Here is a 72,089-nt window from a genome sequence, read left to right on the forward strand (position 1 = left end):
GTAGTAGTTTGCCATTTCGTTCTCTAGTTCACTTTATAAGTGGAGAAACTGAGGCAAACAGGGTAAAATAATTTACCCTGAACCACACAACTAGCAAAGGTCTGAGGCTGGATTTGAACTCAGGAAGAAGACTCTTTCTGACTCCAAACCCAGAACTCTATTTACTGTATCACCGAGTTGCCTCCAGTTGACTTGCACCTGATTATTAAATGTCTGTTGATGAATTTGCATCTCAAAGTGATCATAAAAAAGGGAAGGGAACTCACATGTGCAAAAATGTTTGTGGCAATCCTTTTTGTAGTGGCAAGGAAATGGAAAGTGAGTGGATGCCCATCAGTTAAAGAATGGCTGAATAAGTTATGAAATATTATTGTTCTATAAGAAATGATCTGCAGGAGGATTTCAGAGAGGTCTGGAGAGACTTACATGAACTGATGCTGAGTGAAATGAACAGGACCAGGAGACCCTTATATACTTCAACAACATGATTATGTGATGATGCACTGTTATAAAGCCCGCTCTTTTCAACAATGGGGGGATTCAGGCCAATTCTAATAGACTTATGATGAAAAGAGCCACCTGCATCCAGAGAGAGAACTATGGAGGCTGAATATGGATCACAGCATAGTATTTTCATCTTTTTTGTTGTCTGTTTTTTTTTTCATTTTTTTTACCTTTTTGATCTGAATATGATAAATGTGGAAATGTGTTTAGAAGAATTGAACATGTTTAATTTATATTGGATTACTTGCTATCTAAGGAAGGGGGAAGGAAAAAGAGAGAGAATTTTGGAGCACAAGGTTTTGCAAGGATGAATGTTGAAAACTATCTCTGCAAGTATTTTGAAAATAAAAACAGGAAGAAAATAAAAAGAAATATTTTGGAAATAGAAAAAATGTTGAATTATTTCTCCTGAATAGAGCCTACTAATTTTGAACTCAGTTCAAATCCTATGTTTTATGGAAAACTTTTCCCAGCTTCCCCAGCCCCCATGCTAGGACCTTCACTCTGAGATTACCTTTCCCTTCCAAAGGGGAAGTGCTATAGTGATATATAGATATATATAAAGTGCTATATATATAACATAGAAGCTTAATAAATTATAATTGAGTAATCAGCTGACTATATAGTTTTGCACACGTTGTTTCCTTGAGGTCAAGGACTGTGTATCCCCAGTTTAGCACAGTGCTTGACAAATAGTAAACTCAAAATAAATGCTTGAATGACTAGGAAGCTGCAGGAAGAGACTTCAGGAAGCAAACGTGAAATTGGTTAATTTAAACCACAGATGTCAGCCTCCAAGCAATGAAAGTCACCAAATATCTCCTTGATATAAGACCATGGTCTGAATTTTGGTCCATGGGATGATTACAAAGTCTGTCCAGAGCTACAAAAACAAAGAGAATTGAATGATCAAAAGGAAGTAGCTCAGTGTTTATATCCTTTAGAACTTTCCTTTCATTAGTCCAGCTCCCAGAAGTCTGCTGGACTCATTACTACAGATTAAGGAGACTGGCCCTTTTTACTTTTGTTAATCCTAAATGAAGCAGCTCTGAAAGCCTAGGGCTTCCCCTCCCCTTTTTCCCCCTTCCCCCCCCCCCCAAGGCCTCCAGCACCAAGAAAAAGAAAACAGCTCCTGAGCTTAAGGCAATTCAATACACAAAGGAGAAATGCTGCTGCGGGGAGAGGGTGGAAGAGCACATGGACAATAGACATTCCAAAAATGGGTAGCAATGGTTGTAAAAATAAATAAATAAAGATCTATTTGGAAATACAGACACGAAGCCCATCACCAAAGCTACCTTGTGCAAAATCAATGAATGTCATTTATGAGAATAAAGAAAAAAACGAGTAAAATACACTCACATGGTATGAAGGAATTAATACAATCTACAAACAGGAGTTTACGGTCTAAGAGAATATTGTTCCTGGAGTTGGATTCTATCCTACTAAACACAATTGTCGAGATCATTTAATCCAATTTCCTTATGATAGAGATGAGAAAATTAAAACTTAGAAAGATCACAAGAATACACACATGTGCGCACACACCACAGAAACAAAGCTATATGTAATAGTCATGGGTTCGTATACAATTATTTTTTCATTTTATGTGTATATTATTTTTTAATCATTTAGCATAGTGCCTGGAACAAAGTTGGTACTTGATAAATGCTCATTCACTTAACATTCTGTGGCTAGGTATAGAATTTTTTTTTTAATTTAGGAAAAAAAGTTTTCATGTGTATTGACCTCATCTCTCTCACTAGAATATAAGTTCCCAGAGGGCAGACTACATCTTTCACATTTCTTTTTATCCTTCACAGTAGCTAGCAAAAGAGTTCAATAAAGAGTAATTGAATGAATGAATCTTCAAATTTGGTTACTTAAGACTTTCCAACATATCCTTGGATACTTTTTCCCACACATGAAGATAATAAACTCATCCTTTTAAGATTGAGATAGTTACTATAATTCTGGCAAGATGTCAGCTCATCTGTAATAAGAAATTTACTTTATGGAATATCATATGATATCAAATTTCTTGCTGAGTCAAAATGTGAGTCCACTGACAACTTTTCAAAGAATAGTTTTGTTCACAGCAGCCAACCAAAAAAAGGGAGCGGGGGATGCTCTTTTCCTAGAATAGAAATGTAGGAGAAGTTTTAAAACACAATTTTAAGGGAATAGGGAACAGGAATGCAGAATAAAGGCAGTTTCCCTATTCCCAAGAGCGTGCTGGAGCCAGTTCAAATGGGACTTTTGAGCCGAATGTTAAATTTTCATTGTAAGCATTTCTACCTTTGAAATTGGCAAAGTGAGAATTAGGATTTGGCTTTTTGTTATTGTTGATGATTAACTAGACTTAATTTAAGATTAAATTTAAAAGTGTTTCCTTAGTATGTTACCTTCCCTTCCTCTCCCCTCCCCGCCCTTCCCCCGCCCCCGAGATTTTCTTGTTAAACTTTTACTTATACACCACTGATTATGTCCCATTTGCTCAATGGTCCTTATGTTATAAGACTTATCAAAGCTTTAAAATAGCCCTGGCATTAATTGTTAAGAGCATGGCAGGGTAGAAAAAAAATTTACTTTTGCATCTACCTAAAGATCAGGATGACTAGATTTTCTATTGGAGATGGGAGAGAATTGACCAAAAAAATTAAAATCTTGATTTAAGGGATCCTTTTATTGACTTATATGTACAAAAAATATTCATACCAACTTTTTTTCTCAGAGCAAAAAAAAAAAAAAAAACCCTGGAAATTGAGGGGATGATCATCAGTTGGGGAATGGCTCAATAAACTGTGGTGTGTGTGTTTATGATGGAATATTATTGTTCTATGGGAAATAGGGAGGAGAATGCTTTCAGGAAGAAAAAAATCTGGAAAGTCCTCCATATGCTCAAGCAAAACGAAATGTACTGTATACAAAGTAATAGCAATGTTCCTGAATGATTGGTTGTAAATGACTTTGCTATTCTCAGTAGTACAATCATCCTACTCTGATAGGCGTTATGAAAAATCCTATCCTACCTAGAGAAGGAACGGATTGTCCCTGAATACAGATTAAAGCACTCTTTTTCTCTCCTAATTTACCTGGCAAAGTTAGCTAGATGGTGCAATGGATAGAGTACTGGGCCCACAATCAGAAAAACCCAAGTTCAAATCTGGTCTCATATGCTTAGTAGCTATATTGTCCTGGGCAAGTCACTTAACCTACTTTGCCTTGATCCATTGGAGAAGGAAATGACAAAGCATTCTAGTCTCTAACCAAGAAAACCCCTTAGAAAGCATTAGGTCACCAAAAATCAGTCACAATTTCCCTGGCTATTGGGGCAGGATCAGAAATGAAACTTACAGTACCTTTTTAATCATAGTTTGTGGTAAAAATCAAATGACAATTCTAAGTACTTTGCAAATTTTTAAGTGTTTTATAAATACAAGCATTTTAACAGTTTCCAATGATGGAGTGTTTCACAATTAACAAAGTCCTTTTCTTATAAAAACCCATTTAGATATGATTATACCCATTTTACAGATGAGGTAACTGAAGGACATTAAAGTTAAAAAGACTTCCCTGTAATCACACAACTAACAAATATGGGAGAAGGAATTTAAACCTTGTTCTATCACCAAGGAAAGAGTTTGTTCCATGGCAACATCCTATCTTTTATGAATAATATTATGTATAACCAAAGTGAACCAGTAAAATTATGTAGGGCTATTTGAGGTATCTTTGCTCCCACATATTTTTTCTTCAGTTTTTGGATGACACCTGAATTTTCACCTTTAAAGATTAATTTCTTTAGGTTAGAATATTGCCCCTGTTAAAAAAGGCAAATATTGCCATCCCTGCTTTTCAGATAAAAATATAGAGACTGATAAAAAGTGAAGTGAATGGCATATAGGAAAAAGCTAGTCATACCAGGGGGAACCAGAATTCAAATTCAGGTCACAGACTCCAAGTTCAAAACCTTTTTAACTATACTACGTGACTTCTAAACTATTTGGAAAAATTTGCATTTCTGTAATAATTTTTTGTTTTATTGATTGTATTTTTAATTTTTAGAATAAAATAAGCATTTCTATGATTTAACATAATTTTTCCCACATATGTATTTTATTTTTTACATATATATTAACTTTTTAAACACACATTTCTTTATGAACTATGTTGGGAGAGAAAAATCAGAAGAAAAGGAAAAAATCATAACAGAATTTTTAAAAACAGAAAAAAAAAGAACAATAGCATGTGTTAATTATATGCAATCTCCATAGTTCTCTTTCTGATGCAGATGGTATTTTCTAGCTGAAGTTTATTGGCATTGCCTTGGATCACTGAACCACTGAGAAAAACCAGATCTTTCATAGTTGATCATCACACAATCTTGCTGTTACTTTGTACAATGTATTCCTGGTTTTGCTTGGTTTCATTCAGCAACAGTTCATGTAAATCTTTCCAGGTCTTTCTAAAATCAGCTTGTTCATGATATTTTATAGAACAATAATATTCCACAACTTTTATATACCATACTTATTCAGCCATTCCCTAGTTTATGAGCATCCATTCATTTTCCAATTCTTTGCCACCACAAAGAAAAAAGCTTTTACAAACATTTTTGCACATGTGAGTCCTTTTTCCTCCTTTATATAACAAAATTTTTAAAAAGATGATTACACATGAGTCTACTATGTAATATTTGCTATTCTTTTAAAATATATAATTAAGTTATATAGATTTGTTTTTTTCCTTCTTTTCTCATAGTATTTTGACCTTAACAAATCATTTTCCTTGCAATAATCCTATAAGTATTTTTATTCCCTAAAAGGTGAAGTAATTGGCCCAAAGGCAGCAAGAAATTTGATATCCTATGATATTCTATAAACTAAGTTCCCTGTTCCAGATAAGCTGACAAACCAGAATTATTATGCAATTAGCAAGCATCAGAGTTAGGATTGAAACACAGCTCTCCAATGCTAGTCTTCTTTCCCCTATATTGAGATGGTAGGGCTAAAATGAAGTTGTCATAAAGGTATGGGAAGGCTCTGGGTTTTATGATGGCATGAGGTACCTTATAGAGAGGATGAAAGATCAAGGAGAAGAAATGTCAAGGAGTACTGAGGGAGGGAGGGGACTGCAAAGAGTGATAGGAGAGCTTCCAAGACACTCTTTCACAAGTTTGGCCAGAACCAGCACTGGCCAGAACTGTCTGTACAAATCACTGAACTCTCTCTAAAGAGTTAAAGGGAACAAATCTTAACAGGTATCTGTATCTTGCTTCTACTGCACATTCTTTACAAAGACTTCCAGCAGAGATACTGTTCTTTCAGCTGACACACATTGTCATTAAAACTCTGTAGATACTGAAGTAATTAAAAACTGGAGTATAAGAACAAACCTAATGTTAATAGACCACAAGGCAATTTTAGTGATGCCCAGATATCTGAGAAGCCCCATGGAGATTTCAAATAATACCTTAACTTTGTTCTGCTGAGAGAGTGTGCACTGATGCCTAAGATAATCACAGAAATGAGAACTCAAATGGCTTACTCTTGTGATTTGATCTAGAAGTCGTGTTATATATATAAACAACACAAAGGTTTGGAGGAGAAAAAAGACCCTTTAAAAAGAAAGCTGTGTCAGGTAATGGTGATAAAACAAATGAGGACTAGCCAGCCAGTGGCTCCTAGTTCTTAGCCTTGAAATCGATTTCCACGCATTTTAGATAGAAATCTGTGAATAGTTGTTTTTTTTTTAATTATTATTAGAATCATTATTATCTCCAAACAGGTTTGTTTTTCTCTAGGAAGGTTTATAATTTTTCATTTGCATCCAAGTATCTTTCTCTATGACTCTGCAATTTTATTGTGCAAGTAGGGTATGCTTAAATAAGTTGTAAAATATGTATGTCATAAAATATTAATGCATTGCATGGAATGATAACAAGACCCCTTAAGTGGTGCAAAGCAAAGTAAGAAAGATCAAAATAACATTTGACAAAAACTGCTGGGAAAACTGGAAAGGAATATGGCAGAAACTGGACATAAACCAACATTCACACTCTATACCAAGAAAAGGTTTAAGTAGACACATGTTTTAGACATAAAGTATAATACCATAAGCAAATTATGGAGAGCAAGAATAGTTTATATTCATATTTTTGAAGAAGGGAAGAATTTATGACCAAAAAAGACCTAGAGAACATTATTAAATGCAAAATGGATAATTTTGATTACATTAAATAAAAGAAATTTGCACAAACAAAACCAATGCAATCAATATTAGAAGGAAAGCAGAAAGATTGGAAACAATTTTTACAGCTGGTATTCCTGATAAAGGCCTCATTTTTCAAATATATAGAGAACTGAGTCAAATTTATGAGAATAAAAGTCATTCCCTAATTGATAAATGGTCAAAGGATATGAACAGGCAAATTTCAGATGAAGAAATTAAAGTTATCTATAGTCATATGAAAAATGCTCTAAATCACTAATAATTAAAGAAATATAAAGTAAAACAAATCTGAGGTACCACCTTGTACCCATCAAATAAACCAATATGGCAGAAAAAGAAAATGATAAGTGTTAGAAGGTGTATGAGAAAATTAAGATACTAATGCATTATTAGTGGAGTTGTGAACTGATCCAACCATTCTGGAGAGCAATTTGGAACTATGCCCAAAAGGCTAAAAAACTGTGCATACCCTTTGATCTAGCAATATCATCATTAGGTCTATATCCCAAAGAAATCATAAAAATGGAGAAAGGACTCACATGTACAAAAATATTTGTAGCAGCTTTTTTTTGTAATAAATAATTGGAAATTAGGGGAATGCCCACCAATTGGGGAATGATTGAACAAGTTGTAGTATAAGATTATACTAGAATTCTATTGTTTTATATGAAATGATGAGCAGACAGATTTCCAAAAAACCTGGAAGGACTTACATGAATTGATGCAAAGTTAAATGAGCAGAACCAGGAGAACATTGTACATAGTATTAGCAACATTATGCAATGATCAGTTGTGACAGACTTAGCTCCTTCATTAGTACAAGGATCCAAGACAATTCCAAAAGATTTCTGATGTACATGAATTTGGAAATATGCTTAACATTGTACATGTGCAGTCTATGTTGGATTGCTTGCTGCCTTAAGGAATAGCAAAGGCAAAGAGAGAGGAAAAAATTGGAACTCAAAATCTTACAAAAATGAATGATGAAAACTATTTTCACATATAAGTGGGAGGGGGAATAAAATACTATTAAGTACAAAAAAAACGAGTAAGATGATATACATGGAGTACAATGTAAATTTTAAAATAACTCTAAAAATGAAGCTATTCTTTTTAAAAATCCTTATGAAAAAATGGCTTTCTGAAAGAGGGAAACCACTTAGTGGTTCTTTTAAAAATTAATTTTAAAAGATTTTTTAAAATCTTTTTTTTTAACATGGGGCAAACACAATTTTGGGAAGAAAGGAAACTTCAGGGCTGTAGAGATCATTCTAACGTTTGGAGAAAGTTTCATCAAGAGAACAGATAATCCAATCCTCTCTCCCTCAGAAAAGGGAAACTCTGAAAAAGTAGCAAAAAGGTCTGATCCTCCATCACTTCCAAGAAAATTGAAAGATCCTGAGAAAAGCTCCTCTACAGTTTGAACTGGTGAAAGATAACTAGAGGAGTGAGTTGGAAAAACTGTGGTTGAAGTAGGGTGAAGCTGTTGGGTTTTGTCCCTTGTAGAAGAGGACCAATAATATCATGAGGGTGATGTTTTTATTTTCCCATGAATTATATTTAAGTGAATCAGAGTTACACAAAATTGTCAGCCTCACTCTTTTGGAGGAAGCACTTCAACCTTAGGAGAAAGAGACAGATACTCTAGTTTTGGCCCCCATTACTAAAGTCCCCCTTTTGTGCTAACTAAAGATGTCCAAACAGTGGAAATTAGTCCCTCACCTATTGAACATTTTCTCTCTTCTTTCTGTACTCATATTTAGGATAACAATGATGGTGATGATGATGATGGTAACTGACATTTTCTCTGGCCCAAATTATAAAGCTTTATACATGATCTCATTGCAAAGGTAGTCCTCTAATTCTGCTTTGGATTTTTGTAAAATCAAAACTGATTTTTTCTGTAAATCAAAGCTGAATTTCTTTGAAGTATTGTTTATTTCCATGACTGGTCCTGGATGATCTGGTTAGACATTAGGATTAGAGTGACTGTGCCTATTGAAGGAATAGAAATAAGAATTTTTTCTCTTCATTTTTTAAAATAATGGCTAAAGAATGATAAATGTGGAAACATGTTTAGAATTGCACATGTTTAATCTATATTGAATTATTTGCTGTCTAGGAGAGGGAGTGGCGAGAGAGTGAAAAATTTAGAATATAAGGTTTTGCAAGGGTGAATGTTGAAAACTATCTTTGCATGTATTTTGAAAAATATATAACACTATAACAAAAATAAAAGTGTACATCACTAAAAATAGTTCATATGAAAAAATAAAAGATAAAGCAAAAGGGATTTTATGAATATACTTTTGTTGAAAATGACAGGATTTTTGAGTATGGGGTGAGATATCCTAGGGTTTGTATGAATGAGCTTTTTTGGATATATGTATATCATATAATAAACTGGTTTTATTTTAACCTAGTTTTGAAAAGTTCTACCCAGAATGTATATGGAATCACAACCAACTGACATCCTATGTAAATCTAGAAGCCAACTATGTGCTCTCCCACTGTGGGCTCCCACAGAGATACATGGATTTGGGCTCTGGTTGATTATGAAAAGGGTCACCGGGTATGAGATGAAGGTACAGTTTACATGTTAATTTTAATGGGAAGATATGTCTCCTTTTACCAAGATAGAGCAGTCAGTTCAATTAGACTGTTAGAGAGCCTCCTTGCTGTGCATAACAAGGGACAATGAGGCCTGAAGCAGGCAGTCTCTCCTCCAAAGTGGAATAGTTGAAAAGGTAAGCACCTCTAAGATAGATGCCATTATCATTTCTATTTTACAGATAAGGAAACTGAGATTCAAAAAGGCTAAGTTATTCAATCAGTGGTATTTGAAGGAGGTGTTTTGTTTTTTTCCCTCCCAGTTCAATTCAATAAATATTTATTAAGCATTGTCTATATGCCAGGTCCTGTGCTAGTTACTAAAAATATAAACACAAAAGTAAAAAGTTCCTGTGCTTCAGAAGCTTAAATTCTTTTTTTTTTCCCTATTTCTTTTTTTTTTTTTTTGGAAGCAATGGGGTTAAGTGAGTTGTACAGATAAACACAGATAATAAAAGTAGGAAGCCAGATTTAAATTCAGTTCTTCTTGACTCCAGGGCTCGTACTCTTTATCTACTGCAGCACCTAGACTTATATTCTATTTGGAGTATACTACATATATTCAAGATATTAAATATAAAATAATTTCAAAAAGGAAAATGTACTAATAATTGAAGCTACAAAATATCTATAGGAGTAGGAACCACAGGAATCTCACATTAGCCTTCCCATTCCCCTGTTTTCCTTTCCTAAATTGGTGAATAATTTTTCACCAGTGACTTAGTACTTTGCTCTTGAGGGAAGGCAGCATGGAGTAATGAATAGGGCATGGGAAAACCCTGAGTTGAAATTCTTTCTTAAATACTTTAATAGTTTTGTGTGATCCTGGGCAAGTCACTTAAGTTCTATATGCTTCTGTATCTTCAACTGTAAAATGAGGAGGTGAGGTTGGACTAGATGACCTTTAGCTCTAAAATAAATGATCCTCTGGCTCCAAGTTTAGCACTCTACCATTTTTACAGCAATTTAATTTGTTGTTGCTTAGTCATTTCAATCATGTCTGATTCTGTTAACCCATTTGGGGGTTTCTTGGCAAAGATTATGGAGTGGTTTGTCTAGCTCTTCTCTAGCTCTTTTTACAGATGAGAAAACTAAGGCAGTCAAGTGACTTGCCCAGGCTCCCACAGTTACAAAGTATCTGAGACCAGATTTGAATTCAATTCTTCCTGACTCAAGGCTTGACACTCTATTCATTATGCCATCTAGCTGCTCCTAAGCTAGCACTCTATTTTTAAAATCATTTTAATAGTATTTTATTTTTCCAAATGTTTGCAAAGAGAGTTTTCAACATTCACCGTTGCAAAATCTTAGATACCAAATTTTTCTCCCTCTCTCCCTCTTCCCCAAGATAGCAAACAATCTGATATAAGTTATACATGTTAAGCTAGCACTCTTAAACTTTAATAGCCAATAGAAGAATAACTAGCATTATTATAGCACTTTAATAACCATATATAATTATAATATAATTATATTATATAATTATGTAATAATTACATTATATAAATATATAATATATTTATATATTATGTAAAATGTAAATATATAAATAATATATTAATGTAAATAAAATGTAAATATGTAATATAATTATAAATATATATTGATAACCAATAATATAATAACTAGCATCTTTATGGTACTTCATTTTTTAAAAAGAATGACCACCCAATTATTAATCTTAGATTAAACAAATCTCCAACTGAGGTTTATATGGCACTTTACAAAACTCTGAGAGATAGATGCTATTATCATCATCCCTGTTCTCAGACAGAAAAGTGACTTGCCCGAGATCACAAAACTAGTAAGGTTTAAGACCAGTTTGAACATCAAGTCTTCCTGATTCCAGGCCGAGTGCTCTGGACAGTGTAACAGTCCAGCTGCCCTTATGCCAAACTGCCTCTCACATAGGCTGTCGTGTGGTTAATATCCACAGAAACCTCCCTTTCTACTGTAGTCAAGGACCCAAGAGGTTAGGACTGTGTCACAGCTTTACTCAGGTTGCCTGCTGGGTTTCCTGATTAGAGACAAGTCATCAGAAGGACCGTTCTCGCTCCCACTCCTCCTTGAACATTTGTTGGTGAGTTCTGCCTGCTCTGCAGGGGCTTGTTCAGTGTCTCACCTTACCTCCCTGAAGCAAAAGGACAAAACTTAACAAAGTGATCTGGCATCTCTAACACTGTGCAACCAAAGCCAGGCATCCACATTTTGCTTTCTGGAGAAGCGGTGCTCACAGCTGCTGCTTTGACTCTTTCTCCAGCTCTTTCTGACATGTTCTTTGAAGTTGAACTTCATTTTGAGAATACAGAAAACTGGTAAATCAATGGGATACAGGCTCATCCAAGGTTTTCCTATCCAATTAACTTCATCAGAAAGTCACTAGATATACACCCTCAACTCTTAAGTCAAGAGGACAAAATTAGGAGTTCAGACTGCCTGAATTCAAATGCTAACTGTTAGAGAATTTTGTTCTGATTTTCTCTTTGAAAATTTGTTCAGCCATTTTTTCACTAGCATGCAACTCATTATGACCCCATTTGATATTTTCTTGGCAAAAATCCTGGCATGGTTTGCCATTTCCTTCTGCAACTCATTTTCTACTTGAGGAAACTGAGGCAAACAGGGTAAAGTGACCTGCCCAGGGTCACACAGATAGGAAATGTCTGAGACCAGACAAACTCAGGTATTCCTGCCTCCAAAGCCAGAGCTTCATCCACTGAACCACCTAGATACCATAACTTTAGACTGAGGATGCTCTAATACTTTGGGCATTTGTAAATCTTTTTAGTCATTTGCAAATTCAGGATGCTATCTGGGAAAGATAAAAGAGAAACATTTTGTATCTTAATACCCAGAACATTCAGAACTTAGTCTGGGCTGGGTGTTTTAGTGTTTCTTTTCCATCTCTCTATTTGGCTTGGGAAGGAGGTCTCCTGTTGGAAACAGGATAGGCTAAACCTTCAGGATGGGCTAAAGGATGAACAAATAACTAGTCAAGTTCTAGCTTCTATCCATCGATTTCTTCTGGCCCCCAGCCTACCTAAACCAGCTGCTTTAAACTGAGGTGGGGGTGCAAAGTCACCCAAAGAATAGAGATTGGCTCTTCTCCAAGCCTTTTTCCTTACTCAGAGCAGCATCAGGGAGAACAGGGAAGCATCTTTGGCAGCAGGCTGTCTTTTCTGTGTGCTCAATGGCAGAAAAGAAAGAGCAGAATCCATCCCATCATGCTTTGTCATTCTGGGCCTTGAGCTGCACTACAGCTGTTCCCTGGCTGGCTCAAGCTCAGGATGGAAAACACTTAAACAAGAGAAGTCTGGACAGCATCGCGATACAGGAGAGGAAATCACAGGAGAGGAAGAACATTCTAAGCCTTTGTTCTGGAAGGAGAGACAAGAAGTTACAAAGCAATCTTCTCATTTCTAGTCATAAGGAATTAAAAGGATAAGTTTCTTTTGTTTTCCCCAAATCAGAGTACATTAATGAGTTTTTGATTTTACATAAATATTTTATTATTATTTTATATGGGATAAATAATATGAATATAAAATTAACAATTTAATCTAATATTGAATATCATAAAATAATAAATAAGTAAAAAATGATCTCATTATAAATCTGATCTGGAACTTGGTTCATTGACATTCTATCTGTCCATGAGTTTTTTTAATTTAATTTAAATATTTTATTATATATGTGTGAAATATAATATAAAATGAACTTAATAATTTAATCTAATACTGAATAACATAAAATAATTTTTAAATTTATGTAAATCTAAATTTAGCTTTAAATTTAAATCTAAAAAAATTTACTACTAAATAAATAACAAAATGGTCTCAGTGTAGATCTGGATCTGGAACTTGATTCATTGACATTCTATCTTCAGATATGAGACCTGAATTATGATTGTTGCCCAGAATATGATACTAAAGAAAGTCCAGTAGAACAGCATTAGGTCTTTGTTCTAACTCCTCCTATGCCATTAGCTCAGTATATATTAGCCAAGCCCTTTCCATTCTCTGCATATGTTTTCTCATTTGTCAAATAGGGATACAACAAGCATTTTTTAAGTTCCTACAATGTGCCAGTCATTCTGCTAAGCACCCAGGATACAAGGATACTGCTGCTACTGATGATGATCATGATGATGATATTGATAGCAGCTAACATTTATATAATATCTTCTTTTTAACAGATGAGGAAACTGAGGCAGACAGTGGCCAAGTGACTTTCCCAGAGCTAGTGAGTGTCTGAGACCAGACTTGAATTCAGATCCTCCTAACTCCAGGCCCAGCATTCTACCCACTGCCCCTATAAAAATGAAACATCCATCCTATTTATTCATAGGGTTATTATAAAGTCTATACAGGACAATGAAGGTGAATATGTACTTTGAAAAAAATATAAATCTCTATGTAAATGTAAGGTATTAGGATGATGGAGCTAGAGACAAATTGATAGAGAATTATCAGGCAGATTTATCACAATGACATTTTCTATCTTTTTAAAGATTTGAATATGCAAAGCAATTCCAGTTTCAAAGGCTATTTATTTCATTCTTGGCACTTTGTCTGCCATTAGGGTCTTCTGTCACCAAATGAGTAGTGATATTAAACCTAATCATTTGAGTACGTGGGCTTTCCATTGACATGAGTAGGAATATGGTGCTTTATTCAAATATGCTGTATCTGAAAATAAGACTTAAAATGCATAAATACAAGTACTCATTGTATCTCAAATACTACTTAAAGGGATGACATACGCTTTAGAGTAAGATTTACAGAAATAAGAAGAATCTAGATATATTAAAGTACCTTTTCCCATTAGTTATTAATTACCAATCATTTATTCATTTAAATCTAATTCTGTCCTTAAATTTGAGTAAAATGAATTCTTCTAAATTTTCTAACTTAGAGTTGGATCCAAATAAGATTTATACAGGATTTAAGTAGCACTTATTTGGTTGACATAAAAACTTTCTCAGGTGTTTTTTTTTTTTTAATCTAACAATAGTTCTTTCCATGATGAAAAACAATTCGTTCATTCTACTTAAGCTGGGACATACATAGATGGCCTTTGTATTTCTAATCTACTAAAATGTTCCTGCCAGGTTCCTGCCAGCAGTTTGGGTATTACAGTTATTTTAGGCTAGAAATAGCTTGGGAACCCATTCCCAATTATTATTCCCCAAATTCTGTGAACTAACTTCTTAGCCTCTCAAAGACTGATGTTGTATTATTGTTAATTGTACAACAATAATAAAATATCAAATAAATTATGGTTCCCTTAGTAATGACTATAGCATTTTCCTAGCTCACTAATCAACCTGCTTCAGGGTTAATTTGTTTTTAGTTACATTTCCAGCTTCCTAGGTGTTATGGTCTATATTCAAATATATTCAAATGCATCTGGTGATAAAAATATTTAAGCAGGCCTGTCAAAATGATTTCATCTCCAGTCACCATTGTCAATCTATACAATTTTATCAAGACATGTTTGTTTAAATATGTTCTGCAATTAACAGCAATGGAATACTACTCGTCCAATCTTGCTATCTTATAACCAAATGCATTCAACTGTGAACTTGAGAGTGAATTAAACAGCCAATAAGGCATGTAGTATTATTAAATAGTGACAAAATTCTGGGTCATACTAGTGCTAACAAACTCTTTGAGAATAGTTTGCATGGAACCCAGGCCTTTAGTACTTGCAGAAGAAGAATAACATTCTGAGGTGTTACTAGACATGATAGGAATCAATAAGTCTTTCAGTCATAATGGTCAATTCTATTCAAAGCTCTGTAACTTAAACTAAGATTACCCTTTGTTAATTTCCCAACTCTGACCCTAGGCAAGTCACTGAAATTTTCTGAACCTTAGTTTCCTCCACAAAATGGGGGAAATAATATTCATACTATCTACTTCACATTGTAGTTATGAGGAAAGAGCTTAATCAACATTAACATGCTATAATAATTATTTTCTCTCTTTAGTCCTTTCAATTTAATTATATATTTATTTTGTTCTAATATTTTTTCCCAATTTAAAAATAATTTTAACCTTTTTTTTTTACAATTTTGAATTCCAAATTCTTTCCCACCCTCTCTTTTCTCAGCCCTCATTGAGAAGGCAATTTGATAGTTTATACATGTATAAGATGGATTTCCATATTAACCATGTTGTAGAAAAAACAGACCAAAAAAAAAAAAAAAAAGAAAAAAATTTTAAAAAGTTAAAAAAGAAACCATTATGCATTGATCTGCATTCACATTCCATGATGGAATGTGAATGCAGATGAATGCATATTGGTTCTTTCTCTGGAAGTGGAAACATGCTATATTCATGTTAATCACTAATTGTTGTCATCATTGCTTCACATTCCCCAGTATATACTTATAAATATCTAGAGACTATTAAAGGCTTTATGTTTTTATAAGTTTTCAGATATTATTTTACAGTCAAAATTATTAAATAGTGTCTAAAAGCTTTGAAGGAGTCAGAGTTCCTAAGACTTGTAGACAATAGGCAGAAAGTTATGATATGGTGGATGTCACACATATTCTCAACCTCATGGTCTACCCTTTGTCATATCTGATCTCAAGATTGTTGAAGAAATCGGGCAATCAATGGCCTACTTGCCTTGAGAACATCTCCCTCCTGAGATTCCTCAAGTCAGTGACTGAGCAAAGAAAAGAGATTCTCTCTTGCATGTGCAAAGACTCTGACCAAAAGAGAGTTTCTAGGTCACCAGAAGCTAACTGGCAGGTATGAGAATTAATTATATTTAGAAATGTCACTTTGTAAGTTAGCAATTAAAGGCTAATGTGTTATTCTAAAGAGTAAGATTTAAAGTGGAACTCATTTAAGGAGGAAATGGCTTTCTTCCATCTACACAGATTGTTGTAAATATATAGGCAAACTCATCATTGCTACTAACAAGCCCCTAAATCCAAAATTTGCTAAAAGTCACCCTAAATTCTTATACTAGCTCTACTGCTAGCCATGTGTATGATTTTGAGCAGTTAATTTTACCTCTTGTGCCTCAGTTTTCACATCTGTGAAACGAAGATTTGAACTGGATGTTTTCTTTTCTTTTTCAGATTGCTTGTTTTCTAAGGTTCCTTCCATCTGTAACATTATAAAATTCACTCACAAAACCTTGGAGGTTGTCACTGGGTAACCCTCTCTGAGATGGCACTTAGGAAATTTTCTGCTTCCCCCAATCTAAAAAAAAATCATAAACTAGAAGGTTGGGGGCCCGTGAAACACAATCTTGTGTCTTTTCAAATTAGCATTTTATGGATTTGGATCTGTCAGGGCTTCAGGTTTATGTATTTTAATTAATCTTATTATTTGCTATTGCACCCTGAGGTGATAAGACAGTGCAACTTCATAAATCTGACATGGAGTCCAATATTGGAGCCTTCTAGCTACCTATTATTTCATCAAAATTGGCTCCCCAAAATTAACAGAAATCCTTTAATGCTTTCTTTATAATCAAGTAATTCCATATAGACCCTGGGGCATCCCACTAACCTTTATAAGATTAAGATAGGTCTATTCATAATACCTTATATGAATATATTGCACCACAAGTTAAAAAGCACTTTCTAAGTTGATGTAAATCTAAATTGGCCTTCCCAACAATTCTTTGACATGGGTGAGACAAACAGTATTAGCTTCATTTACAAATGAGATGCCCAGGCCAGAGATAGAAATAGAACCTTCTGCTCCAGTTCTGACCACCCCAAATGGCTTCTTCATATCTCTTAGCCTTACAGAGAAAATATTTCAATATAAAAAACAAAAAAATTCTTGTTTCCAAAACAGTGATTTTAATGCTTTTAGCAGCAGCAACCTACCAAAAAAATTCTAGATGCAGTGACAACTGGGGGGGTATGATGAGGGATGGGGCAAGGAAATGTCCCAGGTCCAATAATTATGCCATATTCCAAACAGTGTAATTCAAACCAATTATTTCCCAGCCACCCAGATGTCCCATTGTTCTTCAATAAAACATTTTGCTCATCTGAATCCAATTAATTCAAAATCCATTTCTCCAAGCCCCTGGCCTTTTTGAACAAAGGCAGTTTTGTTTCACTGTGAGTGTGTCTATAGACAAAACCATGAAGCACACCCCAAAGATTTGATACCCTCTCAGGAAGAATTACTTGCTGTAAATTTATGGGTCCTGTGACAAATTATATTGAGGCAGAGAGAAAATGAAGGAATGCAAATTTAGCATTAATCAAACTGAAACCTGTGGTAAATGAGAACAAGTGGCATGGAGACTAAGAATTCTATTCCTCTGTCCCCAGAAATCTGTAGTTGCCCTAACCACTGTCTCTGATCTCCCCCAAAATTCAACATTTATCCTTTCGTTCTCCTGCAGATCAGAACACAACAAATTCTTTGATAATGATGAACTTTGGCGCCATCTCCTGGCTATCCCCCAAATCACCCAGTAATCAATTAATAGGTTTCAACCAATCCTCTCCTGACATGAGTTTCAGACTTTTGCTATTACTTCCCTACTGATACAAAAATCCATACTGAGACTAAAAGGCTCAATTTGTTTTCAAGTGCTCAGTGATTATACCACTACTAGGTCTGTATGCCAGAGATTTAAAAAAACAGATAGGAAATGTACAAAAATATTTATATTAGCTTTTAGTGATGGCAAAGAATTGTACATTGAGAGGATGTCCATTAATCGGAGAATGGTTGAACAAGTATTTTTGCATGTGATTGTTATGGAATACTATTATATTGTAAGAAATGATGAATAGATTGCTCTCAGAAAAATCTGGAAAGACATAAACTGATACAAAGTGAAATAATACTACAATAACAGCAATATTTCACTAAGAGCAACTACAAAAAATTTAGCTATTCTCAGCAATTTCAGAATTCAGATAATTCCAAAGAACTTAGGATAAAAGGAGCTATCCATTTCCAGAGATAGAGTGCAGATTGAAGTATATTTTTCTTTATTTTTGGGGGGATTTTTGTCCCCCATTTATTTCACATTATGACTTACACAGAAATGTATTTTGTATGATTACACATGTATAACCTATTTCAAATTGTTTATCTTCTCAGTGAGGTAGGGAGAGGGGAGAATTTGGAATTGAAAATTGAAAAAAAAGTTTAAATTATTTCTACATGTAATTGGAGAAAAGTAAATATTAAATAAAAAAGTACTGTCATCAAGTGCTCAGGGACTGAGGCTTTGTGGAGTCCCTCAAGTCTTCCACAATTTAGGAGATGGATACAATCCTAATAGTCCTCATCCTATCTTGAAAGACAAAATATTGTAATGGATGGAGTGAAGGATCTGAAGTCAGGAAAATCTAGGTTCAAAGCCATCCTTTGATACTTATTGGCTGTGTGACACTGAACAAGTCCCTTAACCTGTCCAAAGTTCAGTTTCCTAATCAATAAAATGGGGAGAATATCTGTACTGTGAGTTGTGAGATTCTAATGAGACAATGTACATAAAATATTTTGCAAACTTCAAGTTGTTCTAGAAATATAAGTTTTGATTGTTTTTAGATTGTTGATCTGAAATATTCACAGCCTCCCCCTTTCAAAAGACAATCTCTTCTCAGGTGGTCAATTCAAGTCAATTAAGCACTTGCTATGAGCCAGGTATTGTGATAAGTGTTGAGGTTATAAAGAAAGGCCAGGGATGGTATCGGTTATTTGGTACCTGATGTGTGCAGAACAATGTGCTAAGTGTTGGGGAGAGAGGGATTTTCCATCACATACTCATATTGTTTTGCTAGAGAGCAAAAGTCAAGGGCTATTTTAATGGTCTGACTATATCGGAGGGAAGGATATCCACCTCTTAATAGCATGACCCCTTTTCATGGACTTTGATGGGAGTTAGTGTCTACTTTAGCTGTATATCAGCAGTCAGATGATTAGTACAGTTTTCCCCCATCTAGCCAGGAAAAGCTTCCTGGAGAAGAAAGTGAAATCTTTTAGTCCTTTCCTGGGCACTTGCTGCTAAATAGAAACAAATTAGGATTAGCATAAGAAATTTGGAAGGAATGTCCTAGAGTTTCAAATGACAAATATACTCCTTTGGAGTACTATCCAGAGTAAGTCAAGACTTTAGGATTTTAGGGCTTGCCCAAAGCACCCCTATAAGTATGGGGCATGCAGTTCTTTACAGAAGTTTTTTCCCTCTAATACTTTTTGTGTCATGAACTCTTTCAGTAGATTGATAAAGTTCTTTTCAAAATAATGTTTTTAAATGCATAAAATAATATAGGATTATAAAGGGAGGACAATTCCTTCATAATTCTATTTTATAGAATCAGGGAAAAATAATAAAATCCACACATAGGAACAAGAGATCAAGAACTTCAAGGGAAATGAAAAGTAGGAAGAAAAGAGTACCTAACAGTACCAGATCTCAAATTATTTTACAAATCAGTAATCAGTACAATTTGATACTGGTTAGTTTTTCGAATAGTAATATATGGCTTTAAGAGTTGAATGATGCAGAATTGTGGTGCTGGAAAAGACTTTTGAAAGTCCCTTGGAAGTCAGTCAATACTTAAAAGAAATTAATCCAGATTATTTATTGTAAGGACAATACTGAAACTAAAACTTAAATACTTTGATTACATGAGAAGACAGAATTCAATGGAAAAGACCCTCATGTTGAGAAAGATTGAAGGCATATGAAGAAGGGGATGGCAGAGGATGAAATAAATGAAAAGTGTTATAGGAACAAAAACAGGAGCTTAGACAAACTTTAGGAGACAGTGGGGGAGAGAAGGTCCATGGCGTCAGAAAGAGTTGAACACAACTGAACAAAAGAGCAATAAAAACAGAAAAGTTCAATGGAGAAAACAAAAAAGTACTCAAGATTCATAAATAATCATTGTAGCATAATGCTCAATAAACTTGACTCTAGCTACTAGACTAAGGACTCCTGTTCAACAAAAAATACTGGAAAAGCCTGAAAGAAAACTAGCAAAAATTAGAAAAAGAACAAAATCTTATACCATATGCCACAATTAATTCTAAATGGATTTGTTGTTACTTGTTCAATTGTTTCAGTCATATATGCCTCTTTGTGACCCCATTTGGGGTTTTATTGGCAAAGATACTGAAATTTTACCATTTCCGTCTCCACCTCATTTTGCAGATAAGGAAACTGAGGTAAGCATGATTACTTAATATGACTTGCCCAGGGCAAAAGCTAATGTATGAGACCAAATTTGAACTCAGGTTTTCTTGACTCTAGGCCCAGCACTCTACCCACTGAAATACCTAGCTAACCCTTCTAAATTAATACATGACCTAAAATATAAAATGTCCTTATAGCCACACTAGTAGGGTTGGTGAGACATTTTTCCCAACTATGGATAAAGGAGGCATTCTTGACTAAATAAGGCACTGAAAGAATTGCAAAAGATAAAATGAACAATTTTGATTACATAAATTTAAGAGTTTTTGTGTAACCAAAATCAATACAATTGGAATTGGAGAAAAAAGAAAGTTGCATGGAGAAAAAAAATTTCCAAAAAATTTCTCTAATAAAGGGTTCTCATCTAAGATAAGAAATAGATATAATTTTTCTAAAAATAAGAGAAACAAGCAATCAACAACTAAATTAGAAAAATGGTTTAAAACGCTAATAAAAAGCAAAATGCACATTAAATATACTCTGATGTTCTATTACAGTTCCATCAGTTGGACAAAGATGACCAAAAAAAAAAAAAGAAAAATGATAATTATTAGAGAAACTAAGAGAAAAAAGATACACTAATATACTACTGATGGGATTGGAAGTGGTACAACCATTCTGAAAAGCAATTTAGAACTATATCCCCAAAACTTCCTAACCTGAGTTACATATCCTTTGACTCAGAAATACAAGCAAGGGGCTTATGCTCCTATGAAATCAAAAGAGGGAAAGGATTCATATATAAATTAATATTTATAGCAACATATTTTTAGAGGCACATACAGGAAACAAAACTGTCAGAGAACGGGTGGACACATTATGTAATGTAAATATAATAGGATATTTCCCTATAAGAAATTATGAAAGGGATAGATTCAGAGAAATCTAAGAAGACTTGTATGAACTGATGCAGAGTGAAGTAGGCGGAACTAAGAGAACAACTTATACAATAACTTTATATATATGTGTGTGTGTGTGTGTGTGTGTGTGTGTGTGTGTGTGTGTGTGTGTGTGTATATACTTTATATATATATACATATATATGTGTATATATATATGTGTGTGTGTGTGTGTGTGTGTATACATATATATATATATATAGGCTGAGAAAATTGGAGTTAAGTGACTTGCCCAGAGTCACACAAGTAGGAAGTGTTAAGTGTCTGAGGCCAGATTTTAACTCAGGTCCTCCTGACTTTAGGGCTAGTGCTCTATCCATTGTGCCACCTAGCTGCCTTCCTAACTACGATATTTTAAAGTAAAATTATTGCAAAAGACTTAAGAACTACAATCAATGGCAATGATAAAACATGACTCTAGAAGACTGATAATGAATAATGCTTCCTACCTCCTAGCAGAGAGATAATAGACTAAAGGTACAAAATGAGCCATACATTTTTCAAACACAATGCAGATTTTTTTGTGTTACTACATTCATATTTTTACAAGGGAAGCTTTTTTGAAGAAGGAGGAAGAGGAGAAGAGAAATGGAAGAAGGAGGCGGCGGAAGGAGGAGAAGAAAGGAGAAGGGAAAGGAGGAGAAGGAAAAAGAAGAAGAAAAGTTGTGGGTAGTGATGATACTAAAGAAATAAGAGAGTATCAACAAATCAGTTTAAAAAACAAAATCAAGCACAAGAAAATTCAGAAGGGGATGCAGGCAAGGCTGTATAGAACTGCTATATTTCAAATTTAATTTTAATTTGATTTAATTTTTATTTAAATTTAATTCAGATTTGAAATACTCCCAAACCACAAGCTTTATATAATGGACATTCATGGTTTCAAATGTGGTTTTCTTCTTCTGTACTTTGTGTAAACAGATGGGTCAGATAGGGGGGTGCCAGGCCTCCTGTGAGAAAGACTATCATATCTGGCCTCAGACAATTACTAGCTAAATGGCCCTGGGAAGGTCACTTAATTTCTGTTTACCTCAGTTTCTTGATGTATAAAATGGAGATAATAATAGCACCTACCCCCCAGATTTGTTATAAGGATAAAATGAGATATTTGTGAAGTACTTAGCACAGTGCCTGGCATGTAATAGGCACGATATAAATATTCAGTTTTGGTTCAGTCCTGACTGATTTTTCATGATCCCATTTGAGACTTTCTTGGAAAAAATACTAGAGTAGTTTAGCCATTTCCTTTTCCAGCTCATTTACAGATAAGGAAACTGAAGCAAAAAGGGTTGAGTAATTTGACCCTATTGGGGGCAACTAGGTGGCTCAGTGTATAGAGCACCATCCCTGAAATCAGGAGGACCTGAGTTCAAATCTGACCTCAGACACTTAACACTGCCTAGCTGTGTGACCTTGGACAAGTCACTTAACTCCAATTGTCTCAGCAAAAAAAAAAAAAAAAAAAAAAATTGACCCTATTGTAACATAACTAGTAAGTGTCAGAGGTCAGATTTGAACTCAAGAACATAGGTCTTTCTGATTCCAGGCCCAGCATTCTATCCACTGTACCATCCAGCTGCTCCTAAATGTTAGCTATTATTAACTATTTATATTTGTAATTTTTTAAAGCTCATAAAAAAAGAAAAACATTAAAGAGTTTTGATAAGCTTTTAGAATAATGAGTCTACAGACCTTAAGACATTTCCATTTTCCCAATATTACATTTTCTCTTAAAACTAATGGGATGGGGAGTAGAGGTTACAAAGAATATTTGTATTTAGAGATGGTGGCAAGAAACACTGGATGCAGAGGCAGAGGACCTTGGTCATTTCTTGCCTCTACCACTCAGGAGTTGGGTGACTCTGGGCACATCACTATAACTACCTGAAAAAATATTTATTAAACATTTGCAATGTGCAATGCAATGTGGAAGGTGCTGGGAAAAACAAAGATAAAACATAGTCTTTGTTCTCACAAGAAAGACTTAAATTCCATTTACTCACATATAAAAATATAATGCAATTATAGTGTCATTATATAGTATATATTATTGTTACACTAAATAAGTTGGCATAATAACAATTGTACCCAAAATGTATTGTGAGAATAGTACTTCGATGTGCTATAAAAATTATGAGCTGTTTTTATTATTTTGAGACCACAGAATGTTAGCGATTAAAAGAACTTTAGGGATCATCTTATGTAACCCTCTCATTTATGGGAAGATAAAAATTGCAATTACCTCTTATTTCTACTCTACTGATTTTATAATGTAATTGATTTTATGCTGTATTGATTTTTGTATCTGCCTGAACTCACCTCGCTCAAAAAAAGTAGTCATTCCTAGTCTGAATTGGGTTAAAGACTGGGTTAAAAGGGAATTTTGTTATCACTCATGCAACTAGCTCAGGAGACGTTTGTTTGTTGCATATAAACTCAACCAGCTAAACTTGGTGCTATATCCTCAAAAGACAAGTCCTTGCCTGTTCTTGTACTATTAGGGATAATTTGATCTCCCTGCTATGGGTTGACTAACTGTGTAGTTCTGATTTTCTGAGATTACAAGAGGCAGATGAGTACGATCAAACAATTAACATTCCTTAATTGTCAGAGGTCTTCTTAACAGACACACCTAAATACCAGCTCACTTTCCCCAGTGTAACAAATTAAAATGTGCCCCTGCAGACTACCTCTTTTCCTGTGTGTCAATAGAAAGGGTCCTTCCTTCTCATGGGGGTCTCTGGTCTTACTGAGATGGTCAATCTGATCTGCTTTGTTAAAATTATATGTGTGACACTCAGAGAATCACCTCAGTTTATTTTTATCATATTTTACTCCCTACATATTTTATAGTTGAAAAAGATAAAGACCCAAAGTGGATAAATAGTTTACCCAAAATCATTTCATAATGGTTTTTTGATTCCAAATCTGGCTTTCACCTTACCACACTGCTTCTCAGTGAAGGAATTTTGGCAATACTACAAACCTGACCTTCAAATGACTTCACCACTCTGGAACTTCTGCACAGAAATAAAAAGGTAGGATGAGAGGGGTCTCTAAAGCCTCTGTTAACTCTATGCTACTTATGAGGTGGAACATGAGCCAGACATCAAGTGAATGAGTAGGATTTGAAATGGCAGAAAATGGCAGGCAAGCAGGCAGGCAGGAAGGAAGGAAGGAAGGAAGGAAGGAAGGAAGGAAGGAAGGAAGGAAGGAAGGAAGGAAAGGAGGGAGAGAGGGAGGGAGAAGGGAAGGAAAGAAAAGAGGGAGGGAGGGAGGAGGGAAGGGAAAGAGGAAGGGAAGAAAAGAGAGAGGAAAGGGAGGGAGAAAGGGAGAGAAGAAGGAAGGAAGGGAAGGAGTAAGAGAGGGAGGGAGGAAGGGAGGGAAGGAAGGATGAAGGGATGGAAGGAAAGAAAAGAGGGAGGGAGAGAAGGAGGGAAGGAGAGGAGAAAGGGAAGGAGGGAAGAAAAGAGGGAGGGAAGAAGGGATGAAAGAAGGAAGGAATGGAGGGAGGGAAAAGGAAAAGGACAAGAGAAAGGAGAAAGGAAAGAAGAATGGATTTTAAAAGGAAGGACAAGGGAAAGGAGAAAGGAAAGGAAGAACGGGTTTTAAGAGAGTGACTAGGGAAGGAAGAGTCCTAAGTTGTTCATAGGCCATATACAGTGATAGGAAAAAAAATGGCAGCTAGAGAAGTACAGTGGCTTTGATTTTCAGGAGAATAAATGGCAAAGGGAACAAGTACTCAAATGGTAACCAAAGAATCTGAGAAAGGAGGTTCAAGATCCCAGTGGTCATGAACACATCACTCTTGCCTTTGTATTCTCTCCTACCAACCAAGAAATAAATTTTCAATCCACTCTACCTTATTTCCTTCCCAAGGATTTCCTTACCCTCCTTCCTTTCTAGATAGATCGATTTCTTTCCTACAATTCCTCCACAAACCATGATCCTTCTCACTCCCTACTCCAGCAAGGTAAATCATGATCCAGATGCCACCTTCTTTCCTTCCCTGTGCAGAAGGGCACATTGAAGAAACCTACTTAATGGAGTAGGCAGAATATGAGTCCTCAATTTCAGCCAACCTCTGAAGTTTTTGAGATTCTAAGATTCTTTCCCTGGAGCTACTAAGGGAACAAAACCCCCCTGTTGCTCAACTAAATTTGTCTTAATTACTTCTAACATTATTTTCACATCATAAATTGCAAGGTTGATTTGAGGGTACATTTTATGCTGCTTGCCCCACTTGGTGCTATTTGCCACCTGGCAGTAGTTGCCTTAGGTTTTAAAATTAGTTATGTTTCTGACGGGTACTAATAACTAATGACAAAATAAGCCAAGCTAATGTTTTAACTCTCAGACAACACAATGATTTAACTCAAATCAAAGTGCACGTATCTAAAAAGTGATTAACATAAGAAATTCCAAATGTTACCTCCAAAAATAGGAGGTGACAAGACAAGATTTTAAATCAAACATGAATATTTTATCAAAGAAAAACTCTTAAGTGCAAATAACTAGGATAAGGGTAACACTCAAGTTGCCAAATTGATCACCACATTTAGAAGACAATCTTTCAGCAATACATAAACTACATTTGTTTTAACAAGAATACTCAGGTAAAATAGGAGGCTATTAGATGACAGACTGAAGTGAGCTCTTCCCACCTCTTTGGTCCCAGATCCCACTATTCCCCAACTAAATGCTGGTTTTGTACTGGAACAGAGACAGTTTTGGCTCTAATATTACATAAGATTCTTCAGACTTTGCTCAGTAGAAATGTAATGGGTGGGTCTGATTAGTATAGTTCCCTATTAGTTTAGATTTGATGTTAAAATTAAATGAAATACTTTAAGTTTCCTTTTTTAAAGCAAATTTTTGATGTCTTTCTTAATATCTCCATAGTCTCACTAAGTACCCTACCTTTTATTCCTTCCAGGGAGCCATCCCAAACAACAAACAGTATTTTTAAGATCAAAAGACAGAGACAGATAGAAACATAGAGACACACAGAGTTAGAGAAAGAAGCAGAGAGAGAGAGAGAGAGAGAGAGAGAAAGGGAAAAGTCAGTATAACTGATTCCTACATCAAAAAGTCTGAAAATGTGTGCAACATACATTTATGGACCCCCTTCCTTTGCAAAGGAATTTGGTTTGTCACTCACTGTTTCCTTCAACAGTTAATAGGAGGCTTGCTTAGCCATAGCACAGAAAGGACATTCAACAAGTCTATTGCAGTATCATGAGTAGATCCATTCTATCTGGCTCCCTTTCTCTTCCTTTACTCCAAATGGAAATGATTATGATCAGGAGAGCAGGGTGTAGTGACTAATTGTGTCACTTCAGGACGTCCACCAGACCAGGGTCTGATTCCATATGGATGTACCTTTTCATTCCTTTAGTTGAACAGGAAGCTATTTTAATGTGGCTAATGGCAAAGGAAGTGCAATTGATTCTTGGCCCCTGAGCCAATCAAGTCCTGGGGACAAAAAGTCTGTCATTTTAACTATAATTCAAGTTGCTAGTTGAGGTTGGAATGATTTTTACCTTTTATTCATCTTATTCAGAGATGTCACCCAGGTGCCATCCCCACCAAATTATTAAATTTTTTGCTGTTTTTCAGTCTTTTCAATTGTGTCTGACTCTTCATGATCCCATTTGGGGTTTTCTTGACTAACATACTGAAGTAGTTTGCCATTTTCTTCTCCAGCTCATTTTGTGGAAAAAGAAACTGAGGCAAACAGTGTAAGGTGACTTGCCCAAGCTCACTTAGCTAATAAATGTCTAAGGCTGCATTTAACTCAGGTCTTCCTGAGTCTTGTCCCAGCATCTTATCTACTGTATTACCTAGTTTTCCACTTATATTCCTTTATTATTATTCCTTTATTTCTATTCCCTTAATAATTCTGAGATCCTTGAGTATAAAATGCCTACAAAGAATTTTTACATTCCCCAAATATCACCAAAAGAAAATGTGGATTTAAGACATGCTCAGAAAGATAGCATTGGTGATCTTAGTAACCTAGAGTACTGTGGAAAAAATCCAGACAATGCTTGTGAAGTCTTAGAGTTTTCAGGAGTGACTATGAATATTGAAACCAAAATATGAGAGAAATAGTCCTCTTTTTCCTTTCCCAAGTGGATATTTAATAACACTGTTCCTCTGGATGGCTTGCTTTTAAACAAAGTGTTGGTTCCTTCTACAGTGGATTCAAGAAAAAATAATTATCTGTCAAGATGCAATTATCTACACAGAAAGCAGACTCCTCATTTGTAAAAACAAAACAAAAACCTGACATCTACTTGAGAAGGGATAATACTCCTTTCCCCAATCCTTCCTTCATCTCTAAATGCTAGATATGGCAGGATTCTGAGGATTTTATACTAAAGGAAGCCTCCTTCCAACTAATGTTAGAAATAATTATAGGTATTTAATGCACTACTAAAAGAAGTGCATCTGGCCTTTGGCAGAGCCTCGGCATTACAATAGGGCAATGCTGCCATTCAGTGGAAGCTGCTAAAATGGCAGCCAGAAAAGTTCTGTATGTGACTTTGATTTAAAAGAAAAGGAAATTTAAACTATTTGAGATCATCAGACTCTAATGGTTAAAAAAACTCATTGTTCAAAAGAAGAGTTCCCCTAGCACAGACACACACACAAACACACACACACACACACACACACACACACACACACACTAAGATAATTGAAGTCATCATAGATGAATTACTAATATTTTTCATACTTCTGGGAATCATCATCTGCTTCCTGCTTCTCCTTTCCTTTCCTTTCCTCAGCTGTATAAGCTTGCTGTTGACCCTCCAAATGCCTCAGTAACTTTGGGAATTTGTTCTTCCCTCTCTCACGTATCTTTGATCTCTCTCTTCTTATTTGCTACAAAGATGTTCAGATTTCTTCAGCCTCCAAAAACTTTTCATTGGATCTTCTATCTTTTGCAGCAATAATCTCAAATTTTTCACTTCCTCACTATTAAATTTCTAGGGAAGAAAACTCTGTGATTCCCCTTCTAGGCTTATACAACTCATACTGCTACCAATTAGTTAGATCATACTGCCACCAACTAATTAGATTCCCCATAAAAGAAACTCTTTATTTCTGGAGTTCTATAGACCCTTTGGACCAATCGTCCTTAAATGCTAGCTGGGGAGCCCCCCCCCCAGTGGCCCCTTAAAAAATCAGCCAGTAGACTCAATTTTTTAGTTAATGTATTTACAAAAATGGCATAGCAAGAACAGCAGCTCAAAGCATTGCCCCTACAGATGGTGAAATGCCAGGAAGAAACACAAATGAATTCTATTCCTCTCCCCAGCTTTTTCACATAGATCTAGAACAAATGCCACACAGAGTCTTGATTAAGAAATCCAGAGGAAAAAACGCCATTATTTTTCATCCCAGGTTAGCAAAGGAAGACAAAAAGGGAGGTCTTCAGACACTTAGAATGGGATCTACCCAGGCACTGTTATGTGGAACCTGTTAGTGCAGAGAAAGTCTGTGTACCAGGACAAGATGAGGCCCTAGATCTGTTATAGAAGGAAGAGCCCAATCTTGTGCGGGATAAGGAACAGATGCCAACTAGCAGCTCCATCACTCATTATCCAGTCTCAGATCACATATCCAGTGCAAGATTGAGGAGTGGTCAGAGACTAGGAAGAAATAAAAAGTTGAACTAACACCCATGACCCAAAAAAGTACCTAGATACCATATTTCAAGAAATCATAAAAGATAACTCCCAACAAGTAGTCAAAAATAAAAATACTTTATCACTTACCTAAAGAAACCCTAAAATTAAAGCTCCAAAGGAATGTTATAAATTAAGTCCAGAGCTTCCATGTCTAAGAAAATATATTGCAAGCAGCCAGAAAAGCAAGATTCTCACCCACAGTCAGAATCACACAAATTTGACAATCACCAATATGAAGGAATGGAGGGTTTGGAATATAATATTGCAACAGGCAAAATATATAAGCTTACAATGAAAAATAACTTATTCAGAATAAGTATAATTTTATAGGAGAAAAATAAAATTTTAGTGAAATAGAGGACTTCTAAACATTTTTTATTTAAAAAAAAGATCAAAGTTGCACAGAAATATTGAAACAAACAGGATTTATAAGAAACATGAAAATGTATAAATGAATGAGCACTCATAGGAGACTTTTTAAAAGGGTAAACTATTTACTTTCTAATATAGGGAAATGATGCATGGATCACTTAAGAATCCTATTATTGGAACATCGGTTTAGATTCCTGTAACACACTTCCACAAACCAACTACAGCAAGGAACCTCCAGAAAAAGCTGAAGACAACACTCACATAGACTGCAGGTGGCAAGAAATCAAGAGACATGGATGTGGAGAATATGTGTTCAACTTCTGCTCTGCAGGCTCTCTCGAAGCTGCTCAGCTTTCCTGGAGAAGAGGATGACAACTTAGAGCAAGTGTCATATCCATCATCTGTTGTTGGAGCCCTAAGCCCTGGGAATATTGGACCAGAAAAGAAAGAAAAATCCAAAGTCAACCCTCCAAATAAGCCTGAAAATAGAAATGACATCTGGGATCTGGAGGAGGTGCCAGAAGGAGCAGAGTTTGATGACATGTGGGACCCCCGGGAACAGCCAGAATATGACATTATATTCAAACAACAGGTGGGAGCTGAGGATATGTTCCTAGGCATGACCAGAAAGGACCCTTCTACAGCCTGCTGTGAGGATCTCATGGTTAAAATTAAATTGCCAGGTATCAAGGCTTCTGACATCACTCTGGATATCCATGAAAAAGTTCTCGATCTTCGTACCCCCAGTCATAAGCTGCTCCTGCATCTTCCCCATCCTGTGGACAGTAAGATTGGCAAAGCAAGTTTTATCACAGAAAAAGAGATGCTTGAAGTCATCTTGACCATGAAAAGAGAATTTGATTTCATTAATTTTTTCTGAAAGCATAATGGGGCTAAGATAAGACATTGTCCAGAAAGAGTAGAAGCAATATCAGAAGCCAAGGACAACTCCCTGGATATTGAATGGTTCTATTGATGACAAGATCATCCATTTACAGAGTGATCCCTAAGGAATTGATTAGACATCTACATGATCAATTCAGTATTTAAAGCAATGAAAATATTTAGACTAAGGAATTGTTAGTCCTTTTGTGTCAGCTGTCTTAAGGACTCAAACAAATAAAAGATGCAATGACTTATGTCATTGCTCAACAACTGGCCATTAGGATGCCCCCCCCCAAAAGTTAAAAGGCCTTATTTTATTTCTCTATTATTTGATTAATTTATATAGACTTGGCTTATAATAAAGTAGTTGAAATGTTCCCATAGTTGGTATGAAGGTTGTCCCAAAAGTTTTAGTGCAGATTTAGCTTTAAAAATTTAAAATGTACTAGAACTTTGGGGATACTTTATTTATAGGCATTAATATTTTCATCATATATATTTGAATAGAAAAGGAAATGAATGGAAACTATAATCTTTGAGCAATTTGGACCTGTTTGAAATATTTGTTATTAGTCACATTTTAAAACATTTTGAAAACTCTTTTTTCCTATGCAGCCTTATAATTATTACCAGTGCCTTTGGGGGGCATTCTGAATTATATCTTGATATTATGAAAGGCATTTTAAAGAAACAAATGGTATTCTTACCAATTAGCTATATCTCCCTCATTTCCAATCTTTCTTCATAATTGGTGATATTAACTGTCCCTATTCTTGTTAACTGTTCAAGTATAGTCTACCCATAAATAAAAATGTATCCTCATCAGTCATCTCCTTCATTTATAAGTTAATAATAAAAGAAAACTTATCTTCCAAAAAAAGAATCCTATCATCAATGGGAGTCATTGAAGAATGTAATAAGGCAGATGGTAGAGAAATGGTTTTTTTATGCTTTAATGGTTTTAAGAGAAAAGTGGAAAATTAGGAGTAAGGGATTAAATTAGAAAGAAAAGAGGAGATGAATGGTGGAAAAAATAATTTCACATAATTTAGATGTGCAAATAAAAGACTATACAATCAAGGAGGAATAGGTGAAGGAAGTGTGTGACACTTCAACCTCACTCTCATCTGAACTGGTCAAAAAGGAGAGGAAAAGAGTGAAAGAGAAAGAAATATGTTCAGAAATTTCTTTCACCCAATGAGGAAATAGAAAAAGAGGGAAAGAAAGAAAGGAAGATAAGAGGAAGGATAGTTAAGGCATAGATTATTCTTAAGCAAAACAAACTCTAAACATGTACAAAAATATTTAGCAGTTATTTTTGTGGAAATTGAAGGGGTGTCCATCCATTGGGAAAGGGCTGAAGAAATTAAAGAATACAAATGTGGGGACAGGTAGGTGGCCCAGTGGATAGAGCACCAGCCCTGGAGTCGAGGATCTGAGTTCAAATTTGGTCTCAGACCACTTAACACTTTCTAGCTGTGTGACCCTGGGCAAGTCACTTAACCCCAATTGCCTCAGGAAACAAAAGTTCCATATAAGGATACAAATGTGGTAAGATAGTATCTTAGCTATAAGCTAGTAAGATAGCTATAAGATGATGAAGTGGGTGGTTTCAAAGAAATATAGGAAGATATATATGAAATAATATGCAATGATTAAAATAATCACATAAAGACAACTTTGAGAGACTTGGGAACTGTAATAAACAGAATGGCCAAACATGATTCTAGCAAATACACAATGAAATGATCCCTGCCTCCTCAATACAGATTGAGACACATATTGTTTGGACATGGCCAAATATAGAACTAAGCAGATTATTCAGACAGTGAAAATATAGAAAGATCCAATGGAGCCTCCAAGATTCTAAATGAATAAGAAATATATATTTTTTTAATGTTTGCTTGACTTGTATATATTTATAGGAGGGATTTTGTTTTTTTGGTTTTTTTCTCAATATGGATTGGGGGAAGATGAAAGAGAAGGCAGATTTTCATTCATTGAAAAAAAATTTTATAAAATATTTCCCTCAATATCAAGGGACTTATTCTCCTACGAATATACCTAAAACTCAGGAAGAAGGAGCGAGTGGACTTGAACTTGAAATACAATGGTAGTGAGGCTTACATGTAGGGAACACACATTACCAAGACAATTCACAATTTCAGAACTGTAGGTCTTCAATGTCTTTTCTCAAGAGTTCCTCATAGTTATTCATTGGGAATTGCTCCATCCTATAGACGGGTTGGATTGTTGAAGGGCACAGTATAGCAGCTGGACTTGCTCCTCCTAGGTACGGCATCTTATTGGAACAGGGCAATCTGCTGTTGCTCTGGGGTGATCAGATCATGGTGGCTGTGCTGACTCCTGTCCATGTTCTGCTACTGCCATACCAGAGCAGCAAGCAGTTCTTCCAGTAGGCAGTTTCTTCCAGGCGAGGCCAGCCAGATTACCCTGTGCTGGACTCTTCTCAGAGTGTGGAGTTTCTACTGAATAGATCAAATCACTGGTCTCCTAGACTTGCCCTTATGGGCATTTGCAATATTTTTCCTTCTTCTGCCACAAATTTGGCAGAGTGGTTACTGAAGCATTACTTTCTATGAACTGGATTGGTCTATGGCATAGGAGCCATCTCCTATGGTCAGGTCTCTGGTATCTGCAATTTTCTTAGTCTTTCTGGGTATAAACAATGGTGGGAAACAAGTTGACCCACGTTTCTCTCCCTCTCGATGGAGAGGACATCATTCCTGTCAAACTCCATGCTACTGTCTCACCTTCTGCATTCTTTTTCTCAGCGTACTCTGCAACCCAATCCCAGACATCTATACTCACAACCTCCTCAGAAATTCTTTCCAAAATATCTGGTGTTATGTATTTTGTAATTGATGAAATCCACACTCACATGTAGAACTTTGTGGGGAAAGTGCTTTATAAGTCCCAACATGTCAGCATAGATATATTTTAATTCTAATATTCAAATAGTTAAAATCTCATGAAATGGGTAATCCCTTGAGTAATGTAACCCTCAGTTCATCTACTAATGCCTGCAGTATTTAACCCTTGTCCATATCCTCCCATAAATCCTTCATAGGAAGTTCCTTTAATTATGTTGAGGGCTTTCTCTAGAACCTTTCAAAGGGGGGATATCAGTTGGCCATTAAGAACCCTTGCTTTTAACATACAAATTGATTTTTTTTTCTGTTTGCACATTTCTCTAATGACATCCTCTATTCTGTTTCTCCTCTTATTCCTTTATTTAATTCCTTATTTATAATATGTGGCAGTATATCCATGCCCACCAGGTCCTACTCCCTTACCCTCAGCTTCAGTTCTTCAGCTTTTGTAAGATCGTATGACTTCCATCAGCAACATTATTGCTGCATTAAAATCATTATCAATTTATATTTTCAGTCTTCACATTTTTTAATTATTCAAAGGCTTAAGATATAAATGTCCTTGATCTTTAAACACACACACACACATACAAACTAATCACACATCCAATCACCCTTCTAAAATTCACAACTTCTGTTAGGTTCTTGCTTCATAAGCCTGAGAACATATTTTTAATCAAGGAATAAATCAAAACTTCTTGTTTTGAGTTCATTCCAACATTAAGTTGTTTGGTTGAGCTCAGTAGTGAACAATTAAACAATTTTCTGTGTGGTTCTTGTAACGTGACCGATTCTTTCCTTTAGCAACTTATTTAGCAATCTTTTTTTTTCAATCCTTCCTCATTACAAGCTGGCTATTGTGTTTCCCCACAGAATCACAGATAGGAGCTTTAGTCCCAATCCTATCAAAAATATTTCATGTAATTTACTAAGCTACTCTGGAAATGGATTTACTCATCAGAATGAGGGACCTAGACCAGATGATTTCTAAGGTCTATTGATGCTCTAAGTTACAGTCTAGTTAGGTAGCTTACATACGTCAGCCAATTTTTTCATAACTCAACCACCAGATATGACTTTAGTACAAAATACCAGATTTTTTAAAATAACTTTTTATTGATAGAACTCATGCCAGGGTAATTTTTTACAACATTATCCCTTGCATTCACTTCTGTTCCGATTTTCCCCCTCCCTCCTTCCACCCCCTCCCCCAGATGGCAAGCAATCCTTTACATGTTGAATAGGTTATAGTATATCCTGGATACAATATACGTGTGCAGAACCGAACAGTTTTCTTGTTGCACAGGGAGAATTGAATTCAGAAGGTATAAATAATCCGGGAAGAAAAACAAAAATTCAAGCAGTTTATATTCATCTCCCAGTATTCTTTCTTTGGGTGTAGCTGCTTCTGCCCATCTTTGAGCAACTGAAACTGAATTAGCTCTCTTTATCGAAGAGATCCACTTCCATCAGAATACATCCTCAAACAGTATCATTGTTGAGGTATATAATGATCTCCTGGTTCTGCTCATTTCACTTAGCATCACTTCATGTAAGTCTCACCAGTCCTCTCTGTATTCATCCTGCTGGTCATTCCTTACAGAACAATAATATTCCATAATGTTCATATACCACAATTTACTCAACCATTCTCCAACTGATGGGCATCCATTCATTTTCCAGTTTCTAGCCACTACAAACAGGGCCGCCACAGACATTTTGGCACATACAGGTCCCTTTCCCTTCTTTATATCTCTTTGGGGTATAAGCCCAGTAGAAACACTGCTGGATCAAAGGGTATACACAGACAAAATACCAGATTGCAAAATTTTTTGTAATTGGTGGATGAAGACCTCATATTTCCCTTGACCTAAATTCTCCTGCAGGTATCTAGTAAGATTCTCCTCTAGAGAATATAGAGGAATGTCAGTGATTACACTCTTTTGGGGACCATAGTGAACAAAAAGGAAATGCTAAAAGAAAGAAAAACCAACATATACTATATATTGTGCAATAAGTCAAATTCATCTACCTCAAGTCCCCCAGGGATCTCACTGTATTTCACAGGGTCAATAAGAATTCTTACATGATGAAACTCTTCATAGAGGGGCCTTCTGTGAGCAATGTCCTAGAAATTTGCAGCCCCCATCCTCTAGGAGTAGGGCTTACTATATATCAGTGTCAGTATCACTGTACTGCCTTCATAGAGTTTTTTGGGTGGCTAGAATCCCCATAATTAGGCACACTATCCTCCACAGGTATCTTTAGTGTCCTCTTAGGCATCAAAATGCTCCACAGGCCATCCTCCTCATGTATTTAAACCTGTTAAGAGTTATAGAACAAGAGCTGGAAGAGACCTTGGAGCCCATGGAAGCCAACCCTTAGTTTATGAGATAATTATTTACTTCTCAGTTGTATCTTCTATGCCATTCAAGTTACTTTATGCCTATCTTATTTATTATTTTATCTGATAAAATATAAGCTTTTTGAAGTCAAGTACAGTTATTTTTGGCTTTAGATTCCACAGAGACTATCACAGTGTTTACTGCATAGTAGACACTAATAAATGCTTTTAAGTTAATTGAGAATTTTCAAAAGGGATATCCTTTATCAGATCTTGTGTCAAATTCCAGTTAGAAAATATTGATCCTTTTCCTCATCCAGCCAAACATTATAATTAGTTTTGCTACAGGTTTTGCAGCTGTAGGAAAGAGATTTCAGATCAGAACCATTTTTGAAATTTAGTCTTTTATTGTCTTTCAGCCTCATGGGAATGAGATGCCAGTCCCCTCTCTTTGAATGATCATTTTTTCCTTAGTCTTCAAGAGAAACAGCAGCATTGATTTTGTTTACAAATGTATGGACACTAAAATCTCCTTTCTCCTTCCCCAGTCCTGGTGTCCTTCCTATTTCTTAACAATTAGAAGATTGGACATTAATTTCGTGAACTCAAGTTCTTAAATTAGAGTTCATGAACCCCAAAGCTTCTGTAGATAGAAGTCAGAGAGTCTGAGGACTTGAGATGGGAAAAAATTACATTTTTATTTTAATATAATTAATTTTGATATTCTAATCTTTAAATATTAACATAATTTCCTTTTGTAATTTTATTTTGTGTATTTAAAAACATTATTCTGAGAAAGGATGCATCAACTTCATCAGACTAACAAATGGGGACCCATGACATAAAGTAGGTAAAGAAACATTGATTTAGAGGGATTCTCTACTAGTCCTGGGTGATTAGTAAAGAAATCTATTTGTTCTTGTTTGCTTTCTTTAGGTTCTTGGATGGGCTTAATCCTCCAGCTATAGGACAACAGGCTATTATATACAGCTTTTTGCATGTATAGCTTGGGGGACATGCCTACAGTTCTCTTTTATCCATGTAGGGATCCCATAAACCTTATACTAATATCATTAGCTGACCTTTGAATGGGATCTTATTTTTAAAATCCAAATGTTAAAAAGTTGAAGCTCTAAGCCTGAAATGCAAGATGATGTTATTCTTTTTTGCTCTAGAGGGTCTTTGCAGAATATGGGAAGAAGTTCTAGTTATAAGGGAAAAATAGAACTTCTGAATTGTTTTACCAAAATACTTTTTAGTGCCCATGAGTCAGAAATAACTTCTACAATCATATATAAACCAAAGTATAGATTTCATGGCCAATCTCTTCCCTTTCATTTTGCTTTTGCCTAATTTTTTTCTCCTCCTTTCTTACTTCCACTATCCTTATTAAATAGTTTCATGGTACAATTTCTTGCCTTTCTCTCATCCCAGATTATTTATAGGTCACATTTCTCTTTTGTGCAGAGAGCACGGGGTGAGGGGGAGCATTTTTTAAAGCTATTTAATTTATACAGTTTCTAAAATTTTTACCATCTCTACCATTTATCCCTCACTTTTCCCTTAAGTTCTATACCTAGAAATATGGTGATACACTCTTTCTGATAAATGGATTTTCCATGCCTTGCTTCATGCCATATAGCTTTGATCCCTCTGTTTAGGGGCTTTATGATTTCTATGATGTCCCCTTGGGCTGTCATCCAGCTTGAATAACAACCCTCCCAGTTTCCCCCCTCCCTCTTGGGGATTTTGTTTCCTCCTACAAGAAGATTTGTGCAAACCAGTCCGATATAAACATTTCCAAATTATTTCCTTCAGTTTGTTAGGCCAATCTTCAAAAACTAAAATAACCACTCCTCTGTTTAGCATCAGTTTTACAATTGTATGATTAAATAAGTTTTGTTATTGTTGTTGTTTTAGTTACTTAAATCCCTCTTATAAAACTAGTCCCAGTTCCATGATTTCTTTGGCTTAAGGAGCATGTGTCCAAAGCCACAGTGGAATACTTGGAGTTAATTCTTTAATTATTCTGTAATTGAGTTGAGTAGCTGCTGAAGTTTTCCAACTACCACAGATTGCCTTAGTAGCAGAATATCTTTTCTAAGTTGTGCTAATTATTCTCCTATCAACACATCTTCAGACTTCAAAGAACCAGGAAGATCTGCTGACACCAGCTTGTTTAACATTTGTTAGTGCACTCACTTGGAGGAGAAGCTGATTAGGTTGATTCTGGGAGGGAGGGGAAGGAGAAATCAGGAGTATTTTCAAATTGCTTGCTTGGTCTCTCTCTAAGCCTCCTTTATCCTGGATTGCCCATTTAGATCTATTTGAAAGGGCATTCTGTCGAGGAGCATTCATTAAGTGTCTACTCTGCACCAGAGACTAGAGAAACCAAGATAAAAATGAAATAGTCCCTGTCCTCAAATAGCTTATGTTCTATCAGGAGAAATAACATTCACACATGCAGCTATTTATAAAATAAACACGAATATATAACATACATACAAATACATAAACACAAATGCAAATAGATACAAATATAATTATATAAAATATATACAAATTCAAATACATAAAAGATATGTAAATAGATTGAAATACAAATGTATAAAATTATATAAATACAAAATATAAAAAATGATGAGAAAGAGGAAGATTGTAAATAGAAGATTGGAAAAGCCTCATAGAAAGTGAGACTTAGGTAACTAGGAAATTTAAGAGTCAGAACTTTGTACCGTGGAAGGAGCAATGAATTTAGAGACAGAAGCTCTAAGTTCTAATACTAGTACTAATCTTAACAAATGACTTGTTTAAGATTATACAAGTCATTTCATCTCCAGGACTCTAGTCTACTCATTTGCAAAATGAGGGAGTCTGCTTAAATATTGGCATATGAACTCATTATTCAATCAACTTGCATTTATTAAGTTCATATTATATATCTATTATATATTTATACATATACATATTTGTACTATTATATACCTATTATTTGCCAAATACTGTCCATAAAATCTACTAGAAAAAATGGCAAAAAAATTGAGCTTAGACTAACATTTTACATTTATACTTGTTTCAATCATGTCCAACTCTTTATGATCCCATGTGGGGTTTTCTTGGCCAAAGATACTGTGATATCGTTTGCCATTTACGTCTTTAGCTCATTTTATAGATGAGGAACTGAAGCAAACAGGATGAAGTCATTTTCCCAAGGTCAACACAGCTAGTAAGTGTCTGAAGAAAATGAGTTTTCCTGATTTCAGATTTGACACTATATTCATTGTGCCAGCTAGCTGCCAATATCTCTGCCTCAAGCAACTTGATAAAAGACTAAAAGAAGCTCATCTAAATGAGTAGAGGGAATCTCCCTGATGAAACTTCTCTCCATCAATGAATTAAAAAGTTGATTACCATCCAGTATCTATTTTCCCCTCTGACCAAATAGTGCAGAAGCATTAAGGCATAGAAGACAATCAAAAATAGATCAGCCCTTAAACATGAAGGGCTGCATGTATCCTCATATTGCTTCATATATTTTCTTAAAGTTATCATTACTTCAAAGCAAACCTTTTTAGAGATGTTTAGAAGCCATAGCTAATTTTTTCATGCTTATGTCCTATTTTTCCCATTCAATTCTAAGTTTTTGAGGGATGCAATACCTGTTTCCTCAGAATCTTTGCTCAGCACCTAGAACAGTGACCAGAATCCTGAATTCTCTATAACTATTATCCTGATCCCTTCTGGGTCTCAACAAGATGAAAAGACATGTCAGTATAAATGACAGAGGATAAATGTGATGTGGAACATTAAAGGGGCCAATTAAAGTGCTTAGTAATATGAACCAAATTTATAATCAGTAGATTTGTTTTTAATTTCCAAAAGGTCCTCAAAATGCAATGTTCCAAGTTAGCCATAGATGTCAGTCTAGGACCACTTTTTCTTTTGATATGTTGAGAAAGGTTGTTTTTTTTTGTTTGTTTGTTTTTGGTTTTTTGGTTTTTTTGGTTGTTGCTGTTGGTTTTAGTTTTGGTTTTTCATTTCAGAAAGAGGCCAGAAATACTCTTTTAAAACTATCCATTACTTTCAGAGCTAACTATGCAGGGTCTTCCTTCTCTAGCAGAGTCAAGGGCATATGGTCTAAATAGAGGCTTCTCTGGGTCAATGAAACATCTCATTGTTTCCTACTCTTCCTAAATGGATGAGTTCAAATATGACCTCAGTTATATGACTCTGGGAAAGTCACTTAACTTAGCTTGAATCTGTTTTCTCATCTGTAAAATGACTAAAGAAGGAAATGGCAAACTGCTACAGCATCTTTGTCAAGAAAATTCCAAAAGAAGTAACAAAAAGTTAGACATAACTGACAAAATGATTGAACAACTAAATGGATAAAATAACTTTGAAATAACAAAATTATTGCTGCAGAAATTATCAAGTCAAAGAACTGCCAATATACTACTACAATTCTACAGGTAGTGAGTGACCAGGATAGAGGTGGAAGAATAAAACTCAAGGAGCAGCTAGATGGTGAAGCGGATAGAGCATTAGTCTTTGAGTCAGAAGGATCTTAGTTCAAATCCAGCCTCAGACACTAAACACGTATTAATTGTATTAGTTGCTTAACTCCAAATACCTTGCCAAGAAAAAAGAATAAAACTTTAAAAAGAAAAATCTGCTCAGTTAAGACCACATAACCTCCATGGTACAGAAAATCTCCTTTGCATCTGAGAATTCTCTTTATTGCTCATACACAAAGATTGGACTGGGTGCCTTCTAACCTAATGCTCTCTTCACTAGAATAGTATGACATCCTTCCTCTATGATGTCCTACAATGACTCTCCAATTTTTGTAGACTAAGATGAAGTATGCTCTCTGCCTCTTGGTAGAGTAAGACAGATATATTTTTTTGATATGACCAATGTGAGAATTTGTTTTGTTCGACTATGCATATTAATTTCAAGTACTGTGCTTTGTTTCTCCAAGTGGAAGGAAGGGTGAAAGGAGAAGATAATATTTTTTATTCATGAAAAACAAATCTTTTTTAAATGGTCAGAGATTATGAATAAACAATTTCGAGATGAAGAAATTAGAAACCATTTCTAATCATATAAAAATGTTCTAGATCACTAATGATTAAGAAAACTCTGAGGTACCACTTCACACTTCTCAGATTAGCTAAGATGACAGAAAAGATAATGATAAATGTGTGGGAAAACTGGGATATTAATACATTGGTGGTGAGTTGTGAACTGATCCAATCATTCTGGAGAGCAATTTGGAACTATGCACTAAGTGCTATGAAATTGTGCATATCCTTTGATTCAGCAATAGCTCTACTAGATCTGTATACCAAAGAAATCATAAAAAAGGGAAAAGAATGTTTGTAGCAGCTCTTTTTTTGTAGTGGCAAGAAACTTGAACTGATGCTACATGACATAAGTAGAATCATGGGAACATTGTACACAGTAACAAGATTATGTGATGATCAATTGTGATGGACTTGGCTCTTTTCAATAATAAGATGAAGAATTCCAGTAGACTTGTGATGGAGAAAGCCATTTGCATCCAGAGAGGGGACTATGAGGACTGAATGTGGATCACAACTAGTATTTTCACTTTTTTCATTGTTGTTCTTGCATTTTGTTTTCTTTCTCATTTTCTTCTTTTTTTTGATCTGATTTTTCTTGTATAGCATGATAATTGTGGAAATATGTATAGAAGAATTGTATGTGTTGAACATATTTTGGATTACTTGTCATCTAGGAGAGGAGGTCAAGGAAAGGAGGGAAAAAATTTGGAACATAAGGTTTTGCAAGGGTGAATGTTAAAAATTATCTATGTATATATTTTGAAAATAAAAAGCTTTTATAAACAAATGACATGATTCAAGGCAATTCCAATGAACTTGTGATAAAGAGAGACATTTGCAACCAGAGAAAGGACTATGATGACTAAATATGGATCACAACATAGTATTTTCACCTTTGTTGTTGTTTATTTGCTTTTCTTTCTCATTTTCCCTTTTTATCTGATTTTTCTTGCACAGCATGATAGATATGGAAATATGTTTAGAAGACTTGCACATGTATGACCTACATTGGATTACTTGCTGTCTAGGGGAGGCGGGGAGGGAGGAAGAAAAATCTAGAATACAAAGTTTTGCAAAGGTGGATGCTGAAAACACAAATTTACCAGTGAACAGTACCTTAGCTTCCTCAGCAAAGCTAAGAAGCCAAATAATAAAGATAGCTTTCTTTTTAAACTTTTGGGGAGTACAGAATAAATAACAAGTTTTTTAGGCAAGAAACAAGATGTAATTATATTAATTATAAGATTGAATATAATATTATATATCATGAATGGTGATATCAGTATGATTGGCTACAGAGCTGAGGCATAGGGAACAATATGATTGATTGGAAATTAGGAATGAGGAACCAACAACAACCCCCCTTTACTTCCTGTGACTAAGAAATAGTCATTGTTTTTGTCTATCTTTGATCAGAGACAGTGAACCAGACTTGATTAATAACAAAGTATATGTGTGTAAAGATATAGACCAGATTTCTCTGGTGCCCACCTGAATTCCCCAAGGATAACAGATGTTCTTAAGGCAGGAAAAGAACAGTAGTTAGTAGGAGAACTGAATTTCTAAATTTAACTCATGACAGGCCTGCTGAATTTTTGAACTAGGTTAAAAATCAAAGATCCAAGACTTAGACAGTTAAAGAACAAAAGTTAAATAACTATAAAAGGATAAAATTTTTAAAAGAAAAGACTCATCTAAATAATTCACTGCCTTGGTATATTAAAGAAAAGAAGAAACAATTATAATGTCTCTACTGTATTTTGTGAAATTGTGGTGAAGGATTTGCTTGTAAGGTACAAGGGAAAATAATTTCTCTAGTTTTAGGAGATCTCTTCTTGAGTATAAGATTAGAGCCACCACATCTGCATTATGGAAAGCTCCAGATAAAGACATATTTTGAGCTATGAGCTTCAAGTTGGAGCGTTTGGATTCAAATAGCTAGTCCCCTGGGAAATAGAGTGGTCACCTTCTGTTAGGGGTTGAGGAGAACTTCAGAAAATGTGTACAATAAACAGAATAACACAGGCTAGAAGAACTCCTTGGGCAGCTAACAAGGCAGTATAATAGATGGAGTGTGAGGCCTGAAATCAAGAAGACTAATCTTTCTGAGTCCAAATCTGGCCTCAGACACTTATTAGCTATGTGATCCCGGACAAATCACTTGACCCTAGTTGCTTCAGTTTCCTCATCTGTAAAATGAGGTGGAGAAGGAAATGGCAAACCACTCTCATATCATTGCCATGAAAATCTCAAATGGTTCACAAAGATTTGGAAATGACTAAACAACAACGAAGAACAACCCAATGGAGAGCAACAATTGGTTCTATCTACTGGGAGCTACTACACCAATCATTTCCAAGTCTTTGGTGGTCAAATAAAAATAAATGAGTAACTGACTAAAGCTGTTTTGGAAGATTGGTTTTCAGATTATTTTAGTCCAGATGTTGAAAACATTGCAAGAATAATGACATCAGCATTTAAAATGGTAATGATTTTAAATAATACCCCAGTATATCCATTTGGTTCATTTTGTGAGAATATAAGGATGCAGATTCACTGAGCTGTGGATAAAACTCTGTATTTAACAGAATGATATAAACAGATAAAACCATGTACAGTAGTTTAAAGAGACAGAAGACAATTCAGTCTATGCTACTAAAGTATTCAAGTGACAAAAATGACATTCTCATCATATTGATTTAGACTCATTCAGTTATTTTTTCAATTTTTATATTTTGCTTTCTATAACACTATGACTTTGTAATAAATTTGAAGAACTACACTTGCCTAATCCTTGTCACTTATATCATTAATAAACAGATTAAAATTCTTAAATTTTTTCATTACCTTTGTCATTAGGCTGAAATCAATTACCATGGCTTACATAAAATTATTACATCATGTAGTATGAACTCCAATAATGTGACCACTTAATGGACTTTATTATTCACATTAATTCTGGTCCTAGTTATAATCTGAAAGAGAGATAACAAGAAACAACAGCTGGTGACATTTGCAAGATCTGCCAGAGCATGAGCTAGGGGAGAAACGGTGGAGCACAGACATCTGGAGAAGTCACAAAGGATATCATCATCTGTGGAGCAGAAGTTCCCAGTATCCCTCCTGTATCCAGCCCTACTGGGGGAAAGGGAAATTATATGTAATTGCACTGGTTTTTGTATGACAGCCATTGCTCACTGATAGATTATTGTTTTTTTCAGGGACTCTGATGTGAGTCCTTTTTTTTTAACCTCAAAATAAATTTGTTTTGAATCTTGTGTGTTATATGCTTCTAAAGAGACTTGGTAAATATGGCACCTATGAAGAATCATCAGTTACTGAAGTTCCCAGATTATCCAGATAGGGATCAAAGAAAGGAAAAATCCCCAGATATACATGTACTCTTCTTATTAGGATGGAGTCTCTGAATATGAAGTACACTGAAAATATCAAAATCATCTAGTAGGAATTTCCTCAGTTTACCTCCTCACTTCTCCAAATCTTCACCCACTCTCTTTTTCAGTCTCAAAAGATAGTTTTCCTCCCTGCAGAAATGAACTGTTCCACCTGTAACCTCACCTCTTCACACCTTCTCCATCAATTACCCATCCTCTTTCTTGCATGTTTAGTTTTTCTCTGACTCTCTTAGTGCACTTCAACACCCTTAATTAATTCAATATTAATTTAGTTAGCAAACATTCATTAAATTCCCACTGTGTAAAAAATAAAGCACTTGTATTTATTTCAACTCCATGAAGATAGGGGCAAGTATGTTAAACTCCATAGAAACTCCATAGAAACTCCATAGAAGATCATCCATAATGATCTTCTCCCTTAGAATGCTAGTCAATGTTTGACAAAATCTCAGGAGAGGAAGGTATCCCAAAATCCATCTAGTCCAACTTGCACCTATTCAAGAATTCTAAATAAAACATCACTGACAGCTAATCACTGAATGCAGATCTGACTATGTGACTTATCAAAAACCTTCATTGGTTCCCTATGGTTGTGATTTGCCAGTAGAAACATTACAATGTAATTGGAAGATATGTTATATTATATTATATATACTGTTATAGTGTATCATTTTTAATTGTATCACATCTTAAGATTTATATGTAAAATGTTATCATATATTGCTATGCTATTATATACACACATATTTTTGAAGTCAGGCCAATATTTATGTTCTCATATAGATAATATCTGGAGATAGAAAGAAAATGCATAGAGATTTGCCAGCAATTCCTCTAATTAGTGTATAAAGTGTATAAAGTATAGTTCAGTTAAGGAAAAATGTATATATCTATTGTTATACTTGGTATATTTTAAATCAGATGGAACTATGAAATTTGGTTCATTCACATTATGAGGGGATTGTTTAACAAGGTTTTATCAGCAGAACAAATATCTCTGATATCTACTACACAATTGTCTACTGGGAAATGCCACCTTGTTTATGTTACTTGCCAACTTGAATGTCATTTTATAAAAGCAGACTTTCATCGTTTAGAGATATGTAAGATAAATTATAGTATAAAATAGTTAATTTTCCCTTAAATATTTTTTCTTTAAAAATGTTGGCACATAGAAGAATCTATGTAGAAGAAGATTCTTCTACCATATAGAGATACAAATTCTACTTGAAAGATATATGCTATATTTTTTAAAGCAATGATTTTTTTGCTTTTCCAGACAAGCCATGTAGCAATACATATCTGAAAATTGACAGATTGGTATGGTTAGTTCATTTAATTAAAGTTAATTGAAGATGTCCAGGAAGTCAATGAAATGTTATCTATTTACAATTTAGCATATTTATTGTGTCCATTTGTGTTTTGTCATATCATTGCAATTTATGTTAAGAAACATGACACCACAAAAAGCCTAAGCATTTAAAATTTTTAACTAAAATAACAAGTTTGTGTTCTAGATACTTTGAGAATGATTTGGGTGAGGAAAAAAATCTACTTGTTATATAATGAACTTTCTATCCCTTTTAAGGAAGTTATTTGGAATATTATTGTGTTATAAAGAATGACAAACAGAATTTCTAATTTCAGAAAAACCTGAAAAGACATACATGAACTGATACAAAGTGAAGTGATCAAAACCAGGAGATCATTGTACATAGTAACAGCAATACTATATGATGATCAACTGTGAAAGACTTAGTTATTCTCAGTCACACAATGATCCAATATGATTCAAAAGGACTCACAAAGAAAAATGCTATCCACTTCCAGACAAAGAAACTGTATACAAATTGAGGCTATTTTTCACTTTTTTCACAGCATGATTAATACGGAAATGTTGTATATGACTATATATATATATATAAAATCTATATCAAGTTGCTTGTTGTCACAGGGAGGGGGAAGAGGAGAGGAAGAGAATCTAGAATGCAAAAATTTTTAAAGAATATTGAAAATTACATGTAATTAGGAAAATTAAATATTATTTTTAAAAAGAAGAAAGCTTTTAGTGCAAAAAGTTGGAAGTCACTTAAGTAATTTCTAAGTCTAATTGATTTAAGTGACAAGTTACCCAATTATCCTATCCTCCAACTTTGTGTGGTTTCCTTTAAAATTCCATGTTAGCACTCACTAACTGTTTAGCCATTAGCCCTGTAAGAGCAATGGATTTGGAAGGTTTGTATTTCAGCTCTCTTATCAATGTCCTGTGCAAACAAGCAAATGATTCGGTTTTCTCATAGGTCAGTTGAGGAAGTTAAACTAGAATGGACTCTGGAGTCCTTTCCAGCTCCAAGATTTCAAGATTCAAGATACAAATTCCTCAATACAACATTCAAAGTCCTCTGTAATCTATTTTTCTAGAGTTCATATTGCTCCCATTCCTACTCTCTACATAACAGTCAAATTGACCTAATAGGTGTTCCCCAAACTAGGTAGTCCATTTCCTTTGGTACTGGTGATGATCCGTCATTCTCAAAGAGGACTAAAGTGATATCACTATGTTGGAGTCAATGTGGAATGTGTCTACCTATGACTGATCAGAACAATATAAGATTTAGAGGCTCTATTACAGGTCAAGAACAAATAGTCCATATGAACATTTGGAATGGAAATTAAATGTGCATTTCTCATGGTTCTTTTGAGCTGCTATAGTTCTACTTTACTCAGAGTATAGTGCCTTATTTGATATGGACATGCCATACTTAGCAGACTTTTGCCAGCATCCTTCATGCCATCCCAAAGTTCTTCTGAGACTCCTTGAGAATGTCCTTATATTGCTTCTCCTGACTTCCATATAATGAGAATTCCTTATGTACGAATCCATCTCGTATATCTTTGCACAGGCTCTCTAAGCTCCTGTAAGGACCTCCCTTTTCACCTCTGCCTCTTAGAATCCCAAATTTCCTTTAAAGCTTAACACAGGCACCACCTCCTGCAGGAAGGCTTCAAGATCTTGAAAATTAGCATTCTTCTCTTTCTCAAATTATGTTGGTTTTGTTTAACTTTATACTACTTAGTACTTACATTGTATATATTTGGTATAATATGTTTCTGGGTCATTCTCTGCCTCCAAACTCTCCTCTCAATAAAATGTAGTTTCCTTGAGCATGGGGATTGTTTTTTTTTTTTTTTTTTTTTGTATTCTTAGTCCTGCACAGCACTCACCTTTGGAAGGCACATATAAAATGCTTTTTGACTTATTGACATAGAATCCTCCCTGTAGAATATAAGATCACTAAAGACAGAAACGATTAGTGCTTTGTTTTAATATCTCTAGCATATAGCTCAGTGCCTTACTTATGGTAGACAATAATTGTTTGCTGAATTAAATTGAATTTTAAAAATCCAATAAAAGAAAACCCCTTAAGACACCTAAGACAACCCCTTTCATTTTTAAATACCAATAAGTATTAAGAAAACTTCCTTACATCAAGCCCAAATCTGTCCCTCTACAACTTAATGCTTTTGTTCCAGTCAGGCAGAGCACACCTAATTATTTTTTCACATGCTACCCTGCAGTGATCTGAAAAACTCTCTTATGTCTTTAGTTGGGTTGGGGATTTTGGTTTTTGATTTGCTTTTTTTCATCTTCCTAAGAGGGAGAGAGCCAAATCTAATCAATCTACTTTCAGTCTCACCCACCTCCAGCCTATCCTACACAATTACCAGAATAATTTTCCAAAATCACAGTTATGATCATGTCACTTTTATAATCAAAAGCCTTAATTGGTTTCCTTTTCTCAGTTCAACTCACTTTCTGACAGCATAGTATAGGATTTCCTCAATAATTCAAATCAAATTAGAGAACAAAGAATATTGAGGATGTGTCTCTGGGTAAGGATATTCTCTCTGGTCCTGAGAGATGATGCAGCACCAAGTGTAGTCCTAAGCAACCAGTCCTACCCCAGAATATTTCAGGCTGGGCCTGAATGGCTCCAGGAAAGAAGATGATCTGAGGGCTTTTATATCCCAATCTAGGTAATAAAAGTTTAGTGATCTTTTAATACATTCACTAGGGATAGTCAGGTTAAGCATAAAAACATGGGTTAGTAAAATTCATTTGGCATCAGAATCTGTATCTAATAGATTCATCAGTCTTTCTAGACTGTTTTCCATTTTTAAATGCATTAATATTTTAAATTATTTTCAGAGTGATTACATAATTTCCACCACTGTCTACTTTTCCACTCTCCTGCATTTGGGAGACGGGGTCCAATCTAACCAGTTTGTATTATGCTAGGGATTGTGTTATGCACTGGAATCACAAAGACAAAAACTGCAATAGTAATGTTCATCTATTGGATGCTGCTATATTATCTTTTTTGTTGCTGTTACTCATTTGTTTTTCAATCATATCTGACACTTATGATCCCATTTGGAATTTTTTGGCAAAGATATTGGGATGGTTTGCTATTTCCTTCTCCAGCTCATTTTACAGAGGAAGAACCGAGGCAAACAGAATTGACTTGTCCATGATCATACAACTAGTGTGTTGAGTTCAGATTTAAACGTATAAAGGTAAATCTTCCTGATTCTAAGCCCAGTGTTCTATGCACTAACTTCATGTGGCTGTTCTACTATATTATTGAGTTATCTCCCATAGTTCTCCTTCATGCATCTAAAATTCTAGTCAAACTAGATGTTCTCTGGGCATGTCATGCATTTGTTTTTGCTTTTGATTCAGCTATTCTATCTGACCCAAGCACCCCCACACCTCCCAATCATATCTGTGGCTATAAAAATCCTATATATTTTTCAAGACCCAACTCAAACTCTAGTGGATACATAACATCTTTCTCATTCTAGTAGTAGATGAAAACTTCCTGGAGCCCAGAGGTACCAAGAATTACAGAGCCATCCATGGCTTTAATGCTAAATGGAAAAGTCAAGAAGACTAGGAATCTCACTGAAAGCCTTATTGTGTCACAATATTTAGAAATGGGGGAAAACTAAGTTTTTGTTATTCACAAGTTATTTTTATTGTGTTTTATTTGTATTTTTAAATTATATTTATGTAACATAAAATATATTAATAATATATAAATATAACATGTTATATTCAAAATAAGCCATTAATGTTGATTTTTTATTTTAAATATATAACAAGTATTTTAAAGTTATAAAAGAAAAACAAGATTCAGAAAATGCAAAAATTCTGTTATCTGGACATCTAATAAAAATATAACAAATGCAAACTCAAAGAAAGATATTTGAGAGAAGCTGACATTCAATGAATTTTTTTATTAAAGCTTTTTATTTAAAAAGCATGCATGGGTAATTTTTCAATAATAACCCTTCTGTTATAAATTTTCCCCTTCTTCCTCCCCCCATCCCCTAGATGGCAGGGAGTCCAATACATGTTAAATCCAATATATGTGTGTATATATATATATATATATATATATATATATATATATATATATATATATATATACAATTATTTTGCTGCACAAGAAAAATAAGAAGAAAAAACCTGAGAAAGAAAACAAAGTGCAAGCAAACAACAACAAAAAGAGTGAAAATGCTGTGTTGTGGTCCACACTCTGTTCCCACAGTTCTCTCTCTTGGTGTAGATGGCTCTCTTCATCACTGAACAATTAGAACTAGTTTGAATCATCCCATTGTTGAAGAGAGCCACATCCATCAGAACTGATGAAGGTATAAGTCCAGAAACAATATAGTCTTGATGTTGCCATGTATAATGATTTCCTGGTTCTGCTCATTTCACTTAGCATCAGTTCATGTAAGTATCTCCAGGCCTTTCTGAAATCATCCTGCTGGTCATTTCTTACAGAGCAATAATATTCCATAACATTTATATACCATAACTTATTCAGCCATTCTACAACTGATGGCATCCACTCAGTTTCCAGTTTCTTGCCACTACAAAAAGGGCTGACACAAACATTTTGCACATGTGGGTCTCTTTCTCTTCTTTAAAATGTCTTTGGCATATAAGCCCAATAGAAATACTGCTGGGTCAAAGGGTATGCACAGTTTGATAACTTTCTGAGCATAGTTCCAAACTGCTCTCCAGAATGGTTGGATCCATTCACAATTCCACCAACAATGTGTCAGTGTCCTAGTTTTCCCACATCCCCTCCAACATTTGTCATTATCTTTTCCTGTTATCCTAGCCAATCTAACAAGTGTGTAGTGACACCTCAGGGTTGCCTTAATTTGTATTTCTCTGATAAATAGTGATTTGCAGTACTTTTTCATATGACTAGAAATAGTTTTAATTTCTTCATCTGAAAATTGTCTGTTCATATCTTTTGACTATCAATTGGAGAAAGGCTTAAATTCTTATAAATTTGAGTCAATTCTCTGTATGTTTTAGAAATGAGGCCTTTATAAGAACCTTTGAATGTAAAAATGTTTTCCCAGTTTTCAATGAAATTTTTTTTAGAGTCAGGAAAACTTTTAACCAAATTTCACAAGAATATAAAAGCAGCTTGTTTGCAGTCAAGAAGATCAGGTTCAATTGCCACTTGTGTTAGTAAGTGGGTAAATCCACTAGGTAGATAGAGCAGCCCTGAAGTCAGGAGCACCTGACTTCATATCTGGCCTCAGACACTACTTCCTAGCTGTGTGATTGGGGCACTTAACCTCAACTGCCACACACACACACACACACACACACACACACACACACACACACAATAGGTAATGCTGAGCAAGTTATCTAACCTCTATATGCCTCAAGTATTTCCATAGGACTTTATCTGTTCTATGAGTAGAGAAAATTCCCCCAAACAAGTTCCCTCCATTGAAAAAATAAAGATTCTAACATATTTAGTAATCTAAGAATAATGGTTTCACATATTAAGCATAACCTAGTTTTCATCCTCATTGTAATCTCCATAGCTTCCAATATCAGTGCTCTCCAAGCCATTGCTCCTGCACTGAAAAATGAAGTTTGGTGTTTGAGGAAGAGGAAGGAGCCCAGAGTCACTGGACAAATAAGAACATGAAGGGGAAGAAGTTACAAGAAAAATGCAAAGGTAGGAAGTATTAGGTTATAAAGACCAGACAGAAGGTTTTATATTTGATCTTGGAGTCAAGGGAACCACTGGACCTTATCAAATTTGGGAGTGACATGATCAGCCTGAACTTTAGGAAGATCAATTTGGTAGCAGATTGGAGAGTGGACTAGAGTGGGAAGAGAGGAAGTAGAGAAAACAAACAGAAGGCTATTACAATAGTTCAGGAGCAAAGAGGGCCTATGCTAGGGTGGTGGTGATAGAATCAGCATAGAGAAGAGAGCGTTTACAAGAGATATTTTGAAAGCAGAATCAATTAGACATTGGGGAAAATAGGGAAAAGAAAAATTTTGAGAAAACCTTCCTAATGGAACTGTCTAAAAGTAGATTAAACAGAGAATTAATTTCCAATTGTTTCATGTCTTCAAGCCAAGGTGAGATAACCTGGTGAAGTTGTAGAAGTTCCTATTTAGGTCCTAACTGAACTCTGACAATCCTACCAATTCAGAGATTCTGTGTTTCTCTGAGTTGGTTATAGCCCAAGGATATACTTCTAATGTAATCAATTCTCCTGCTTCCTAATTGATGATTCAGCTCCATTTTATAAAGAAACTGGCTAAGACAAACTGCTTCTTTCTTAAGAGGAGTGATTTTTTTTTCTCTCTCAATCTCTCTGAATCACACAAGTGAACAAAATTAATGAGACTTTTGATAAAACTTTGCAGTGATTTCCTTGTAGTAGACAAACATCATTTTTTTTCCTGATCATATGTAATTTATCACATTGGAAATTCTATTAAGACTGATGCTCTGATTATGGGAAGTGAGATGGATTATCTTGATTACATTAAATTTTAGAAGTTTTATACAAAACTAATGCAGTCCCTTTGATCCAGCAATGCTACTACTAGGCTTATACCCCAAAGAGATACTAAAGAAGGGAAAGGGACCTGTATGTGCCAAAATGTTTGTGGCAGCCCTCTTTGTAGTGGCTAGAAATTAGAAAATGAATGGATGCCCATCAATTGGAGAACTGTTGGGTAAATTGTGGTATATGAATGTTATGGAATATTATTGTTCTGTAAGAAATGACCAGCAGGATGAATACAGAGAGACTTGGAGAGACTTACATGAACTGAAGCTAAGTGAAATGAGCAGAACCAGGAGATCGTTATAAACTTCAACGATATTGTATGAGGATGTATTCTGATGGAAGTGGATTTCTTCTACAAAGAGAAGATCTAACTCAGTTTCAATAGATCAGTGATGGACAAAAGCAGCTACACCTAAAGAAAGAACATTGGGAAATGAATGCAAACTATTTGCATTTTTGTTTTTCTTCCCAGATTATTTTTACCTTCTGAATCCAATTCTTCCTGTGCAACAAGAGAACTGTTCGGTTCTGCACACATATATTGTATCTAGGATATACTATAACATATTTAACATGAATAAGACTGCTTGCCATCTGGGGGAGAGGGTGGAGGGAGGGAGGGGAAAAGTCAGAAGTGAGTGCAAGGGATAATGTTGTAAAAAATTACCCAGGCATGGGTTCTGTCAATAAAAAGTTATAATTGTTTTAAAAAATACTATCCATAAAAAACTAATGCAGTCAAGATTAGAGGGAAAGCAGAAAACTTAGGGGGAAGTTTTTACAGCATGTTTCTCTGATAAAGTTTCTCATTTTTTTCAAGGATATAGAAAACTGAGTCAAATTCATAAAATTATGAGTTATTCCCCAATTGATAAACAGTCAAAGGAAGAAGAAGAATGGTCAAAGATAAAAGAATAAATCAGAGCTATTTATCATCATATAAAAAATGTTCTAAATCACTATTATTAGAGAAATGTAAATTAAAACAATTCTAAGATGCTACCTCACACATATCACATTGGCCAACATAAGAGAAAAAAATAACAAAATTGGAGTGAATGTGGAAAAATCTGAACACTAATGCATTGTTGGTAAAATTGTGAACTGGTCCGACTCTTCTGGAGAGAAATTTGGAACTATGTCCAAAGGGCTATAAAACTGTAATTGATTCAGAAATACCACTGAGTCTGTATCCCAAAGAGATAAAGGAAAAAAGGGAAATGATGTATATGTACAAAAATATAGTAGTCCTTTTTTGATAGAGTTGAAAATTGAGATGCTCATCAATTATGGAGTGGTTGAACAAGTTGTATTATATGATTATGATAGAATGCTATTGTGCTAAATGATGAGCTAGATGGTTTCAGAAAAACCTGGGAAGATTTATATGAACTGTTGTAGAGTAAGGTGAGCAAAACCAATAGACCATTGTACAGAGAACAGCAATATTATGCAGTGATCAAGAGTGATCTTGTGATCTTGGCTATTCTGATCAAAGTAATGATACAAAGCAATTCCAAAAGACTTATGATGAAAAGTACTATTCTAATATGGAAATATATTTTGCATGATTTCATTTGTATAATTGATACTAAAGAAGCACAAGAAAGGAAATTCATAACTCCAAAATTTTAGCTGAATATTAAAAATAAATAATGAATTTATTTTTAACAGGATGATAATCTGTAACCCAGAATACAAATACACAGAAGTGGACAAGAAAAAAGGCACCACAAAATTAAAAGAAAATATGTTCACTATGAAACAAAACTATTAATCTTGAAGAAAGGATATGCAGAAGAAGCCTAAGAATCAGAAGACCACAACAGGACAAAATACTTTAAGACAATAATGAAGGAAATAATAGAAATGCACAGAATCTCTGATCATAGAAAATTAAATAGAAATCAGCTCCAGAAAACAATAAAACAAAACTGAAGTGCTCCTCTATGAACATTAGCCTATGGAATGACAGACTGCAACTACTGGAATGGGTGTTTTATCCTCATCAAACACAGTATTCACAAGACTGCCTTCTAGATTCTTACCTGTCAGAGTTGGGACAATCTTTCCTCTCCATTCCTTGGCACAATCTCTGGAGCAGCATAAACAAGTAGATTTAATTAATCAACTCACCTCTCTTCTCACTTAAGATTCATAAATGTTTTAATGTGGTGAGAACAAGTCTTAATCATGCAATCAATCAAATATTTTTAATGGGGGTATAATGGTTTAGAAAAAATGATATCGTTCAAGCTGCCTCTGTCTGATTCTATATGAAAGGTGAAAAGTCTTTGGATGAACCAGATTGGCTGAGAACATTTAGGCATGCCCTGAGTCTTCTATGGAATATAAAAAAGCAGTTCAGAACCTAAGTAAAAGGCAGTTTAGAACCTAAGTGATTTTAGCATCTGTCAGTAGCTCAGATTTCAGATTGCTGAGAATGAAGAGTAAGCTTTCCGACTGAACCCCCAAAAAGTAGTTAATGATGAAGGAGAGAAGGGACTTAGTAGCTAGGTTCTGGAAACCCTACTCTTCAAGGAGAATGGGTATTGGGATAAACCCCTCAGTTCAGATTTGCCTCATTCCATGGTCAAGTTGAATTTTGCCTAGTCAATCATTCTTTAATTCTGTTGTTATTGTCGTTGTTTTTTTGTTTTGTTTTGTTTTTTTGCTGAGGGAGTTGGAGTTAAATGACTTGCCCAGAATCATATAGCTAAGAAGTATTAAGTGTATGAAGTCAGATTTGAACTCAAGTCCTCCTGACTTCAGAGTCGGTGTTCGATCCACTGTGCCATCTAGCTGCCCCTTTTCTTTAATTTTGAACAAGATGCAAAGATTTTGCCACCAAGCAAAGTAAACAGGCCATGCCTGCAAAAGGCTTTTATAAAGACCTGTTCCTGTTTTATTTCTCAAAATTAAGCTCATTTTTAAGGCACAAAGACATTACTCCCTGTCTTTCAATCCATTCTCCCCACACATTTCCAAATAGGCCCTGAAGATAATTCTCAAAGAGGAGCTCCAAAAATATGCGGAGTAATACTAACAGCACATTGATACTTGAGGTGTCAGGGCTTGATGTTAACAAGAACTTCATAACAAAACTATCTGAAAATAGAATGAGCTGACTGCGGAGGCAAGCTGGTTAGTGGAGTCTCCTCTCCAGAAAATTTCAAACAGAGGCTAGCTGATCGTTTACTAAGGATATCTGAGAGAAGATTCCTTCATAGCAGTGAACTCTTCAATATTTCCCTCTTCTACCTTGGGGGGTAGAGAATGTGGCTAGGCAGAGTAGTATATCTATCTCAGTCATAAAGCAATAGAAAAATCAAACACTAATTCAGGAAATATGAGAATTATCTCTGCCCCCCAATAATAATATTTTACAAGACTGTAGCAAAATAAATTTGCTTCTGCTTTCCCTCCCACACAGCCTGTCACCTTTCAGGTTTCTCTCCACCACAATGATCCCATCGGTAAATAAACAAAGATTATTAGTGAGTTTCATATGCTAGGAAAAGCCAACTCTGCCTCCAACCTAACGGATGATGGATGAACAAGGAACTGGGAGACCAGAGAGTTCTTATGCCTCCTATTTAGCAATAATTTGGTGAACTACTTTTTTTATTAATGAAAAATATTCCAATGGAAAAAAACATAAGACTTCACAAGTCTCTCAGTAATTGTAGAATCCTTTTGATCTTCCTAGATGAAAGGAGCAAAGGGCTGAAATTAATCCAGCCCCATGGGGATTTGTTTCCCTATCATCTAACAAGGTAACACTTCTGGCCTAGAGAAGCAGAGCAAGGCATCCCCTACTTTTCAGAAAACAGTCTTCAATCATTTGCTGGGAAGGTTAGATACTCAACTGACTTAAACATTTTAGATAGCAGAATTAATAAACCCCTATCTCTGACCTATTCAACATTTCTCATACATTGTCTCCCCACATTCCACAGCAAAATAAAAATAAAAATCAGATATTTTTGCCTTCTCCCAGAAGGACAATGTCCAGGTCATCATGAATCAATCAACCTTAAAAAGCTATGAAATGCTGATTACTTTATAGGAATGATTAGGGCAATGATTCATTAGAGTAACAGTTTTCAAATTGTAGTCTGCAGATCTCCAGGGATTACAAAGATCCAAAGGTCGAAATTATTTGCATAATAATACAAATACATTATTTGCCTATTAAAATATTCTTCCCTTCTTCCAACATATATCATATGAGGTCAAATTCTCTTCCCATATTAAAATAAAAACAATATATCACAACAGATTGCATGTGGAAGCACAGATTGCCATTTTTATCTTGCTATCATCCACAAATATTCTATGAACTTGAATTTTATCCAATTATCTTTTATCACCTCATCTTTCCCTCTCTTTTAAAGACTCCTAACCTTATTCTTTGTCTTCACTATGACTTTCATTACCTCCACTGCTCAATTCTTTCCCAGACCATTACTACTGCATCACCCACATTTTCTCTAGCTATTGACCCCTTTGTGAATCAATTTAAATCTACGCTCCCCTCTACTAAAGAATCTCTTGATATCTTGCTCTATTGCCAAAACCCCAACTCTAGGTAACTCTCCCCACCTTGCTCTCCTTATTTTATTCACGTGTTGCTGAATGCTAAAGGAAATCACCAAACCATACTGACTGTCCAAAACAAATTTATGTTATATAATCTTAATTTAAGCCTTCACTAAATCTTCCCTAACTTATTGATTATTTCATTTTCTACAATAGCTGTTCCAAACCTCCTCATCTCTCCTCAAACTTCCTATAGTGGCAGCTCCCTCAACTCTTTTAGCCTAAGGATCTCACTTCAGGCTTTGTTGAAAAAATTGAATCTGGGAAGGTCTTTTTCCACTCCTTTGACATTATTCAAATACTATCTTCTCCTTTCTTCTCATTAACTCCAATCTTGGTTGAAAAGGAAATTCTTTTCTTCATCAAGACCAATTCCTCTACAAGTGCCCTTGATACCATCTCCTCCCATATTTTCCAGAAGGTTTTCTCTTTCTTTCCCTTCCTCTTTTCTTCCTTTCTTCTCTCCATCCCTCCCTCTTACCTCTCTTTCTTCCCCTCCTCCCCTTCTCTTTGGCCCTCTACTTCTTTTCTCTTTTCCTTTTCTTCTCTCTCTCCCCCATTCCTTCTCCTTTCTCCGTTTTCTCATCCTCTCTCTCTTCTTCTCCCTCTCCCTTACCCCCCCCATCAATTTTAATTTCTTGACTCCTCTCCTTCTTTCAACTATGTCCCCCATCTTTAAAAACATTTACTTGATTTTATCATCTCCACTCCCTATCATTATATCTTCTTCTTGGGGAGCTCTTTGAGAAATCTGTCTATACATTTACTGCCTCCATTTCTTTACTTTCACTCTCTTATAAACCTGCCAATTGTCTGATTTTATCATCCTTTAACTGAAACTGTTCTCTTCAAAGTTATTAATAACCCTATTGCCAAATCTAATAGTTATTTCTCAAACCTCCTTCTTTTGGACCTTGCTGAAGCATTTGACCCTATTGACCAGACTCTGGATTTTCTCATCATCAGTTTCTTCTGGTTCTTTTCCCACCTGTCCGATCATTCCTTCTCAGTTTTCTTTGCTAGCTCTTCATCCATATCATGCTTGGTATCAGTGAGTGTCCCCTAAGACTCTTTCTGTTCAATTATCATCTCCATGCAAATGATTCCCTGACCAATATATTTATCCCTTAAGTCTGACTTCACTAACTCTCTTTTGTTCATGTCAAAAAGGATATCCCATAACCATCTCAAACTGAACATGTCCAAAAGAGATTCATTTTCTTTCCTCAAAAATTCTACATTCTTCTAAACTTTACCATTATTTTAAAAGGTAACATTATCCTCCCAACCCAAGTTCACAATCTTGGTACCATTCTTAAATCTTCACTTGCATTTATCCCACATATCCAATCTGTTGTGGTCTTATATTTTCTGTCTTCACAACATTTCTCAAGTAGAATCAATTTCTCTCATTCACACAGCCACCATAATATAATCTAAATTATGTTATACAATATTATGTTATTTCGGTTGTATTATTTTGAATTGTAATTTCTCATCATTTCTTTTCCAGACTCTTACAATAACTTTCCAATTAGTGTCTCTGCCTAGTCTCACCCTATTCCAATCTTCCTCAACCTAGATGCCAAATGTTTTTCCTAAAACACATATCTACCATGTCACTCCTCACCTCAATAAGCTCCTTTGGCTCCCTATTACCTCAAGGACAAACTATAATGTCTGCTTTGGCATTTGAAGCTTTTGCAGTCTTTTCACATTTCCTTCTCTTTCATGAACTCTGTACTAGAGTTGTACTGTCCTACTTGCATGTCCTTATATCTAACACTCCATCTCTAGGCTCCATACTTTTGTATTGACTGTCCTCCATTCCTGCAATCCTCTCCCTCTTCACCCCCACCTCTTAAATTCCCTATCTTCCCTCAGGATTAAGTTCCAATTTCATGTACTCCAGGAGGCATTTCTCAGTTTGCCCAGTTGCTTGTCTCAGCCACTCTGTGAATACCCTCTTACTAGACTGTAATAACCATGTATATGCATTTACTTCTTATAACCTTGGATAAAACCATGTTTCTGTTTTGGCCCTCGCCTATAAAATAAGGGAATTGGACCAATCAACTAGCTGATGTCAATTGTCCATTTCAGTTCTAAATCAATAACCCTTGATTTTTTCTACTATACATACTTCAAGAGGTACTATATATAACACTTCATCTCAAAGCAGGTGGAAGAGGAACCCCAATGAGACATTGTTACACAATGCCATATATTCTAAGGAAAATTGTGGGAATACCTCTCTCATTCAATAATCTACTGCCCCTGCCAGCAACATATAGTGCCTTGCTTTACCCCCTCTGCCTTCACTTTACCCTATAATATTCTTATTATTTTGCCTTTTTATAGATTCCAGCCACATAATCCATCAACATGATGCTTGGTTTGTCACCCAGGCCACAGTATATTTCCATCTGGGCTCTTTTAGAATGCTTTGGAGAGCTTGTCCCAGATGAGTGATGATAGTAAAAAAAGAGAGAGAGAGAGAGAGAGAGAGAGAGAGAGAGAGAGAGAGAGAGAGAGAGAAGAAAGAAGCTTTTTTTCATAAGCTTTAGGGTGTCATTTTCCATTCAGTGTTTAAATCTTGCTTCTAGGGTTTATTTTTCAAAGAGCTCTTTAGTGAGCTGTTCAATCTCTCTATTGGAAAGGTAGGATTTGTAGAGTGGAGCTATTCCATAGAGAATTTTATGGTGTTATTCTGTAAAGAATGTCATCATGTTGCTTGATTTAATAACTTAAGCAAAGCCATAGCAACTGCTGCACATAGCAGAACTTCCGGGCTAAAATCAATATTGATTCCAACAGGCCAATTTGGCTATTCTCATCATGATCAATATGGTAGAAAACAATGGCCAGACCCAAAGAATACCATGGACATATCAATATCTGAGTGTCACTGATATGGTCATGCTTTATTTTTATTCTCCCTCCTAAAACCAAAATCCTGAACTTCATTGGTTGGGTTATTGGCTTTCAGAGAAAATTATTAACTATTTTGTGTGTGCATGCATATATATTTCAAGTTTATTGCCTGGGTAGTTATTTTTCTAATTTTCAAATTATATTAGAAAGTAAATGCTATTGATTTCAGGCAACACATGTTGATCATCTCTATGTAAAAAGTCATAGTTTTCTGCCTCTCCCACTAATAGTTACCATTTATAGAATGCTTTATGATTTAAAAGCACTTTTCTTACAATCCTATGAGGTAGTTTTTGGAACTATCTCCATCTTTCAGATGAAAAAAATGAGACTGAGAATCTGTCCAATGTGACAATGCTACTATTTTTCACAGCTGGTATTTGAACACAGATTGCTACTGATTTCAAGTTTAGGAATCTTTTCACAATAGCAGCCTCCTACATTGTGCCCACCAGAATTAGCCCAAATATTTTTGCTTGTTTTCAAGGGAAATCCTCAAACCCATCTTCTTTCTCTAGGGTCAGACTCTTTGGAAGGTTCCTTGTTTGTTTTTTCTTCTCTTGTTTTCTATAAATACACACACACACACACATACACACACACACACACACACACACACACACACACACACACATACATTCCTCTACCCCCTTTTTGTCCACTTGTAGATACCAGATCCTTTCTTAGAACCTGGCGAAAAAAGAAAATGGAAGTGTTTCATTTCACAGTATCATTCTAAAAAAGTAAACATGTCAATGGAATAACCAAACCAGGATGGATCTGAAGATATATAGTTCATCAATGTCTTTCCTAAAATATGGTGCCCATATCTAGTAGAGGGGGAAGGAGAAAAGGGGGAGGAATTGGAACACAAGGTTTTGCAAGGGTCAATGGTATAAAATTATTCTTGCATTGGTTTTGAAAATAAAAATCTTCAATAAAACAAAATATGGTGCCCAGAAATAAGCATAATATCCTATTATTTGAAAGAATGGTACTCTCTCTTACTATGGATACTGTGACATTGTGCTTCTCTTAGTGCCACCTAAGATCTCCTTAGTTTTTTTGGTCCCCATGTCACACTGTTGTTTCAACATAGAACTTGTAATTTAGTAAAGCCCTTAGGTCTTTTTCACATGAACTATTTATTGTTTGACAATGTCTCACCATGTTGTTATTCTTCAACTAAAACTTTTAACCTTTGCTATTTTCTCTCCAGTCAATTTTATTTGATTATATTTGCCCCATTGTTCCAGTCTGTCAAGATATATTTGGATCCAATCTCTATCACCCATTTTTTGTGATTCATCTTTTGTTTTTGAAGAAGACCAATGACATCATGAGGGTAATTTCTTGATTTGAGAAAGAATTGAATTTAAGGGAGGCAGAGCTTCACAAATTCCCTCTCTTCTCCAGTCATCATAGTGCAATGGGAAAAGATAAGTTAAGATGACTGCCGAAGGCCCAGGATGCAGTGGAAGACCTTGGCTTTTTTAAGTTAAGGTCTTTCCCAAGTCTCAGTTTATCTGAGGCAACACCTATTCACTAGTTCCAAGCTAGATAAGAATTGTGGTAAAAGATGGTCCTCTTTGCCTTCACATAAGAATCAATCTATGAGGGAAATACCCTCAAAGTTTCTGACCAGAACAGAAACAATTGCTATTTACGCTCACTGTGAGTCATGAAAACCCAAACAATGGGCAGTTGAGATTTGTACTGAGACCTATTATTGGCCAACTAATGAAAATCAGAATATCTTCCTTCATTTTAATTATTGCTCCCAATTTCATACAGTCAATTTCTGAGACCTCTTGCTTTTGAGTCTGGGGAAAAAAAGAAATCCATTCAACAAAACAGATGCTTCAAGTTCATCTCTCAAGATGCAGAGTTCCAAATCCCACCAAACTAGTTGCATGCTCGTGGTCTGATTGAGCAATGATCCAAAGGATTCTTTCCCTAAATAAAGCAAAAGAATGACATAGGGGAACATAGTTGTAGCTGCAAATGTTTGTGTACTGATGTATAAAATCCAAGCAATGAGCCAAGTGAATTTGAAATTTTAATACTCTAAAGTAAATACAATCTTTCATTTTCCCCAAGATTTGGTGGCACGAGGCTCAAAATTGGAATTCAGCAATGCCTTATCTAAAAGAAATAGACTTAAAACAAGAAGCATGTGTGTTTAATATTCCATATCTAAACAACATGGAAATTCATAAATTGAAGAGTGAAACAATTGAAAGTATTTGGAGGAAGAAAAAATACATATAAGATTTGATTAGCAAAAAGAATACTATGTAATATTCATATTATTTTAATTCATATAGCATATTTCCATTGGGAGGGAATCAATTTCCATTTTTACATAATTAAAATTTCAAATATAGTGAATTCAAATACATATAACCATTTTATAGGATTCATTATTCACTCATTGAGATCTAGCTATAGAAAGGATATATTTCTAGGATTATACCATAATTTAAACATTTAAAAGATGCTTTATTTCTCAACATATATCACTGAACTTGTGCAGGGGAAAGTAGAGTTATGATAAGTGGGCTTGGGTATCCAGACATCTGTACAAGTCTCATTTTGATAAAAATAGAACAATTGATCAAAGTTCATCTCCTGAAAATTTCATCTCAAAAGCAAAATTCTGACAATACAATCATAAATTTTAATCAGCAGAAAAAGGAAGGAGAGGGGGTCACTAAAGAAGCCACAGGAATATACAGGAAGTGGTCTGATGAACTCAAATTTTTAAACTGCACATCTGTGATAGAAAATTGTTAATATAATGACAGAAATTGTTTGTACCAAATGTAAAATGACCACCACTCCCCTAAATGATCCTTGTAATATTGGAATTTCAATAATGCCCTTACTTTCCTACTCTTAAGATATCTATTCCTTAAATTGTTGTATATGAATGTTATGGAATATTTTTGCTCTGTAAGAAATGATCAGTAGGATGAATACAGAGAGGATTGGTGAGACTTACATGAACTGATGCTAAGTGAAATGAGCAGAACCAGGAGATCATTATAAACTTCAACAACAATACTGTATGAGGATATATTCTGATGGAAGTGGATTTCTTCAACAAAGAGCTCTAACTCAGTTTCAATTGATCAAGGATGGACAGAAGCAGCTACAACCAAAGAAAGAGCACTGAGAAATGAATGTAAAGTACTTGCATTTTTGTTTTTCTTCCCGGGTTATTTATACCTTCTAAATCCAATTCTCCCTGTGCAACAAGAGAACTGTTCGGTTCTGCACACATATATTGTATCTAGGATATACTGTAACCTATTTAACATATATAGGACTGTTTGCCCTCTGGGGGAGGGGGTGGAGGGAGGGAAGAGAAAAATTGGAACAGAAGTGAGTGCAAGGGATAATGTTGTTAAAAAAAATAACCCTGGCATGAATTCTATCAATAAAAAGTTATTAAGTAAAAAAAAGATATTTACTCTTGATTAGGTTGAGCTGAACCACACCCTAGGTCCCCCCACTCCCAGAAACATTGTCTTATGAGGAGTCTACCTCAAACTGCATCAGTTTCTAGTGTCCTTACCATTTCCATTGGAATCCATAGCCTTTTAGTTGGAATGAAGTAGTTTTCCTTCCCCCAGTTACCAAGGACCACTTGGGTTTCATGATTATACCTTGCTATATCTTACTGTCTCCTCCCCTTTCTCTCCTAAAGATAAGAAGCTTTAGCATGAGTCTTGGAGTTGAGAAATCCACTGGATATCCTCCAGTATAGGGCTTGTTCTTCTGCCATCTCAATTAAAGATCTTTTATTCCTCAATTCATGGATTTGATTTATTTCAAGGTTTAACATATGAAAGATGGAAGTACACCTGGCCCCAGTAAAAATTAGAAAAAATGGCATGGATAATACTGTTAAGAGAAGCTTAAAACCCAGATAATTTGTGACTTGTGAGGAGGGAAAAAAACCAATAATAAGAAAGAAATGGGGCTTTACAAAGCTATAATGAGAATAAGAAGAGCTGAGTAAAAATAGATCTATCAGTTGATATAATACAAATGAATGGTGGCAAGGAAAAAAAAAGCAAAATTGTGTAACTTGTTATTCTTACATTTTCTCTTATCACAGGAAAAGACTTTAAAATTGAAAGAACAGAACAAGAATTGCTAAGAGAATTGAGACCAAGTTCAGCAAGGAGATGGTAAGAAATCATTTAGAAGAGTTCAAGTTTCCTGGCCCAGAGAAAGTACATACCAGGATACTGAACAGCTTAGCTATAAAACATAGCACAATTGTCAGTAACCTTTGGTGATTTATGAAGAATCATAACAGCACCAGAAATCAAAAGAGAGACAAACATCCCATTTTTTGAAAAGAAGGAAAACTACCTGAATTCAATCCCTAACAAAATAATAGAGTGGGATATTAAACAAATGGATTATGAAGCACTTTAGAAACAAAACCATTGATCGTTAAAAAGGAGCTAACTTGGATTCAGTAAAAATAAGTCATATGCCTCATTGAGCTAATTTTTTTCTTTAATAGGGTAACTGGCTGAAGCTTTAAATAATTTCATAGACATTTGCTATTCAGTCATTCAGTTCATGTCTAATTCTACATGACCCAATAGACTTTCTCCTTAGAGTTTTCTTGGTAGAGGTACTTTTTCTTTCTCAAGTATGTACCCATTTTACAGAAGAAACTGAAGCAAATAGAAATTAAGGGACCTGCTCAGGGTCACACAACTAAAAAGTATTAGAGGCCAGATTTTAATTCAGGTCATTAATTTCAATAACACAGCAAAAAGTCACTGTAGCCATAGTTACGCACAAGATGTAAATGTAGTTATGACAATGCAGTATATACTCGATTTGTAAACACAATCAATCAAGGAACATTTATTAATCATTTACTATGTTCCCAGGTTCAGGATGCTTGGATATGTAAGGAAGAATGCCTCACACAAAGCAGTCCTCACCCTCAAGGAGTTTACATTCTATCAATCAGTAGAAACATACACACTTATAAGTAAATAGATACAAAATGTATACATAAAGTGAATACAGTTAATTTCTGGGGAAAAGGAAAGGACACATAGCTCTGGAAATTCAAAATGATCAATCTAATCAAATCAAGAGGAAATTAAATGAGGACAAGGAGATAATCTTGGCAGATTCAACCATGCAAAAAGCATTTGTTTAGTTCCTATTATGCACCAAGCATTATACTGCAAATATTGTGATATAAATACAAATACTTTCTCATAAGAAGTTAAGATGCAGAGGCAATCCCTCTGTTTCTTTTCATCTTGGACATTTCTGCATCAACTCCATTTGTAGTTAGAAACAGGGAAATGTTGCAGTGAAAATTTAAAATAAGATCCAGAAAGAAGCAGTAAACAATGTTTACTAAAAGCTCATGGTACAGAACCTAGCTTTGGGATGTTGGTTAATGGCTGTTACTTCTCCTAAAGTGCCTTATAGAGTGATAGTTATAATGTTAAAAAAATTAATAATTAATATAATATTTATATATTATTTTAAGATTGCAAGAGACCTTATAAATAATATTTCATTTGATTCTTACAACATCCCTGGGAGATAGCTACTATATTGTCCCCACTTTTAAAAAGAGGAAAGTAAAGCAGAAAGGTTGAGTAATGTGCAGAGGCCCCACCTCTAATAAGTGTCTGAGGCAGAATTTGAACTCAGATCTTTCTACATCCAGGTCCATAGCTCTAGCTCTATCTACATAATAGATATAATAACCAATTAAAACTAATTCAATACTATATGCAATGAAATTGTTTATTAGTATTTACGTTACTTCATTTTTCAAAATTATACCCTAATTTTCTCACCCCTTTTTTAAAACAATATACAGATTATCCATAATTTGCTCTTTGTTTCCTGAACTTGTTCTGTTAGTCAGAAAACTATAATGAATATCTTCACTGGTTGCTGTGAAAATAACTCCAAACTGCAGGCAGTCTTCCAAGCTGCTAATTACATGCTGATATAGCTTGCTTACATCAGCCCTTTCACCCAGAGGAGCAGGAAGGATATGCAGAGTTAAAGACAGCTAGAGTGACTGATGAATATCCAGGAGTGCATGCTCTGACTCTAAAAGAATTCTAAAGTCCCCTGAATTTAGCCTGATCTGCGTTAGTAAGAAGCTCCTATTCCCTAAGTCTAATTTAGCATTCTATTTAACATCTGACTTTCAAGGAGAAGTTACAGGTTTATTCTCCCAGGCTATGGATTTAAGCCCTGTCTTCTTGTGCTCTGGTTGGTCTTCTTGAACCATCCTAGTGTAAATATGCATAGCCATCTGATTTATATAGCATTCAATAAATCTTATATGAATTTAGTGTGAAGCTTTGTACCATTCAGTTGCCTTTGTGAAGACATGGACTTCTTGTGCAAAAAAGAAATCTAAGAAATGTCTTGAGCTGGAATGAATCCCAGGTTGGAGGGATCTTGATCAGTTGTTAGTTTTTTCTTATCTTCATCCCAAGGAAAGGGGCATTCCCAGACAAGTTGTTAAGAATAGCTTCCTCAAATCAGTTCCAATTGATCTGTAATCAACAGAAACAGCTACACCCAGAGAAAGAACACTGGGAAATGAGTATGGATCACAACATAATATTTCTACTCTTTCTGTTATTGTTTGCTTGCATTTTTGTTTTCTCAAGTTATTTTTACCTTTTTTCTAAATCTGATTTTTCTTGTGCAGCAAGATAACTGAATAATATGTATACATATATTGTATTTAACATATACTTTAACATATTTAACATCTAGGGGAGGGGGAGGGGGAAGGAAGGGAAAAGTTTCAACAGAAGTTTTTGCAAGGGTCAATGTTAAAAAATTACCCACGAATATGTTTTGTATATAAAAAGCTATAATTTAAAAAATCAGACTACTGCCAAAAAAGAATGGGATCCTATAGCATAACTCATCGCTGTTCGGATTTGGGCATGTCTCAGGTAAGTATCCCTTCTTTCCCTCCTCAAATATAAGAACTACAAATAATGAAGCCCTCATACACTGCCACCAAGGTTTGTCTTGTCCCCAAGATGTTACAAAGGGCTCCCAATAAAGATATTGACCCACACCTGAGATCCAATGCCAAAGCTATCACTGAGAAAGGAGTTTATACTGGACAGTTCTTTATTTTCAAAAATAAGGAAATTCTCTATGACCATAGATTCATAGATTTAGCCTGGGAAAGGATGGATAGATCATCTAATCCAGCCCCTCCATTTTACAGAGGAAACTAAGAGGGAAATTTATATAATTTGTACAAAGTCACACAAGTAGGAAATAAAAAAGTCTGGACTTGAATAATAATAGCATGCATTTCTATAGCACTCTTAAGGTTTGCAAAGTGCTTTAAAATTATGATTTTGTTTTTTAGCAGGATAATAATTGTGAGAGGTAAATGCTAGTTTTTTCTCCATTCTGTAAATGAGGAAACTGAGGCAAACAAAGAATAAATGATGATCAGTGTTACACAGCTAGTAAGTTTCTGACAAGAGGGAAGATAGATAAGGAGGGGCAGAACTCAAACTCAAGACTTCATATTCCAGGTCCAGAATTCTGTCCAATGTACCACTTAGCTGATTTGAACCAGACCCTCTGACACCAAATAATTTTCACAGAAACATACTGCCATCTCTTCTCAGTACCTGAATTTCATCTTTATTGTCAATAGTATAGATTTATAGCTGAATGGAACCTACAAAGACAGTCCAACTCTTCTCTCCCAGTTTCATTGATAAACTGAGAGATTAAGGAAAATTTTCAAGATCACACTAATATTAGTAGAACTGGCATCTGAATCCAGGAGCTCAGGTTCCAAAGCCAACATCCTTTCCATTGCACTATGGGGCAAGCACTAGCCTAGTTGACATATTACATTGTTCAAGTTTTTTTGTTATTCATTTATTTCAGTCGTGTCCAATATTCCGTGACCCCATTTGGGGTTTTCTTTGCAGATACTAAAGTACTTTGTGCCATGTCCTTCCCCAGCTCATTTTACAGATGGTGAAACTAGGGTAAATGAGATTAAATAATTTGCCCAGGATCACACTGCTGATCTGACACAGAATCTGAGGCCAAATTTGAATTCAGGTTTTCTTGACTCCAGGCCTGGTACTCTAGCCATCTCACCACCTAGCTGCCTGTTTCACAGTATAAACAAGTGTTCTTGAAATCTTTTGCATTTTTCTTTAACCTTTTCTATTTGGGATTTAATTGCTTTTAAAAAGGAAAGGAAGGGAGTAAGCATTTATACTGCACACAGTATGTTCCAGGTATTGTGCTAAACACTTTATTGATATAACCTCAGATATTAGAGGCAGGTGCTTTTATTAACCCCATTTTACAACTGAGAAAACTGAGGCAGAGGTTACACAACTTTTCCTAAGTCTCATATCTGATAAATGTCTGAGGTTGGATTTGAACTCAATTCTTCTTGACTCCAGATCCAGCTGTACTATTTACACTCTGGTATTGGAAGCCCTATCCCTCACCCATGGTGAATGGCACCAGGCCCACTGAATTACAGCATCTCTAGGAGTACAGACTGATCGGTATTCTGACGAAGTTCTCTCAGATGTGACTTTCGACTTTCTGTGACTCCTACTCATCCATCTGCAGGCTCTTACTGGATGATTTGTTCAAAGGCATGCCTTGCACACTGCTGCCCATTGATTTATTTATGCAATATGATCTGACTCCGAAGATCACCTGAAGCAATAAGAAGCAGGCTTTGGGGTGGGTTTTTTTTAAACTCCTTACCAGTGAAACACCATTAGCATAGTGATCTCTAAAGAAAGGCAGCCAGAGCAGGCTGAGGTAATTATTAAGCATTTAAATCATTCAGAGGGCTGACAGTTCATGCAGTTGGATAGCACTTAGGGGTCTGGAAGAAGGGGAGAGAAAGCCGGGAGAAGGACTCATGCAGCAGTGAGGCAAAGTAGTTATGTCTACTAATTTCAGACAGTGACATCTTCACAAAGGTTTGTTTCATTTTTATGATCTCAAAGAACTTTATAACCCCAAAGCATTGAAGTTGGGGATGAGATGAAGGAGAGAGAAGAAGAGAAATTAAGAAAAGGTTGTAGCAGCATAGAGTCTGAGTTATGGAATCCTTGATTAATATAATCAATCTTAACTAAATCCAACAGGAAGATCATAATCATTTGGACATTATTACAACTATTTTAAAGTTACTAATGACTTAAAGAACTGTCAGAATCACCTTAGATTCATTAAATTTTTTATTTTGAATTAACTTTTGGTCATTGCATTCAGAAACCTTTTATTGTTGCCAAATTTTTCATATCTCCCCCCACATTGAATTACTGGATCATTTAATTTAAGAAATTTTGATCTAATCCAACCTCTAAACTCCAATAGTTCACTATTTACCTCTTAGATAAAATAAAAATTCCTCTTTTTAGCTTCTTAAACCCTTCACCACTTGAATGTATCTTTCCAACTTAATTGTGCATTATTTTCCTTCTCACAATCAATGGTTCAGCCAAATTGGCTTCCTCTTTTTCTCATATTCAACATTTTACCTTTCATCTCCATATCTTTACACTGACCACCCCTCATGACTGAAATGTACTCTTCTCACTTCCAACTGACAGAAAGTGAGTTCACTTCCTCCAAGACAGAGCTCAAATATTAACTTCTATATGAAACTTTTCTTGATCTGTAATTATATGTGCCCTCCCTCTCTAACTGCCATATATTATTTATTCTGTAGATAACTTATACATGTATATTTTCTCTCCCCCATAGAATTTAAGCTCCATAAGAGAAAAGATTGTTGCATTTTTTTTCTTTTGCATCACTTTATAGCATAATGGCTGGTATATAGTAAGCACTTTTGTTGTTGCTATTGAACAGTTTTCAATCACATCCAACTCTTCATGACCCCATTTGGAATTTTCTTAGCAAAGATACTGGAGGGTTTGCCATTTCCTTCTCCAATTCATTTTATAAATGAAGAAACTAAGGTTAACAAATTTACATGACTTGCCCAGGAACATATAGCAAGTAAGTATGTGAGGAATAAGTGCTTATGTACTTGTTGATTTAGTGATTAAATAATTATGAATGAAGAATCTGAGATACTAAAAGATTGATTCCTCCAATATCAACCAATCAATAAACATCAAGTGTTTACTATATGGCAGGCAGTATGCTGAGTGCTGGGCCACAGAAGTGATAATAAGTAATTATTAGGCATGCATTATTTATCAGATATTATGCTTGGCACTATAGACAAAGACAAAAATGAAATAATCTTTACCTTCAAGAATGTTACTTTTTTATTGTTTTATTTTTTTCTGGTTATGCATGTATACTAACTTTTTAATACACATTTTTTTGTGAATCATGTCAGGAGAGAAAAATCAGAACAAATGGAAAAAATACAAAAGAGAAAAAACAAAAAAGAAATGAATATGGCATAAGTTTTTTTTACATTCGATCTCCATAGTTCTCTTTCTGCATGCAGGTGGCATTTTCCATTGGGATTGCATTAGATCAATGAACCATTGACAAGAACCAAATCTTTCATAGTTGATCATCACACAATCTTGCTATTACTGTATACAATGTATTCCTAGTTCTGCTTGTTTTGCTCAGCATCAGTTCATGTAAGTCTTTCCAGGCCTTTCTAAAAGCAACTTGTTTGTTTTTTATCGAATAATAACAATCCATTACCTTCAGACCACAACTTATTCAGCCATTCCCCAATTAATGGGCACCTACTCATTTTCCAATTCTTCGCTACAACAAAAAGATCTGTTTCAAACATTTTTGCACACGTGGGACCCTTTCCCTCCTTTATGATTTCCTTGAGATACAAACCCAGTAGTAGTACTGCTGGGTCAAAGTGTATGCACAATTTTATAGCCTTTTAGGCATAATTCCAAATAACTCTCCAGAATAGTTGGACCAGTTCACAACTCCACCAACAATACATTAGCATCCAAATTTTCCCACATCTCTCCAACATTTATCATTATGTTTTCTTGTCATCTTAGCCAATCTGAGAAATGTGAGGTAATATCTCAGATTTGTTTTAATTTGCATTTCTCTAATCAATTTAGTCTTGGAATATTATTGTTCTATAAAAAGTTATGAACAAGCTGATTTTAGAAAGGCCTGGAAAGATTTACACAAACTTATGCTGAGTGAAACAATCAGAACCAGGAATATATTATATACAATGTACTTGTGCAAAGTGTCTGCATGAACCCATAAGATATATATGTCCACATGAATTGCCTAAATGTGGCTAGTAGAAATCATTATAAAAAATCTTTGGAGCCTCACCTCCCCCTCTCCAAGGAAGATTTTGATTCCTGCCTTGAGAAGAACAGAATGTTGCTACTAATTACTTTTATTTTTTCAAATAAACTACCCCATCAGTTGAACCAAATCAAGATTATAAAAAATTATAAAGATTATAAAAGAAATGATTATTTCTATCTTATATTAATAAACAATTATTGAGTCAGAACCAGTATTTTCCCCCTTTTTCTACTTTCTCATCCAGAAATCAACCAGTGTAGGACATCTCAAAGACTTATCCAGACTAAAAATCTAATCAAAATAGTAAAAGAAAATCTAAGTATGGGCTACTGGGGGGATTTCTGCTCATTGTGTTTATTCAGATAGGTTTGAGAAAATGTGAATTCTCCCTTTTGTCAGACAAGTTATAAAGAAATTAATAAGTCTCTTAGACCAAGACTTGGGTGATTCAAGTCACATACTCCAAAACCCTCTTTATAATAAGTCCACATCTCATCATAATATTAATTCTCTCTTTAATTATTAACCAATCCACCTCTATTATCACCTTCAGCAATACCCATTCTAACAAGGGTATATAAACTGTGAACCCACCACCATGAGGTTCTTTGTCATTTGAAAGTACCACTGACCTCTTTTTATTAATAAACATGCTAGCCTTATTAATAATATGGCTAAGTTACCCAGAAACTATGCATCTTGAACTTTTTTAATGTTACAATTATAATTAGTGAAATTTTCTGCAGTCAAAGAAATCTACCAATGGCAGTGTGGTATAATAGTTGTCACCAGACTTGGAATTTTAAAACAGTAGCTATGTTCTCTTGTATAAAAGTCAGTGAAACTTTCTGAAATTCAATGTCTTGATCTATAAAATAGAGATTAAAAAAAACTTTTTCCTTCTACCTTGTGGAGTTATTATGAAGAAAGTGCTTCTTAAACTTTAAAATGACAAATAAATATAAGTTATTATTCATGTCATCTCTCCTATATGCACTATTGGTCACAAAGAGCAAGTACCAGAGGAGAAAGTAGGGATAAATCGGTCTTAATCCATAATTTCTACTGGGTGGAAAGCTCAAAGTGTGTTCCTTGCATCCTTTTCCTACAAAAAGAACATCATGTTATTTACCAAAAAAAGATATT

The 72,089-nt window shown here is 35.0% G+C and overlaps 1 protein-coding gene across 2 annotated transcripts; it reads left to right on the forward strand.

Annotated features, from left to right (window-relative positions):
• The first annotated feature begins 9,223 nt into the window (after positions 1 to 9,223).
• LOC127551229 (dynein axonemal assembly factor 6-like) lies at positions 9,224 to 54,189 on the forward strand. Of its 2 annotated transcripts, XR_007951049.1 has the most exons (3): positions 9,224 to 9,323; positions 51,081 to 51,217; positions 53,745 to 54,189. XR_007951049.1 is itself a non-coding variant. In XM_051980830.1 (2 exons), exon 2 carries the CDS (start codon positions 29,817 to 29,819, stop codon positions 30,402 to 30,404), a length of 588 nt encoding a protein of 195 aa, XP_051836790.1. In that variant the 5' UTR covers positions 9,224 to 9,323; positions 29,663 to 29,816; the 3' UTR covers positions 30,405 to 31,292. The 2 variants fall into 2 exon arrangements, 1 of the variants encoding a protein (XP_051836790.1); XM_051980830.1 differs by lacking the exons at positions 51,081 to 51,217; positions 53,745 to 54,189 and adding an exon at positions 29,663 to 31,292.
• Positions 54,190 to 72,089: the final 17,900 nt, after the last annotated feature.

Source organism: Antechinus flavipes, chromosome 1 (genome assembly GCF_016432865.1).
Source record: "Antechinus flavipes isolate AdamAnt ecotype Samford, QLD, Australia chromosome 1, AdamAnt_v2, whole genome shotgun sequence".
Lineage (NCBI taxonomy): Eukaryota > Metazoa > Chordata > Mammalia > Dasyuromorphia > Dasyuridae > Antechinus > Antechinus flavipes.

Bases quoted from the DNA above. Each gene is read 5' to 3' on its own strand.
- LOC127551229 (XM_051980830.1), top strand. From the start codon at position 29,817: ATGGATGTGGAGAATATGTGTTCAACTTCTGCTCTGCAGGCTCTCTCG.